Consider the following 72,089-nt stretch of genomic DNA (forward strand, 5'->3'; position numbering starts at 1 on the left):
TACTTCTCTTGTCGGTGGTTTTAATGCAGTGTTAGGCACTGCATGTATCAGATCAGAAATGTTAGGACATTGCAAAGTATGTTGGATCTTGTATTGTTGACCTTGTAAAATTAGGACAATCTCACATCGTCACATTTTTATTATTTTGTGTTATCTAGGTACTCTCAGCCCCTCCACGAGGAGATAGCTCTGCACAAGAGGCTCAAACACAGGAATATTGTCCAGTACCTGGGTTCTGTCAGTCAGGATGGCTTCATCAAGATCTTCATGGAAGAAGTCCCAGGAGGTACAAAGATACTAATATTATTTTCATTTCCTTTACTGTGTTATATAGGTTTTTTATGCTTTTTGTGGGGCGGCTAAAATTGGCACAAGTTAAAAGGGAGTATTTCAGACTGTAGGTGAGGAGTTGCAGCAGCTTTATTATCTTATGACACACATACAACTGTAATGCAGACAGAATAAAATTGCGTTTCTCTCTGAGATCTATGCAGACTTAATTAAGCAAACTAAACAGGTAAAGGACTCAGTTCAAATAAGTTAAAAGACTGAAAGACTTAAGTTAAGATAAGTAAAGTGAAGTAAAGTGCAAAGTGCACCAGGTCAGATCAGCAGTTCAGCAGTCTAACAGCTTGTGGGACAAAACTGCTGAGCAGCTGTTGGAAATGTCATGACCCTGCTCAAGCAGCCACAACATGTCACTCATGATGTGCATGAGTGAAAGGTATGCGTCCAAATGGTGTAGAGTGTAAGAAACATAAAGATAACCTAAAAGAGCAGAACCAATCTGGACTATGAAATGCCAGGGGGAGAGTAGCAGAGAAAGACACACAAGGGTACCAGAGGTGCTCCAGATCAACTACCTGCAGAACCAACGAGGACAGATTACTCTAATGTCATACTACGAGACAACACGAGGGGTTATCACAGAAATTAGACACTAATAATACATTAAAATAAAATTATAATACTCTTTTCTGTAAATAGTAATCAAGCAAGTATAACTGTCCACCTCTGGATTCCCTCAGCCAGATCCTTGTGAACACTGTTTTAAATATGTATGTCTGTACAGAAGTGGCTGACTGAAGGAAGTATTTTTAACGTTGTATTTTAATTTCTTTCAGTTCAGTTTTATTGCAGTGCTTATGCAATTATGTGCGTTTTGCCTGTTTTAGAGATCTCACTCATGAAACATGTAATAGTTCTGATTAATCATATTATTCTCTTTCTGTGTAATCTACAAACTTACTAATCTACTAAAACTTTTTTTCTCTGGGGCACTGGGTGCGTGGACAGACAGACAGACAGACAGACAGACAGAGGGGCGGCTGTGGCTCAGTAGGTAGAGCGGGTTGTCCACGAACCAGAGGGTTAGCGGTTCGATCCCCGGAATGTGCCACATGCCGAAGTGTCCTTGAGCAGTGCAGTGGCACTGGTGTGTGAATGTGTGTGTGCTTGTGTGAGCGAATGGGTAGATGTGTCTATGACTGTAAAGCGCTTTGAGTACCAATAGGTAGAAAAGCGCTATATAAAAGCAAGGCCATTTACCATTTACAGACAGACTGACTGACTGACTGACTCATTCATTCTGTACCAGCTTGTCCAGCCGTGAGGTGTCCTTCTTCTTAGTGCTGCCTCCCCAGCACACCACAGCGTAGAAGAGGGCACTGGCAACGATAGTCTGGTAGAACATGCAGCTTCCGGCAGATATTAAACAATCTTCGCCTCCTGAGGAAATAGATAAAGCTCTGACCTTTTTTGTATGCTGAGTGTTAGCCGACCAGTCCAGTTTGTGATCCAGCTGTAGACCTAGGTTCTTATAGGTCTGAACCACTTCTACACACTCCCTGTTGATGGTTATGGACAGGTGGGGCCTGGACCTCCAGAAATCCACTTCCATCTCCTTGGTTTTAGATGTATTGATCAGAAGGTGGTTCGCTTAGCGCCATGAGACAAAGTTGTTCACCAGATTCTTGTACTCCAGCTCTTGTCCATCCCTGATACATCCCACAATTGCAGTGTCATCTGAGAACTTCTGCATATGACATGACTCTGTGTTGTAACTGAAGTCCGAGGTGTACAGGGTGAGTAGGACAGAGGAGAGCATAGTCCCCTGTGGTGCTCCAGTGCTGCTGACGGTAGTCCCGGACGTGCAGTTCCTCAACCTGACTGATGTCTCCCAGTGAGATAGTCCACTGTCCAGGAAGTGAGTTGTGAGTCCACTCCCATCTGTATTAGCTTGTCTCTCAGCAGCAGGTAGTATTGAATGCACTGGAAAAGTCAAAAAACGTGATCCTCACAGTAGCATTCCCCTTGTCCACGTGTGAGAGTCCAATGGAGCAGGTAGAGAATGCCGTCCTCCACCTCCACCTTTCCTGGTATGCAGACTGCAGTGGCTCTAGAGCGTGGCGGATCTGGGGCCTGATGTGACGGAGTAGCAGCCACTCCATGATCTTCATAATGCTGGATGTCAGGACGACTGGTCTGTAGTCATTCAACTCTCTTGGGTATAACTTCTTGGGGACAGTGATGATGCAGGATCCACTGCACGGGGACCCTACTAAGGTGTATGCTCAGGTTAAATACATGCTGAAGGGGCTCCCCCATCTCAGGACCACGGAGCTAAGTAATCGTGGGGATACTCCATCTGAGCCGGCTGCTTTGCCAGGACGCAGCTTAGCTGTCGGTTCACCTGAGCCGATTGGATGGTGGTGGTGTGAGGGGTGGCTACAAGCCACTTGTCTGCAACAGTGACTGTGGAAGGAGATGGTGAGGGTTTTGCTGGGGGGAGGCGTGAGGGGAGCAGGTAGCTGCTGCCCTGAGCCAAAGCAGAAAGAACAGTAGAGGGGGCAGGGCTGTCGAACTTTTTAAAAAAAGATGTTAAACTGGTTGGCCCTCTCTCCTCATCCCCCTCCACAGTACTCTTCTTCTTGGAGCTACAGTCGGTGATGGTAATCATGCCGTCCAATACCTCTTTAGTGCAGCCATCCTTCAACTTTTGCTACACCTTACATCTACGTTTCTCCTTCGCCTCTTTCAGCCGAACCTTGATTTCCTGCTGTACATGCTTCAGCTCTTCCTGGTCACTGTCCTTAAAAGCCCTCTTCTTCTGGTTAAGGAGGGCCTTGATGTCGTTGGTGATCCATGGCTTATTGTTGGGGAAGCAGCACACAGTTCTGATGGGAACAACAACATCCATACAGAGGTTGCTGTAGTCAGTGGTGCATCCAGCGATCCTCTCTAAGTCCTCACTGCAGTAGTAGTAGTGAGGTTGGAGCAGGATCAAATTGTGGTCTGATTTCCCCAGTGGTGGTAAAGGTGTACCCTTGTATGCATCCTTCACGTTTGCATACAGAAGGTCAATAGTCCTATTTGTCCTGGTAGGACAATCCACATACTGGACGAAAGCAGACAGTGCAGAGTCCAGTGTCACGTGGTTGCAGTCTCCAGAGATCAGTATGAAGGCACTGGGGTGCTGTGTCTGAAGTCTGGCAAGAGTTGTGCTTATGACATCACAGGTAACATCAGCATCCGCTCGTGGGCGTATGTAAACACACACAGCGATGGCGTGTGAGAACTCCCTGGGCATATAATATGGCCGGAGACTCACGGCTAAATGTTCTGCAGCCGTCTTCACCGTTACATGCCCTGGGTTACACCACCTAGTGGTAATAAACAGTCTGAGCTCCCCACATTTCCTGCCAATGCCAAGGCATTTCCTGCTTGCCTTGGCATCCATGTCTGCTATGACTGTAGTGAAGCCCGGTAGATCCACATTAGCATACTTTTGTTCCTTGGAAATTCCAAACCACACAGAACCTGCCTCTGCATTTCCTTGCTTGCTCTGTGGCATTGCAGCATGTATCAGGGAAGTCAGGTTCAGATATGTAAATGAAAATGTGATTGCGTAACATCTGAAGTAGGCCAGTGTTAAAAGAAAGCTGGGTGTTTCCCATGACTAATGTTTGATACTTGTAGATGTGTTTTACATCTCTGCCTCCATAAGAATTTCATATAATTAACCAACTTGGGAAATTATACATTCCTACTGCTAGGAAGTTTGTCATCTCTTCTTCGCTCCAAATGGGGTCCTCTGAAAGACAACGAAGCCACCGTCATCTTCTACACCAAACAGATCCTCGAAGGACTCAAATACCTCCATGATAATCAGATAGTCCACAGAGACATTAAGGTGAGCAGGGCACACTGAGGCTCGTGTTCTATGTTCTATCGTATTTTCCTCTTGGGTTTAATAGTAACACTTTTTTCTGTCTTCTTCAGGGTGACAATGTATTGATCAACACCTATAGTGGAGTGTTGAAGATCTCTGACTTTGGAACCTCGAAGAGGTTAGCAGGGATTAACCCCTGCACTGAGACATTTACTGGTAAGGAGACGACTTTTAGGACTCTATTGAAATACATCATATGGATACATTTTATTTCTTTAATCTGTCAACTGCTTGTGCTGACTTTTATGAGTTCCTTTTAATAGGAACTCTTCAGTACATGGCCCCAGAAATTATAGACCAAGGGCCTCGGGGTTATGGAAAGCCAGCAGATATCTGGTCCCTGGGGTGCACTATCATAGAAATGGCAACAGGCAAACCACCCTTCCATGAGCTGGGAAGTCCTCAGGCAGCCATGTTCAAGGTAAAAAAGGGACGCTTGTGTTTTGTGTAGATCAGTAATGTCAGCAGACGATAGAGCTTTGAAATGAAAGCTGTGCTTGTGGAATGAAATATCTCAGTACCTTTTGGATGGATTCCAAAATGTCTTGACAACTAATAAATGGATTACCACTAATGTTGGGTGCAGCTATAGATGATCCCTACAGGATAAATTATTTTGACTCTGATTATTTCTTAACTTTTAATTTAGTGTTATCATGTTATCATTAGTTGTTTTTCTTGTTTTGCTTATTGGGTGTCGAGCTGGACATTGAAGCTTGGTCACCATCTTCCACAGCAGAAAAATCTCAAAATCTTAAAATAAAGTTGTCTCAATGAGCATAAACAATTTCAGTGTAACTGGAAATAATCAAATCTGTCATCTGCCTTTAAACAATCCCATTAAGGTGGGCATGTTTAAGATCCACCCCAAGGTTCCAGAGTGCATGTCGGACGAGGCCAAGGGCTTCATCATGAACTGTTTCGTGCCAAACCCAGACGACCGAGCCACGGCCGCAGAACTGCTAGGAGACACCTTCCTCAGGTCCTCCCCGAAGAAGAAGGCCAAAGCTCCGCAGGAATTAGACCCTAAGGACCTCTTGTCTGGAAGTAAGCATTCACTGGACTTCCAAGATCAAATCACTGCTCTTGTCATGTACTTTACCTAGCTTTCCATGTTTGTTGCACAATTATTTCTCTTCATTTTTAACAGTGACATGCATTATCTAATCACAATCTCATTGGTTTTTGCAGCTGATTATCAACGCAGTCTATCTGTGCCTATCTCCATCCTTGTGGAGGACACTGATTCATACTCAAACTCAATTGACTTGTCTTGTTCTCTGGACCTGAGGAGGCACAAGGCGGCCCTTGGAGCACAAGAAATCTCAGAGAGCCCACCGAGTACCAGCAGCTTCCTGTCGTGAGTTCGATTCTAGAGCAGCGGAAAATCAAACCCCTACTGTTTCTGCATCAGCTATGGTTCTACAGGATCTTAGATCAAACCACACTGAGGTTTCAGTTTGACGGTTTGGTGAGGCAACATCCTGTCTAGATCAGATGCCACTGTCAAAAGTTAATTTATGAGATAAGCCATGAATCCAAAGAGTTATATCAATATCTCCATTCTTTATCCTGTGATTTTCATTTCTTTACTGTACACTGATCAGACATAACCTTCCTAATATTGTGTAGGTCTACCTTTTGCTTTCAAAACAGTTGTGACTCATCAGAGAATGGACATGGGCCTTCTGAGGGTGTCCTGTGGTGTCTGGCAACAGGATGTTGTTAGTGGGGGCCTTTGGGTCCTATAGGTTGAGGGGAGGGGGCTCTGTGGATCATCCCACAGATACTTGATCAGTTTGGGATCTAGTGAGTTTGGAGACCAGGTCAACACCTGGCCTCCGTTTTTGTGTATCTGCCTGTGTCAGGCTGCATCCTCCTGGGGATGGCTGCTGCCTTCAAGGAGTGTCATTGCTATGGGGTGGGGGTGCCTGGTCTGGTCTAGGTTGGTGGTACATGTCTAAGTAACATCCACATGAATGCCAGGTCCAAAAGTTTCCCAGCAGAACAGTGAATTGTCACAAGATGCTCAATGTTATTTACTTCTCCTGTCAGTGGTTTTAATGTTGTGGCTGATCAGTATATATGAAGTCCTTGTTTTTAACGGTTTGTTGATCTGTTTGATTTTCCCTATTGCCCACTGCTGTCCAGCATACCAGACGACGTTGCATCAGACATGAGCAGTCCAGCCTCAACAGACGAGAGTGTCGGCCTGTTTATGCTGAGAAAGGATAGTGAGAGGAGAGACACGCTGCACCGAGTTCTCACTGACTACATCAGCCATGTCGTCTCTAATATACAGGAGTCTGTGCCTAAGGTGGGTGCAGAAAAGCCTCAACAGCAGGTTTAAAACACTGAATTAAAGCATTCCTGCATGACATATTTCTCTAAAGTTCCTGCATTAGGACGGACTGATTATTGGTTGTTCAATACTTATCGGCTGGTAATCATACAGATGTATTTCCACCAAATTAACTCAGAATGTCTGAAAACCCTTATCGTTTGACATTACACAAACTGTGTTGCTGCATTGTGGGCATTGCAAAATCCAGAAATGGGAACTTAAATGAAACTCAACAGCCACATGGCATGGTCATCTGAAGTGCAGTAAAGCTTGTTTCCCCCCGAGGGTATTTTGTACTGGATTTGGCATTAATTCTTCACTTAAAAGCTGCAAAATTTTATTTAGGAGAACTAATACAGTGGTAAGTAAAGTTTGTCCTTTTTCCTCCCGTTATTTTTTTCGTTTTCTCACCAAATTAGTGAATATAGGATTATTCAGAATCTAAGATATGTTATTTATGTTGTGTTTTATATGTTCTACACCTATATTTTATATTAATTAATTAAACTCAACAGTACAAAATGCTCATTTTGTTTTGTTATGAGCATGTTTTGTTAACGAGAAAAAATCGCAAGATGCAGAAGTCTTCCCAGAATGAGAACTACATCCTTTTTTTCTTGTCTCTTTTCTTTAAAGTACGGCGAGGAACTCACTGCAGACCACATCACCAAACTCATTACCTGCTTGCGAGACAACATCCGCTCTCCAGACAGGAAGCAGCTGACCAGTGGTCTCCTGAACCTTCGGGCGTCTCTCTTTGCTGCCTCAGTTCCTCTGAACAGCCTGCAGGCGGTGCTGTTTAACTTCCAAGATGCAGTAAGTAACTTCTGAGCCAAGAGACTGATTTTCCTTACACGACCTGCTGTCTGCTCTAGCTTTGGCAAGGTTTTTAAAGATTGCAACATTTGCAACTGCCTTTGAGAATCAGTCTCTTTACATTCATTTTCAACCATCTGCTCTGTATGTAGGTGAAAAGGGTCTTGAAGCAACAACAGGTGAAACCTCATTGGATGTTTGCTCTGGACAATCTGCTGAGACAGGCAGTACAGGATGCCATAACTGTACTACTACCAGGTGAAGCTGCCATATATTTCATTCAATATTATTATGTAGAAAGAAACTTTGTTTGGCAACTCTTTATCTTTTCTATCATCAGCATGCATATTTACTTTTATTTCTTTTCTTTTTTTAAATTGTCTGTACCTCTACCACTGACCTCATTCCCACCCCTTACTCTGGCCCCCAGAACTGAAACTCCAGCTGCAGTCCTCGTTTGAGATTGATGACAGCATTCCTGAGGAGCAGCCAGCTGACCCAGACACGCCTGTAGTTATTGTCCCTGACCAGCCGATGTTGCTAATAGACGCGCAGCATGCAGCACCTCTAGATGAGGTCCTGGAAACGGACAGCCCTAACTCTCCAACAGACCTTGTCGTTAAGGCCAACTGTCCCCTCAGCGAGCAACTGAGAGACCTGCGGTTAGAGACCAGGAGGTAGCTTTCATGACAAGTTTATTGTGCTTGGATATTCTGTGATGGACAAACTAAAAAATCAGTTTTGTATTAAAATCCGCTCTACAGCTAGGATCTCTATATGGATTTTTTTTCCCAGAAAAAAACGTGAATAATAGTAACGCCGACACCCCTATTCGTCAGTTTACAGGGATTAATTAGTATTTTTGAGTTGCATTGCTTTCTGCTGAGTGATGATGGCTGTGTTGTGATTCAGACTGCTGAGTCAGCTCAGTGAAAAGGAGAGAGAGTACCAGGAGCTGCTGAAGAACACCGTACAAAGGAAACAGCAGCAAATTGATGTACTGAGGAAAGCATCAGTCACTGAAGGTAATGTTATTTAAAGTACACAGTTTGTTACATCCATCTACTGTAGATACTGTCCCTGTAACTACTGTATCTGTGTTTCTATGCTGTCGCACTGAAAGACAGTTCAGATGCTCGACATCTAATATCCTTAACTGAATTATCTCTGGGGAAACTGGCTCATAGACCATTATCACAGGGAACATTTTAACTGGTCACAGTAGGGAAAGCATAGGCGTCTTCATTATATGGCTGGATTATTACTCTTTTTGGAATCTGATTCACTGTCATGACTAACTAAATGGAGCTGAGCTGTCATTCACACACCCCTGATATCCCTACGGTAAAATGTCTGCCGTTGAAGAGGCTAATCCAGTACTTCATGCAGGTTAAAACAAATATTCAGGAATATTTGCATATTCTATTTGATCTAGATTCTGTGTAATTGTCAGACCTCTGAATTTAAATAAGCTCCTTCTTCTAGTTGATTTCAGTGCAGCCACGTAAAAAGTACTTCGTTGCAAATGATTAAAGATGTCCGCTGTTTAATTAAGCTGCTAGCCATTCTTTAAGTGTTTGTAGGAGCTAAGCCTCTACTCTGACACTCAACCAAACAAGCTGCTGCATGACCGGTGTTACATCAATGAACCTAACCCTCTTTGGATTATCAATGTACTCTGCGATTCGCATTGCTATTTCTTAACACTTGTACCAGTCAATCCCTACCACGCCTCAGCCTGAGGCTGCCCGGGAGATTTTTGCCTGACTGGTTTCTGTCGAAGGCGTTGACTGGCTGATCAGCAGCTAATGTGCAGTAACTTGACTTGTCAGTTCTGATAATGATTATACGGTCTGGCGGCGGAAACACAATAAATGTTTTTGTCATGTTCAACATTAACACCACTAAACACTGCATGCCTGTAATTTGTGTCAAGGTCAGACAGAGCTTAATGGTTGTAATCTATGTTATAGATGGTGAGGTAGTGTCGGGGAAAAGCTCTAATCCAGAGACAAAGGCTTTGGTTCGGTGGCTCAAGTCCGTCCCTGTAGATCAAGACACTGTAAACAAGGTAAACTCCGTCAAAGCTCAACTTTGTTTTGTTTTTTTACACTCGAGGCTGGTTAGTATTACCCATCCACATACTCTTACTCCACACTTGTTTGATCCTGTTTTCTAGTTACTCTCTCACAAGTTCACCTTGGACTGCCTCCTCTACATTGCCTCCAGGGACGACTTGATTTACTGTGGAATAAGGTGAGCTGCCTCCCCACATCATCCACGCGCAATCTGTCTGTGGAAGAGATAAAATGTGCATCATTAGTCTGAGTTGCATCAAAAGTATAGTGTGTGAGATGTCCCTTTTGTAACATTGCATTTAAATGTTTAAATCTGTCCAAAATTGCTGTTGCAGAGGCGGCATGCTGTGTCGAATCTGGGCAGCCATCACAGCTCGCCGGAAGACCCGGCTCAGCACACAGAATGAGGACAGCGAGGACACCCTTCTTTAGTGACTGCTGATGTTGTGCATCAGATTTACTGTCAGGCAGGCTGGCCCTGTGTGATATGGAGACTCAGAGACACTGGTGAACATAAGAGACTTTGCATTGAGCATAGAAGCAGGATAGATGTTGGTGACTTTGTTCAACTGTGAATTTATTTTTCCAAAAAAGATACTGACTACTTCTTCTAGTTATTGTGCAAACAAAAGTCTTCACTTACTTTTCACTATCAACTTTTTTTTTTTTTTTACCTCTCTCAGGGCTTTGGCATGTGGGACTGTAGTTATGCTTTCACCAAATGTTGCCAAGATGAGTGTTACATTGTCTGCAAACAAACTATTTTTATGTTGTTTTTATTATGCCTTCAATGACAATGGTTTGCTGTGTTTTACAGAAAACTAACATGGATTTAATTTATTAGGGGTATACTGTATGTAACAGAGATGCCTCTGTATTCTTACTTGGGTTACTCGGACTATGCAACCTGTTGAAATGTGTTCAGTAGTAAACAGGAACATTGAATCTCTGGGACTGGCCTGTTATCTGCATGCACACATTTGTCTGTATTAGGGAAACAGCTTTTGAGGGAATGACATAGGATGGAAGAAGTGACGAAGTGGCGAACAGTCTTTAAATTCCACACGTGTTTCCTCATCTGTTTTCACAATGTTGACATCTCCTTAGAAACAGTGGCATGGATTTTGTGTGGGTGTCTTGAGTACAGCAAGTCTACTGTTCGACTTCTGGGCACTCTAGGTGAGGACCCTGTTCTGATCAATTATTCCAGTCTTCAATTCTTCAACGCATGAGGGTTTTTAGTGTGTGGGAATGGAACGTTGAAAGGAAGGCAAGGATCATTTAGTTTGGAAAAGTGAAAATCTGCACATACTGTTTAGTATACTGATTAGTTTTTGTTTCCAATGTGTCATCATTGCACAGTGATCTTAGCAATCCTGTGCCGGTTAAGAGGAGTTTCATTATTTTGATAAGCTGCACAGGAGCTTGCACAAACCTGTGTGCACGTTACTCCAGTTTCAGTGACTTCATTCAGAGACAGGGTTGGGCTCCTAGCAACCACAGTCTGCACTGATATGAGTAATGCTTTACAGTTGTATGTAAACTTTGGGCACCGCTGGGAAAATGAGATTTTCTATAAAACTGAAAAAAAATGTAACAGTAAGTGTTGCAAAAGTGGTTGCACCCTTCACATTGTAAAGTCAAATTTTAATTACTGGTGAAACACACTAGTCATTAGGAATCCAGAGCTGATAAATTCAGATTCTTTAAAACCTTGTGGTTTTTAAAAATGTGCTGCTCCTCTGAGCACATGGCTGGAGAAATAAAAATAAAACAGAGACAGATGGCTATAAAACCATATCAGAGTGCATCAAGCATATAATCCCTGCTGTCTGATATGCCATTAAGAAAATGGGAATTAAATGGAAAAGAAGACCAAGAAAACTCATATAAAACGTCAAATGTGAATAAGACAGTCTGCTGAAACTGTGGCGGGGGACAGTTATGTTAAAACTGTGGCAGCCAGTGCCATGGGAAACCTGGATTGCACTAAATGTCAGCCAAGCCTAGATGCCCATGTCAAGAAAGTGAAACTGGAAATGGGACAAAGCACCATCTCCTGACTTGAACATTGTTGAAGCGTGATTGCTACAGTTGTAGCCTTTTCACTGCGATAATGTCTTAATCAAATGAGGCAAAATTGGTACCGAAAATGTAACGTAAAATAGGTTATGCTATATTTTAAAAATCCCTCACCTTACACAGTGTCTATCAAGTCATTAAAATGCACTGCAGCCTCTATGCAACAACAACGCCTACTATAATTCAAAACTGGTATTTCACTTTCCTGTGATCATAGGTTTATGACATGCTTTGTTCACTTGGCATCATCCTTCATCAAAATACTGATTAGGTTTCTCTTGTAGTGAAAATCACAAGCTTTGACTTACCGCTGAACAAATCTGAAAGTGGAACAATACATCAAATCAGACACCTCCCTCCTGTGTCCTTGGAAGGTGTCAGAAAGTAATTTAATACTCAGATGTTATCAACCAAATTCAATTTGGCCTGTCCCCTTTCTCCAAATGCCATCTTACCTATTAATACATTCAATGAATTGTTGTATGACAGATACTCTGATATATTGTTCATCCTGATAAACAAAATGTTCTTGACATTTAAGTGATGAGCAGATTCTCGAGGTAAACTGAAAGTGGCTGTTGTCCTGTCTGACACACTAATGCTAATGCTACAACACAAGCAGCAGCTGCCATCTCAAAGTCATTTACAGATAATTGAATGTAATGTGAGTGGAGTCTTGCTCATTCTAATAAGCTTTACAACACAATAGCATTAGGATTGTCTAGCTAATAGGATGCAAACTCTTAGCTTTGATCAGACACATTGGTGCACTTGAGTCAGTATCAACTGGCTAATGTACTGGTACTGATCTAATTACAGTGGAGAGAGGGAATAATTAAGGCTATTGTTCCCACTGACAATCCAACTTTTCCCTTAAAGCTCCTGTTTCTTCTCTTACCATGATCTTGATGGAATTTGAATTTCTCCATTCTCTAGATGTCTGCATTTCCATTTTCTTTGTTTTGCAGTATTCATAAATCGTGTTTTGCATTGTCTCCAGTAATCTCTGTCCTTCCTCCTCTATCCTAAATCTCTGCATCTCTGTTCTGTTTTGAGGTGGAGCTAAGCCACTAATAGTAAAATAATGAGGACTGCTGTCAGGGGGATTTTCACAGGCTCTCGGAGGGGGGAGTTGAGGACGTCACACTGGGAAGGCTAGAACTTCCGGGATTACTGAGCTCACCCTCTTCTTCTCCAGCTCAGGTGGCCCCACTGTCCTGGATTCATCTTAAAGCAACATGCATGGGGACAAGCTAAAATTGACCATTTGATTAAAAATGCAGCAGTGGGTCTGCAGCATGACTCAGACCTTTGTGCTGAGCAAATCATGTGTATAAGTGGAGCACCGCTCAAGAGCACATCAGTTAAAGATATACCATTTGTTTTATAATGTGCAATATCATTGTCAGCGGGGATTATAGTGTGACTGCTGTGCTTCTATTCCTGAGGTCTGTATAAAGTGTGCACTCAAAGGCCTGCAGGTGCACACAGTCTACAGATCAAGTCGCCCCATGACACATTTTCTTTACAGGGCAGTAGTTAAAATGCTTATTATGGTCACATGACAGTAGATATGAGCACATAGTATGAGCACATTCTTGGTATATGCTGTCACTCCCATGAGGCTTGATTACACTTACTGCGTTGGAATCCTGTCTTGTATTTATAAAGAACAGTATGATATTACCTCACAGAAACCCTGTCATAATTTGTTTATGTACAGTAACCGTCATTCACATATCAGATTTTCCATTTGACATCTGTTAATTGCTGCTGTGGTATCTGTTTCCCTCAGGAAAATGGGAACTTTATTATCTTTATGACACTCGGAAAGACCTTCAGAAAGAGGGAGGAACAATCCTACAAGCAATTAACTACAAGCCGACAGTGTTATCTCCTCACTTACAGTCTGCATCATTTGAAAAAGAACAGCGAACAGCCTGTAAGGAGCAGCCTCCGTGGCATTAGTGGTGGACAGTCAAAACAGTGACACGTAATGAATGGACAGCTATGATAGCTACATCTGGACAGAAATATTCTCTCATCGGTCCAGAAGAGTGTAGAATTAATCCTTGCTGTAATCTAGCAACTTGAATTAAAAAAAAAATCTAATCCCGTGTGTGTGCAAGAGGATGTGCGTGTGTGTGTGTGTGTGTGTTGCAAAGCTCCACCGGGGCCTGACCTCAAGACCTTTCACCCTTTGTTTATCTCTGTTGTGTTTGTGCAGCCCATTTAAATGATTCAATGATTTTCATCACAGTGAAATGATCTTGTGACCTTAAAGCATTCGTAAGGCCTTTCCAACAATGATGAGGAAAAATCAACCATTTATTGTTTTCTGAAGTTGTAGCCTGACGATGCTCTTGAAATCAAATATGCCATTTATAATTATTGTATTTATCTTTACTGTCGTGTGCTGTGATAGTGGCTGTCCACATTCATGTTCTCTTCAGCAGATAGATTTGGAGATCCGTTGACATTTCATCCACCACAAGGTCAAATATTTAACTTGACTCTTACTTTATTTATAACCTGCAAAACGACAGTCTCACCCACCTTAGCTGGACTAAAATAAATTTTAGCAATCTAAATTGAGATGGCAAACATAGTCGACATTGCAGTTGCTGCATGATAGCATTCTTAATTTTAACACATTTTCTTTGTTTATCTTCCCTTCTTCTGTAAAATAACTTCTCGTTTGCCACTCAGAAGTCTCTTTGTGCTGAGTGCTGCTGCTGGTGCTCTCTTCACTGGTCAGTTTAACCTCACTAAAACGGTTGTGGTGAAGGATTCCCTCCTTAGAAAAGGAACCAGAGGTCAGGGGAAGACACTCCTACCCTCTCATTCACGTTTTTTTTACCCTGCCTCTGCTATTTTTCCCTCTCTCCCTCTCTCTCTCTCTCTCTCCTCATTGTGGGTTGTCATGGAAATGAAAACACAGGGAGGGGGGACTTCTATTATTGAAGCAGTTGTGGGATTGGTAGAGGGCTGGGAGTAGTGAAATGGAGCGATTCATGCACTCATAAACAGAGAGTGCGGTGGAGCAGAAGGGGGGTGGAGGGGCTGAGGGTGAGGGACAGAGAGACGAGGTAAAGGAGAATAGAGAGGGCCCCCGGGGGTGAGCGGAGAGAGGAGCCAGCTCCACGTGTTTTGGCCCTGTTTCTGTCTGATAGCACGTTTTAGGCCATTACGTCATGGTCTGCAAGGCTCTCTGCTTTTTGAGACATGCTGCTGTGGAAGCTCATTCCTCTTGGAAGATGGCAAAATGAGGCCCCAGTAATGCCACCTGTTGTTTGGAAGGGTCTGGAAAACTGATCAAGAAAGAGAAGGGCAAGAGGCGTTTATGAGCGGTGGTAGAATGTGTTAACTGCTATCTTTATGGCATGACAAATGCAAAACAGTTTCAAGTAATTTGACTTATAAACAAACTAAAATAGTCAGCCTGTTATTAATTTGTTCAGATTGAACACAGCGGATACTCCATTCAGTTTTGGATTTGCCAGCAGTCTTTAAGCTAGTTACCAGAATTTAATGAGGTTTAAAAGGAGGAACAATTTAGCCTATTAAAATAATACTAGTCTTCTCTGTCTGTATGGATTGCTGCTATGGTTTGGACTACTATTTTTCTGAGGTGTGCACCCTTCTGAAGAATAAAGCAGGTTTAGCTAATGGTATGGTGCAGTCCACGCTACTACTACAAGGACATTTACAGTGAATTTACAAGAATTTAGCTTAGCTGATATACCAAGTGCCTTTTTAACTTTGAAATTTAACTATGCTCAGTCTCAATACAACGTCCCGTAGCTGTAGGTCCAACCACACTGTATCTGAAAATATTCTTGGATGTGAAACTTACAATACAGTAAGACCCCCCATATCGAATCAAAACTCCAGCCCACAATGAGAGGTAGACTAAATCCAGACAATTCAGACCAAACACTGCTCTTTTTTTCCCCAGCACCCTAGAGAGAAACACAAAGAAACAGGCAACGCTCCCACACTCTATCTCAGCCAGCACTTCTGCACACGTTTTTCCAGCGTGACATGTGATGTGGGACATGATTAAATCACACTACAGGAAACAAAAGACAACACGGTTGTAAATTATTTGATTCTACACGGCCCCCTACAGGTGCTGGTGACCTTTCACCCTGCCGAGTTGAGACAATGAAGTGGTAACAAAAATATTGCAGCTTTCTGAAACCGGAGTGCAAACTGATCCGGCAAGTACTCCAACTCTGGTAACATCACTAGAAACAGGGTTTGCGAAATGTCTTAGCTACAAAACATTAAGCAAGTGCAAACCTGTTTCTGGAGAGGATTCATCATAGATAATTAGTTTCATGGCCACACTTCTCTTATGCCACCCCATCCCAAGCTTTAAAATACTACATTTTCTAAAGGCAGATATAGTATATTCAGTAGTCTATATTATCGGCTGGGTCAGTGCTCTCTGGGGACATTCTGAACATTCCTGCTATTGTTATTGTATTACTAGGATGAGGGTTAGCCTTGCCATTCACAGTATATGACCCCTAGACTTCGTGGCGGTAGTGATCATGCTCCTTGGAATACAGAGTGCGAGACACAGGAGTGTTTTCTGCAAACATAATTGAAACTGGAAATGTAGTTCAGCTGCTTTTTTTTTTTTTTTTCAAAATATTCATGAAAAGCAGCTCAACAATATTTCCAATCCATCCAAAGCTCTGATTTATGATCAGTCTGTTGACCATCAGTCCCGTCGTGAGAAACCAAAAAGATGGTGACCTCTTCCGAAAGCATTGCTGAGATGGAATGGAATACTAAATCGTCCTTTCCAAATTGACCATTGGGGTTTAGTCCAGAAGAGCAATCTTTGTAAGTTTAGTGAGCAATTTTTAAAGACAAGCAAGTAAGGATGCTGAAGGTAACTCCTGAGTTCTTTGGTTCACATATACCTTTGTTTTTCTCACCAGATAGTACCAGTCATTAACAGGACCAGGCGTCCTGTCTTCTTCAAACAACCCTTGACCAAAGAGTTGTAAAGGAAGAGACACAACTGGCTAACTTTAAGTTCATCAGCAGCTCTTTTTTTGTCCTGTAGTATCCCATATATCTCAAACCCTGTTTTCCTTTCCTTTGAGCATTTTCACTCTGCTTTTCTGTCCCTCCAATAGTTACTTTGTTTCTGGGATGTGTGCTTCCTGATGCAATCAAGTCCTCTCTGCAGTAGTGGTTTTTATTTACTATCCAATTCCCAGTTGTCTGGGAATTCCTTTCAATGCATGGGCCGCTTTCTGCGATCAAAGACAGTTTAATGAGATATATGTGTGCTTGTGAGTGTGAGGTATGGGGGTGTGTTAAGTGAGGAGTGCAGCTGCAGCTCCAAAATCAAGTTCTTTCTTGTATACTGAGGGATGGATAGAAAAGGAGGGGCTCCCCCACTTGCTGCATGCGGCGAGGTCGCACGAGTGGTTCACTAATGGGGATGACACAGGCTCATAGGTGACTTACAGAGGCTGGTATGAATAAGAAGCTATACAAAAAGAATGAAAGGAAGGATGTGAAAGAAGAAAAACACAGAAAAACACCATTATTCACTGTTTCAGTCTGCAGAACTTTCTGAAGGCATGAAACATTAAACACATCTACACGGTTAATAGTGGCCAACGTCTGTTTTTTTGCTGATTTGCATGAATGGCTCATCAGGGCGGTAAGGCACACTGATGTACGATAAGTGGCCTACTGACAATGAGGTATGCTTTTATCCCCAGCACTTTCATTTTCCTATCAGACTTCTGACTCAGGCTCCAGGTGTGCTGTATAGAGTGGAGGGTTGAATTAAAGTGGCACATGCTCTAAAAAAGAAAGGTTGCCTTCTTTTTGCTAGGGTGTAAAGTACTATGAAACTCCAGATGCCATTTAAATTGAAGCAATTTTTAGAAAATATCAAGGTCAAAGTATGATTGGCTAAACCATGTTGACAAATTAAATTTCAGCTGTGCAAAAAGCGGACATATTCATTTTTTGTGCCCATGTGTGCAGAGATGCTTGAATGGGTTAGGGTGCGTGCAAAATGTTTATCTCCAGTGCACTTGCAAAGACAAATTCATCTGTATGACTGCTGAGGCATTCTTTTTATTTTCTCATACTATTTGAAGTGCACAACCATGACAAGCAGCTATAACATGTATTGTTGAGGGATTGAGGAATTATTTCTTTCTTTCAAGGCCATAAAAAACAATGGTGGTTGAAAATGTCTTTTCTTTTCTGCAACTAAATAAAACCTTTTGTGTATTCTTGAGTTTTTTCTGAGACATCTAAAAAGAAATAAAGCAATTTCCTGCTCTCTATCAGTACTTCCTTGACTAGAAAGAAACTTGACTCTTCCTTTTATCAGTAAATTGAATGCCATACTTATCTGTGATTTAATTACAGATAGTTCTTGAATCAACAGACTTTAGTGGAAATGGAAAACAATTTATTTGAGTAATCATGTGAATTTATCAAGGACAGTAATGTGATAACACGTGCGAGTAGACTTTGACACACACATGTTTAACCACTCTTTTTTGGCTTTAATTCTGCAAAATCAACCAACCACGCATGCTGCAGCACACCCAACCCCCACTTTCTTCATCATCCCCCCACTTTCCAGTTGTAATGACAGGTGGCTCTTGGGGGTTTGGGTGAACACGACTCAACAGCTGCACAAAAGAGCCTCACTGGGGTCCTTTTGATGGGGTGTCCCCTCTCAAGCGTGCCCATCAGCTCCTGGCCCAGCCCCCACCTTGGCAGATGCTCTGGGAGATCCACAGGTGGTAGATGAGAAGACACCCTGGACTTCTTATAACTGTTACATAACAAAGATAGTGTGTAAGAAATAAGAGTGTAAGAGGCCAAGATGTAGCCAAGATGTAGCTAGAGAGAAGACACAAGACAACAATAAAGAAGTAGAAACTGAAATATGCTTTTAGGAAATTCTTCACCTCCTTCTACTATTGTAGTTCTGTCATGCTGTCACTGATGCAGGATAACCTTTAGTTTCGTTTGAAATGACTCAGATGAATCCTCATTAACTGACAAAGAACCTCACATGTTGAAACATTGCTTCGGAGCTTCACGTTTCTTTGGGAGACTGCAATATTCAGTGTGATGACTAGATTTTAGATTTAGATTTAGATTTTTATTTTTGCACAGTTTAAAAGAAAAAAATACAAGATTAACAAAGAATAAAAAAAGTAACACACAGTGCAGGAAGAAGCAGAAAGCCTAATGGGCTTATTTGAAGCCTCTACCTAAGTAATGTTAAAATTTTACAATATTTAAAAGAGAACACAAAATGAACATACAAAAAAAACTAGCTCTCCTTTTCCCCTTTAATGTTGCTTTTGATGAACTTGGGATAGTGGCAACAAAAAAACTTGTAGTGACTTAAAATAGCAGAAAGGCATATACATTCTACAGGTATTTCGTGTTAATTGTATAGGCCTGTAACTTTAAGTACATTTTAGGTGACATTTTTAATGAGGAAAGAAATGCATTACTCAACTAGACAATGCCTATACTGTACATGGTGACCAAACGTATGTTTTGCAATGCAAAGATTTACATGTATTGTATGTGACTTGTGAACCGGCTGTAAGAGTTGTAATTTTGTGGGTGAAAGAAACCATCAGGACGCCGGGGGGGGCAAATAGGTTTTTTTTTTCGCGTAAAAAGTTTTGTCAGTGAAGTTTCCCATAATAACACAATATAGACACATTGCGGTGTAGCTGGAACTTTGTATAACTTTCATAATGTGTTAATAAATTTAGATTATGTTGAACCAAAAATACAGTAAGTAGCAGCTGCACCCCAGATTGGTAATGGTACAGTCCGATCCGGAGCCCAGTGAGGGATCATCCGCACGAGCAGAGCATCAGCTGTGGTGCGTCGGAGAAACTTCTCTCCCTCCTCCTCTGCTGGTTTTTGTCGTTCCCAAATTCCCTCGGACACGTTTTTTTTTTTTTTTTTCTTTTTTCTATAATTTCACTCGGGAGCCAGGGCAGACACCGGTACCTCCCTTAACAGGCTGGTGCCGACAGACTCCTGTTTATTATTTTATCCGTTTTATTTCTGACCCATCTGGACGCTCTCCGGAGGATTTCCTGCCCTGGTCTTGAAGGCAGCTGGAGTGACTCGACCAAGTTTCCCCCCATTCTGCCTGAGGAATGAGAGGAAGAGCCGAAACTCGCATGTTTGAATGAACAAAAGACCAGAAAGCGAGGGAACTGACGCCGGAATGGAGGAAATTACTCTGCCAGAAGCAACATGTAAGTCTGCATTGAAACCTTTGTCTTGTTTGGGGAAAAAATGCACGAGTGCTTCGTCATTCACGTCCTTTACCACATTGTAACAGAATGATTTGAACGCAACCTTGTCCGTTTCGAGGTTGAGAAATAGGCTGTGCAGTCAGGTAAGACGAGGTCTTGTGTGGTCGGAAATACATTTGTGTTGAAATATGAATCCAGTATGAGGTACGGATAAAGACATACCATTAATCGTTATTGTTTATAAGCTTCACACTTCAGTTTTATGGCAAATTTTATTGTGTGTAATGATGAAAATGTTCCAGGATGAGCGTCAGCTGACTGCTGATAGCCGTCTCTAAACGGATATGTTGCCATTTCTTTACTCGGAGAGCTCATCCATGAGGGTTATAATAACACAATTTGCGCTAGATGAGGTAATCTCAGTAGACCCCCCCACCCCCACTTATGTTATCTTTAGCTCCCTACCAACATGATGCAGTCACAGGCGGTCTGGCATTCCCTGTTATCTCCTCTTTGCTCCGCCAGAGGATGTTTTCCCAAATTCAGTGAATAGTTCACGGACAGGTGCAGTCATTTTCTGTTGGTGCAGAGACTCCTCAGTGAACTCATGAAATCCAGAAAATTTTAATGAGATCAGCTCAGGGCCAAAGTGCAGCATAAAGGGTCCAGCTAATGCTCTGGCTGGTTGCAGATTTATGTGCAGTTGGAAACTGTGTGATCCAGTGATCATACAGTTCAAGGCCAGTGTCATGTCATTCCCACTCAGTCTTAACAAATGTCACAGTTTGAGAAAAGATTCAGTATCCACGCTGGTTTTTTTCCCCCCCCAGTATGGAGTCTTGCATTGCATCCCTCTGCGGCATTTAAACATCCATGCCAAAGTTGTGTGTTCACGTGCTGCCTCTTTCTGGAAATAGAAGGGGACACACAATGTGACCTCCTCCTTCTGACAACAAAAAACTTCCTTCCTGCTGACAGGGGGCTTCATGGAGGGAGGTCAGCTTGTTTTGGCCGTGCATCAAGCGATAGAGAGGGGCTACACCCTGACTGTGGGAATCTTGAGCAGTATTCTTTAAAATGTTCTGAACAACATGATGCATATTTAAACCTAAAGCTTGTAGGGTCACGGTTGTCATGCTGCATGTGTTCTGACTCGCATCAAAAAGACAAACGTCATGCCTCTGTAATATTTCATAATCAGACAGATGGTCATTCCTATTGAAAATGATCAGAAGTTGGTTTTGCATCTTTCTCTGGTAGGTTACAGTGAACAGAGCTCCATGCGAATAACATGAGCAGAAAGTGTAGCCTGAAGCGTGAAGTTAATCTGGGATCATGTTTCCATATTGGGTGAGGATTTCATTTTGACCAACCCTTAACTCACAATGCTGCTCTTTAGGAACATTTAACCTTTATTATAAAAGGAGTAAAGACTGCAGAGATCAGCTTTATCAGCTACTAAGCTACCATGTAAAACATGAATGAGCAAGCTATTTAAACAACACCTGAAATGATCTGGACATTTTGTAAAGTCTCCTTCAACGACAGGCACTAAAGAAAGTTTTATTGATCAGCCCTGTTTAAAGGTAACCCTTGGACTGGAGCTGTCAAAAGCTTCATCCAGCACTGTGGAAATCTGCTGTCAAGACTTCTGGAGATCTTCAAATCCCCACTTTCATTCTTCATGAGTTCTTAAATTTGGTCTGTCCCTTTAATCAACTAGATAGGTGTGCAGTTCCAGTTTTTTTATATTCTGTTAAAATTTACAATTTCTAGCATATTTACAGGCGTCAAGAAATTAAACTGCTCATGTCACAGAAATTATTACTTAAGTTACCCGAAGTATGGGTGAATAATGAATAAAGATCCTCTGCAATCTGTCAGGGAGACGGGTCATAGTGTAGTCCTTGTTTATTGTGTAGTAAGGGAGAATCCCCCAGCTTTGGCTGTCAAGTCTGAAGTGAAAGAGATCAGTTGGCTTTGCATTTTCAGCCACTGGAGTTGTTATGTAATCGGGGGAATATGTGCGACCTCGTTCCAGTTTTTGAAACTGCTTTTAGTGTGTATGTAAATGAACACTGGACAGGATCCCGTGGGCATTCCTCGATTCACTAATGGATCCTGATAACAACACAGAGAAGTCATTGTTTCACCACAGGGTTTGTTATCGGTGTGGTGGTAAAGTGTTATAAGGGCATTTTTATGTTCAGCAGCATGAATGAGTGAAACACACCATTAAAAAAAAAAAAAAAAAAAAAAAAACCAGGATCCATTGTGAAACGACCTGTCCTGTTATTTTTTTTTTGGGTGTAATTGAATATGCAGTATTTACTGCTTTATTTTTATTTTTTTTAATATCTAACCGTTAGATACCACTAGGACCACTATCCAACTGGGCTCTATTCTGCATAATCCTTTTAATTTAACAGATTATGTTGAAAATGTCTTATTCACATTATTATTCTTCACAGGCACATTAATCTTTGCTACCATTTAAAGAAGAAATAACAGACGATGTGCACGACTTAAAGAATAACCAAGCAAACCCGAGAACTGTGACACTGTATCAGCCTTGTAATTTCCTTTTCATGTGTAGATCACTTGATTATTCCTCTAAAGCTTCTTCAAGTAGGATAGGCTTCCCAGTGCCCTCATGTTTGGATATGTTGAAAGCCCACATTCGGCACATTCTACAGTGGGACTCAGCCCTGTATGACATTTGGTGAGAGGAGGGTAAAAAAAAAAAAAACCCTGAAACATCTGAGTCACAAAGAACTGACTTAAATCATGCCAGCACTGAGGCGCTGAGGTCTGCTCTTAAAGCTACGGTGCGTTTTTCTAGACAGTGACACACTGGTAGTTGCTTTTGCTGGTCTGTACTCAATCACATTGGATTAAAAGCAATTCAATGCTAAGGTTAAAGAACAGATGCACAGCTTTCAGGGTGTTTCATGGTGTCCACAGCATATTGGTTTGAGCAGTATCAGAGTTATCCTTTTTTAGACACAATCCGGTGCAGCATAACAGATCAGCCACAACTTTAAAATCAGACAGTGACAGGAATATAACTCCCATGTCTTTCACCCAAAATCCAATATTATGGATATGCTAGCATGCTCATATTGTGGCTCAAGTATTATGTTGATTATGATATATATGTTTGTGTCTTTGTACAAGAATCATTATTTGATCTCATTAGAAAAGATCTTATTTTCCTGTTGGTGTCAGATGGCCAATATTTGAACAATACAGAGAGAAGAGGAGACTAAAGCTGTGGGTACAGAGGGAAGGAGATGTGGAGAGGAAGACCAGACTGGCACAACCTGATTGAACTCCAGAGTTAAATTCCCCACATAGAGATGGCATCATGTCTGTTCTGTAGCGCCCAGATGGTGTAAATCACACCGCCCAGACACTGACCTCTCATGAGGGTATAGAAGTAAGTCTCTGGAGAGGCAAATAATGTAGAAAGCCTTTTCCATTAACCCACACTCAGAGTTTGCAATCACTCCATGGTATTCTACCAGGAAATGGCTGCTTAAAGTGACTCAATACTGTGCATGCATGCACAGTTCATCTCTGTGTTTCTGGCTGTGTTGACTGACGGACACATACAGTAATTGCTGAACTTCTGCAGTTAATCTTGCCTACCGCTGAACCACCTCTAACCATTCAAACAGCAGCTTATTGTGTGCAAATAAATGCTGATAAATTCTCCAATTGTGGCCAGCGTCACTGAGATGTTTACACAAGACAATTTTTCCTAAAAGCTCATGTTTCCTGTGGCAATTTCATTTGTCGTACTATAGACTAATATAATTAGTTTTTGTTGTCCCATTACATGTGTTATTCGTCAAACCTAAACTGACTGGTGGCTACAGTTTTAGATGCAGTTTAAATTGACTTGTATCTTCATATTTCCCCCTTGAAGCCCTTTGATATACAATACAGTTGATAATTTAGGCCTCGTCCACACGTACGAAAACGGAATTCAGAAATTCACCAAAAACGGAGAGGAAGAGGCGGAGCATGCGCACAAATCTTGAGCGCTGTTTACAAATCGCCTTTTTTGCTCAGCGTGGTGGCACAGGAGCATGATATTTTGCCCTAGTAACCCTAATAGGCTCAATATCTTCTCCAGCATGAAAACTAGCATGTAGTCCGCCATTGTTGTTGATGTTGTTACGAGACGTCTCGCGGGATGTGGAAGGCTGCTCGGGAGTGTGGCGATGACGTCATCGTTTTCCCCGTTTTCGCCGTCCACATAGAAACGCAAGAGCTGCGTATGCGAATTTCTCCACCCTGGGACCCGTTTTCAGAAAAGTGCGTTTTAGGGCTATGCGTTTACAGGATACGTGTGGACGATCGGCCAAAACGATGAAAAATGTATGCGTTTCAGCGTTTTTGCGTTTCCGTGTGGACGGCCCCTTAGAGAGAGATGTCTTGTCGAGGACTGCCTGTGATTACTTTGAGGTTCAGGATTAAAAGTTTCAGAGCTCATTATTTTTTGGTAATTAGTAGGTTTCTTAAGAAGATATGTCTTTTTGTTACAAAACAACAATTTATTTGCTGATGTGTTTATTGCTGACTGGTTGATTTTGTTATGAACATACAAAGCCCGGCAAGCTCTTACTTCCTGTGTACATTTTTTGTGCTAAGTTTCTTTTCCATTTATGTCTTGCTAAGCTAATTAATGTATTTCCCTACATCTTAAATTGTTTCATTAATTGTAACAGATGGATAACAGCAGTTCTAATTTTTCCCGCGAAAAGTTGCTCTGGCGTCTCTCCGTTGTGAACTGATTATCCTCCAACAAAGGCACATTTTTGTGGTGATGGACAGAGGAGTAGCAGCAGAGTAGTCATACATGTTATCTGAGTGCTGTGGGGCTGAATTTGTTTACAGCAAAATGGCCCTGATTGGTTGTGCACATCCAATTGTGCACAGAGATATTTTTTCTATGTACTGGTTGAAGTACGCCCCATAAAGAAATACCAGTGGTGTGTTACCTGACTCATATTCCACTAAGAATTGAGTCTGGCTATGCCAGGCTATTTGTCTGCTGCACCAGAGAATAACCAAATCAGAAAGACAACAATTAAAGAGCCAGTTTACATAACAAGACACAACTTAAAAGGATCAAATCCAGGCACAAGTTTGGTCCTGGATGTTGTACAGCTGCAGCTGCTGGGTAGTGAGAAAATCATAAAAGTCAAATGAATGCCAAGGAAACATGCCGTTCTTACTGCTAACTCGCTCATTTTACAAACATGAAAGGCCCACGCACATGTGCTACTTGGAAGGCATAGGCTTTTCCCAACCCCTTTCTGTCTTTGGGTCCCAACTGTGACATTCATTTAGAAGGCTGATGCTGCAGTGCTGGAGCCTGAATTCATTATCAGTCAGCTGTACCGCCCTTCTCGCTGGGACGCTAGAGGAAGGACAAGCAGAGGGAAGTCTTGATTTGGATTGTGTTTCTTGTTCCTACCACCTCCATCACGCCCAAAAATATCGCAGACGTGACTGCTTGCAGCTCTCTGGTTGTCTGAAAGTTCCAGTCACCAGACCTGTCCACTAATATTAGACCAGGTCCTGTTCAGCTAAAGGGCATACTTCTTTTAGTGTAAACAAATCTTGATTTCCCTGCATGTTCCTTGGCAGGTGCACCATATCTTAAGCCACCATTTGACCTATTTTGCTGTATCCCTATAGTCCTAAAAATGTTATAAAATTTTTAAAATATTGTAAGATCAGCACAGGTTCCTGTTTTGAGGGAGGAATGTATTTCAACCTTGTGGGATTGTATGTTTGCCTTCTTTAGTTACCTGTGATTATGAAGTCTGTGAGAGGTACCTGTTGCCAGCAAACAAGTTCCTGGTTTTTCTGTCTGGAGACAAAAATCCAGTTAATGACAACTGTTGGATATAATTGTATGTTGGGCAGTCATAAGATTATTGCTTGGGCTGAATTTTGCTTTAGGTAATATTTACAAAAATAGCCATATCGAAACAAAGTGACAAACAGCTTTGTGAGGTTCTTCTGAAAAGGACACACTGAGCTACAGCTTCTCTAAATGACAGCAATGCTGTTGTGACGAAAATGTTACCGATTATGTTGCCTTTACCCACTGATTATTGCCAGGGATCGTTCGACCATCTGGACTTTAAGGAAATGAAACCTATGCAGAGAAAATTAGGGAAATACAGATAACAGAACTTTTTGCGGTGCAACTTTTTGGAATAATCATATCTGTGTTGCAGAGAATTTTGTGTCACAACAAACAACATTTCAGCAAATCTGGTCGCCCAGAACTTTTTCAAATGTCTTTTTCTAACCATAACTGATCGTAGACATCCCCCAAAAGAGACGCAGCAACCACTTTTGCAAGGAAGGACTGACTGGCACACCGATTAGACGTAACATTATCACCACCTTCCTAATATTGTTTTGGTCCCCCTTTTGCTGCCAAAGCAGTTGTGACTCATCAGAGAATGGACATGGGCCTTCTGAGGGTGTCCTGTGGTGTCTGGCAACAGAATGTTCTTAGTGGGGGCCTTTGGGTCCTTTGGGTTGAGGGGAGGGGCCTCTGTGGATCATCCCACAGATACTTGATCAGTTTGGGATCTAGTGAATTTGGAGGCCAGGTCAACACCTTGTGCTGTTCTTCATGTTTTCTGAGTTGTTCCTAAACCTTTTTAGTGTGTGTCTGTGTCAGGCTGCATCCTGCTGGGGATGGCTGCTGCCATCAAGGAGTGTCATTGCTATGGGGTGGGGGTGAGTGGTACATGTCTAAGTAACATCCACATAAATGCCAGGTCCAAAAGTTTCCCAGCAGAACACTGAATGGTCACAAGATGGTCAATGTTATTTACATTTCCTGTTAGTGGTTTTAATGTTGTGGCTGATCAGTATATATATGCAGTCTTTGCTTTTAATGGTTTGTTGATCTCGTTTGATTTTTTCCCTATTGCTCACTGCTGTCCAGCATACCAGACGACGCTGCAGGACATGAGCAGTCCTGTCTGCATAGACGAGAGTATCAGCCTGCTGAGAAAGGCTAGTGAGAGGAGAGCCACACTGCACTGAGTTCTCACTGACTACTAATGATGTGGCAGATCGGTGTATATTGCTTTATTAATGAAAGGAGCTTGTGCAGCTCAAAAGTCCCTCATCTGTTGGTTACATCCGATGTAATTTTAGAGATGCTTGAGTGTAATGGCTCTTGACACTCTCCCACCTCTGGTCAGACTCTCTAGGTTACATACCCGTTTATGCCTGAGCATGTTGTTGGTGGCAGCAGATGCAGGGTCCGTAGGGAGCTGCTGCTAGTTCAGATAAGCAGATCCTTTCATCAGCTCGGTTGCTTCAGCTCATATGCCGCCGCAGGGGAGAGCTGCAACTAAATGCCCGGCATTGTCGTCAGTCTAGGCCAGGTGACTGGATGAAAGCTGATGCAGTCACTGACAGACATTAGTATTCACTAGTCGGTTGGCATGCAGTGAAGGAATGCTGTCTTTTGAAGTGTCTTCAGTCTTGTCAGTTGGTATGCACTGCCACATTTGTCTTGTATTAGGCAGACATCAGCGGAAGCCTGATGAGTGGGTCAGTCTCCATCTGACGCATGTGACCTGTTCTGCTGCAGTCATTCAGACTCGAGCTGCCGCTGTCCAAGAAAAATGCAGACTATTCCCTGGTTCCAACCTCCCATGTGTGTTTGTCATCTGCTTTTTTCTGGTCTTGTGTGACAAACTGTTGGTCAAACAGGAAATTGTTATGAACATTTATCCATATTTACACACTTTATCGACCAACCGACTGATGAATCAAGAACAGAAGCTATCACTTGTAGTCCTATTCAGTCCTTGTCCATAAATCTGCTATTACATGTTGATTGACACAAAATCAGTTAATTACAACAAATCACTTTGTTCATCAGTGTAAAAATACCCTGAATTATTCCAGTAGTCAAATGTGAGAATTTCTTGCTTGTTTCTTTTTCATATCATTGTTAATTAAAAAACTCTGCTGAACAGCTAGTTTACACACTATAGATTTCATTTAACGCATCAGCAGATTAAACAGTAAAGAAAAGTACCATTTATTGTAGTCCTAGTTCAAACTATCCATGGATAATTTCGTTTTCCATTTGTAATCTCATCTACTGGAAACATTGGTCTCTAAACACACACACACAGGGCCTGGTCTGGCTGGGGAGTCGGTGCTTGTTGTTTACACTGCGCTTCCTGTGTGTCTGGGCCCCCTTGCCCTCTTACATCACCCTTTTCAGTGCCGGAGGGACACAACAGGGTGAAGGGGCAATTGGTTAGGGGGTAAGCAGTGAGGTAGTTCATTAGTCCCCTGGTCCATCCCAAATGAGATGCAGGTCCTTTCTCTGTGTGTTGCCCGGGTTCCTCTTTTCTTTTTTTCAGTCTTTCTTTTCTTTTTGTTGTTGCCGCGTTTTTCCCTTTCCAGTCCTTTGATTTCACGCTCTGAGACAGAATTCTGTTTCCTCAACTCTTATTGTGGGTCATTTACATTTTCCCTGTGAATGTGGTGCATGTCCACCTTGTTTACCAGCTATTTGATTAATGAAAAGCACATTTAGATTTAGCAAAAACCCTGCAACCTGGTATTACTAAGCCTTTTAGTTGGTGATCTGACAGTCAGGTCAGTTCTTTTCTTGTCTGTGTCACAGAATAGGGTTGGCTGTCTTCATAAATATTCCATGTCTTGCCCTACATTTTTACTTTACCCTTGTATCTTGGCAGAGGCTCTGAATGTTAAGGAATGAACAGCAGTTTTAAGGTATTATGACTGATCACTATCAAGTAACTTGGACCATTTGGATGCAGTTACTTCTATACTGTATATTTGGTTCATTGTAGGAAGTGTCTACATGTTTTTGTCTCAGACAGTTTCACATTACTTTCACAGCTCATCTCTGCCCAAAGTATCCCTCCCTGAGCTGCAAATGAGCAAACACTGTCACAAGAATGTGCTGTCATAGTTGACTGATTTTGTCATACAGTGAGTCATATGTTTTGGTTTGCTACAGAAGACACATGCTTTTGTTACACTGGTCCACAGATTCCTTGCGAGGTTGATGAATGGGTAGAAAAACAGCTTTGTGGTATACTGTCTGAAACCTGTGCCGTGTACAGTTCCTTGTTAGATGTTACAGCCAGTACACGTATGATAAAACTGATAGTTTTCTGCAAGTTGTTCTTTACTTCATTGTATGTATTTTAGCAACTCTTATTGGTGATGCTTATCATTTGGACAAAAATATTTGTAATTTGTCCTCATCAAAATAATTAGACTGGAAGGGCGGTTTTGAAGGTGATTATTGAAGAAACAGGCTCTGCAGTGTGGGTATTTATAAACCTGCTCTAACAAAGTAATATGCTGTGAAATTGGATTTGTGCTAAATCACGTTTTGTGTGGCAGAATTACCAGTTGTCCCAGTTTTAACTTGGCCCTTTACCCACAGTGTCATCAGCCAAACTGTAAAGTGAGTAATTCCTTTGTATTTGGGAGTGAATGTACAATGAGCTTTTCAGAAACTGTGCTACATTTTTTTAAATCGACATTCAGTGTTGCACATACTGCACATTTTGTCCAAACTGACTGAGAAGTGGCACTGTGTCTATGCTAATTACCTGCTGATTCACAACCTGCCGCTCTGCTCCCACACTGTGCTCATGCATCCATTCATCCACCCACTTCTGCAGGGGTTCCTTTACCTTCTTTTCTGCTGACCTTTTTCAGATATCTTATTCTACAGTGTCACTTTCACATGTAAATTGGTGGAGAGTGACGGTGTGGTGGTCAACCGATGATAATGCACAGCATGGCACAGATTCCTAAACCTCTGCTGACCTACTTTGTAGGGTCTCTTGATTGTCAAATACCCATTTGATATGCAGGGAGGGAGCGAAACAAAGCAACCACACCAGGACATCATCAGCTTCTGGATGCTCTATAGGATGATTTACTTTCTACTACCAGATTAGTAGGAGATGGTGTCAGTCAGAGGTCTTTGACTTGTCATGTCTTTTTGAAAACTTAAAGCATCTAAAGACTATAATGTTAATAGTTTCCCTTTAATATTTCACATTTCAGACTTAATAAGTGACGAAATTAAAACACCTTTGCATATGAAGTTTGTAAAACCTTTAACTCATCTGATTATCAGGGGTACATAGGTTTGATTCTCAGTTTAACTTCATCATAAATATGTGTGAAGATCACAGACAAAACACAAAAGCAGAAATCTGAAGTTAAGTAATCATGACCCCACTGCTTATAGCGCGAGGCTGATAGAATATAGAGGCTGATGCTGGACACCAAAATCTTCAACCTGTGTGAGATTTTAGTCAGCACTTTAAAAACCACCAAAGTGAACCTCAGTGCTTTATAAATAAAGTTGGTTTGGATTGAATTTTATCAAGCTTGTGAAATACTGACCAAATGTTTGTCCCGTGTATGTGTGTGTTCCCTCTCTGGTCTTCAATAATAAGCTGCACCAAAGTGTTTTTCCATGTTTAGGCTTGTGGAAAGTACAGCCTCTCATAGGAAGGTTGATGTGCATTGATTCAAGACTATGAATAATGCAAGTGATGTCACAAGAGGGTGGTCTAATGGCTTTAGGCTTTAGCTCCCAAGAGGATACAGCTCTTTTGGGAGGCTGGAGTGTAAATATGGAAAGGAGGCAGTTACTCAGGTGATGCAAGCAACCTACTGTGATAAACTCCCTCTGTTGTTGTATAAAAATGATCAAAGTTTCTGTCGTGATTTTACACATTAAGACACTGGATGAGAACATTGTACTAATTATTATGTACTAACTGGTTTATAATTGAATTAGCTTTGCTGATGTTGCTCACAGACTTTACAGATTGCAGGGATGGATGTGTGAATAGATTTGGTCATTGCAGTGAGAACATCTGTGCAAATATTACTCAAGCACTTACCTCAAAGCACTGCACGAGCGTGCCCCAGTCTTGTTTGCAGTAAGGGGTCAGTGTGTGGACAGTTTCCCAAATACAGATGTGCCCATCACTATGTAGGCCAAGGGCAAGCAGAAGTCCCAAAATTAGTCATTGAACTTCTGTTGTGTGGAGGTTTCTTACATGTTGGAATCTATGTTGACATTTGGTGTTCCTCTCCAAAATGCATTGTATTGGTTTTGTGTTTACTGTATTTTGTTCCCTAGAAAACAATTGGCAAGCCGATTTTTAAAAAGCGCATTGTTTATGTCCATTGATCATTGAAATTTTGCATTGTCACTACTTAACACTACAGCTAGTCAAAAACTCCTCAGGGAATGACTTTGAAGTCAAATGTAATAGACATCACAGCAGACATGTTGACGTGTTAAGTAGACAGAGTACAGGTGTTTTAATGATGGCTGCATAGTACTATAGTGACCTGAGAAAATGAAACCAACGATAAAGATTTAGCAGCCAATGAAACACAAAATCTGCTGAATAATGCTACTTGCTGCAACAGTTCAAACTTTTTTGTACATTCTGTAACTTTTAATCACACAACCCCTCAGTCAGCTGTCATATACTCACCTCCTGTCATCTGGCAGCCCAGACAGTCGGAGCACTGCATCTATCAGCACTTGTTTCAGTCCCTCGCTACGCTGCAGCAGCCCTCTCCCTCTGCTCCCGTCCCATTTTCCTCCAGAGAGCTTCAGGTTCCATTGGTATTCATTGTCAGTGCCACCCACATACCAGAGTATGTTACATTCTCATTTTCTTCATCACTGACAATATAGCTCACAGTAATTGTCTGACCGAACACATACAGTCCTGTCAGCCAGTCTCCAGTTCCCAGGTGTACGGGAAAGTGCTCCCAGGATGTGAGGTGACAAGATACACGTCGGTCAGAGGTGCACTTGGCGCCTACCTCCTTTGGTACCATGACTGTCATATCTGCCCTTAGGGAGCTGTGAGAAAATGGTCATTCCGAGATGTGGGTTTATGACTCATCACCTGAGAAGTCAGAGTAGCGTAACGCCTGGGGGTCTGTTTTTTTTTGCAAAAAGGTTGCAGGGATTTGGTTTATTATTAAATCACACAAAGACGTATCAACTAATTAAATCCTTACAGAGACAAATAACTTGATTTTAAAGGACAGTTGGGCCTATATTTCAGAAACATTATTAGCACCTGCTCTAAGCATTTTTCCACACAGGTTTTGTTACAAAATGACACTGAACAGATTCCAGTGTCCGTCTTCTACTTTCAGTTTACCACACGCACACACAATCATTACCCCATTCCCTGCTTCATCTCCCCTCTCACTGTCATCACAGTGTTTTGGCTCCTGTCCCGTTGCTATGCAGAGACCACAACAATGGCCCCTCTTTGTCACAGCACAATGCTGCCCGGGGAATGCTTATTTAATAGTGGCATGCTTTGACAGTGGAAACACCACATCTTGTCCAAGATGAACCCTTTCATAGACTCCTTACTGCCCGTCGGGCATAGTCCTGCTCAGGGTTATCAGCAGCTGTCTCCATTTCCCAGACTGATGACATAGCCTTTCCACGTGTCTAGCTGAGCTCTGACCATCTTTGCCATGATTCCTGAAATCTTACTGAATACTAGCAAGGTTGCCTTGTTTATTTGGCTGCCAGCTATCCATGCAGGCCTTTGTCCAGTTTTATGCTCCTTGGGCTTAACAATAACTAGTGGTTTACTCACAAGGAGCAGTTGTTTTAGAAATAAGACCCTGTACAATTGCACACTTAACAGAAAACTATAATCAACTCCCTTTGAAGCGGCACAGCATTGGCCTTGCTGCTCATTGGTGCTTTTCTATGCAAACTGATGAATAGGACAGTATTTGTAGAGTAAATCTCCAGTGCACTCAGTGTCTCAGTGTGACAGCACCCTACAGTCTGTGTTGTTTTTAGCCAAGGTCTGAATAATTTACAGCATGTTGCCCCTTCAGAGACTATGCAGAAGAAACTGTGCCCCAACATGGTTCCACGGGGAGCACAGGACTACAGTGCTGAGTGGACAAAGCCAAGTGTCCCTCCCATGAGGGTCTTTGTTTGGCTGTCAAAGCCTGTGCAAACTAATGTTTGAGCAGGAGAATCAAGTTCAGCAGCCTGCCAAATGTGAGTCATGGTGCTGTGAGTGAAGCTGCTGTCCCGAAAGACCAACACAGCTATTCTTTTATCAAAAAGCTTAAAATCTCAGAGAGTTCAGTGATGGTGATGAGTTTTTTTTTTTTTTAATAAAACAATTATCTACTTTAGAGCAGATGATATTCTCATCCTGTTGCAATTCATTTTTACTGTAGTATAATTATCAGGATGCTGTCATTTGTTCTGCCAGGGACTGGCTATGACCAGCCTGTCAATAAATCAGTTGCACATAGCAGAAATAGTATGAGAGCTATTATCTCGTACTTCTGAGCAAATAGTGTAATCATTGCAGTAGATAATGTTGCTCAGCAACAGAAAGAGATAAGATCATTTCTGTTCTGATATTCTATTTAACTTTTTTGCTACGGTGCTGAAATGTCATCAAAAAGAACAATTTCTGAAGGAAAACACTCGACTCCAAATTTACGTCACCAACTCTTCATGGGTTCACTAGTGAAAGGAATGAAGATAGACAGGTTGAGTTCTGTACTTGTCCCACCTTTTACCTCTTCATTCTCTGACTTGTTGTTATTATGTGTCTTTCTCTTCGACTAGCTCCCTGCTCAGTCCTAAACACAAACTCTACAAGGCCTGACCCAGAGGGGGAAAGCTGCCCCTTGAAGACAGACAACACCCAGAGGATGGAGTCTCCATCTAAGAAAGACACAGACCGAGGACTCGCTACTCCCACAAAGTCTGATGTCATCTCTCGATCACCTGGGTCACCGGCATCACCAGCCTCCAGGTCAAAAAAAGGTAAACAAAAAACTAAGTTTGAAATTTTAAGTAACCATCTTACTCTGAGATATTTCAGTTTCCTAAAGTTAAATCTCATAATGGACACTGACTTTGGCCTGACTTAAGGTAGTACTCTGATAATGGTGCAATTATATCTGCCCTCTGCTGGAGTTAGGTCATCTCTCCCAAGGCAGTATCAGAGTAAGGAAATAAAAGCAAAATCTAACAGAGTGGCTGCAGTTTGTCTTTTGGAACCAGTGTGGAACCGAATCATGTGAGAACATTGCAGCTTTGGGTTAGAAGATTTCAAGAATTAAGTTGGCATAGAAAATATGCACAAATGAGCTTTGTTGGTAAGTGGAAAGCTACTGCTGATCACTGCCATGAGCTGGTCCTTAATGAAAAGTGGGCAGAAGAAACCTGAATAGGAATCCCCTTTCAGTGCCAAGAAGGCATTTAGATTGACCCAGCAGTTGCATCATAGCTGTTCTCGCAATGCCACCAGATGAACTCCTTGCAAGTGACTGGCTAACACTACATGAACACTCTAAGGAACATGTTTGAGGGTTTTTAGAGTTTAAGCCTCTTTCTCTCTCCTCTTTATTCTTTATCCATTAATCCATTCACTGTGGCCAGGGTATTTATTCCCTTAGCATGAGGTGATGAGGATTAAAGCAAAATGGTTACCTCCACATGGCCTTTGCCACATTAGTTACATTTAAACTTCTTGGTTTATTCAGCCCTGTTTTACAGAACCGTGTTGTTGAGTCTTTAGTCTCCAGATTCCAAAAATGACCCACACTTCCCTTTTGTCCTTCAAGTTCCCTTTCCGCTGGTTCTCTAAAGCTCATTACTTGTGAGGTTTTAACCACACAGTGGTACGATAAAGATGAAAAGTACTCTGTGGCCTCTTAATTGTTGAAATAGTGAGGATTGCAGTTCAGGAAGGAGCTGCTGCTTACAGACTGCTTACTTGTGTTTTTGGTACATCTCCAACATTTTCCCAGCTGACAGAGCTGACATTTTAAGAGCATGTGTGCTCAGTCCAGAGCCCAGACACTGCACCTAGCATTATTTTTAGCAGTCTGTGTTTGTCTCTGAAGCTGTGTGCACGTGATGTTATGATTAACATGGTGGTGAGTTGCAAACAGCAGCACATCGCACCATCGAAGATGGTGCACACGACCTTTCCATCATCCTATAAATATCAAAGTGGGTCAGGGGGTGTTCTTAGAGAAGGATGCATGGCAGATTGTTTTCGTGTTAATGATTCAAGCCTCTTCCTATATAGATGTGGCTTTAAGGTCCTTTGGGGTTGATGCTGAACATCTGGTTTGTAAAGAGTGAGGGGGAGGATGTAGCGTAAAGGCTAAAGAAAGATCAAGACTGTCTGTGTTAATGTTTCCCAATGGGGACCAAGTTAGTTGTCCTAAAAATATACTATTATATATACTGTATGTAAATTGATGCACTTCAGGATTGCAATGCAAAGGCAATTCTGTATCACAAAATAAGATATTGCAGCAGGCAGAGAGCATGAATGATTTGACATATGACATAATTTGACATAATCAATATTTAATTTATTTTTTGAATACAGTGTCTAAATTGTTAAATGAAATCAGCTGCTAATAAATTCCATCTGTCAACAAACTGTGTACAACTAGAGGATACACCTAGCTCATAAGACACAGTTTTAATCCTTTAAATGGCATGACAGCTCCTCCTCTTAGCTTTCTTTTACAGAGTGGTTCCTCTGATGTATTCAAAAGGAATGTCCTGTGTGAGCACACATCAGGGATGTCAAGCAGAGAGAAAAAATACAATATATTTATGTGTGGCCCTCTGGTGTTAACATTTCAATCTCACACCCACATCCAGATGGCATAGTAGACTTGGTATGTCCACCAGCTGTAGTCTGTATTGTGAGGAGATTGGCTTCTCCGCAGAATCTTCTTCCAACATTAGTTCTTTGTTTTTCCTCCATCTAGAAGACACAACACTAGGTTCAAACCTAGGGTTGAGCGTCAGTGTTGAAATATTCAGTCATTCTCCTGTGGCATGCATTTCATAGTAGGGACATTTAAACTTGAGGCCTTGGCTGCGAGGATGTAGGAGCAGTGAAGAAAATATTCCCATATATTTTTATGTTTATCATAGTTTGCTCAGGTCAGCTCAATGTTGAGCAAGGCTGGAAATTGACCTGTTATTTTATAATGTAATACTGAATAATAATAAGACATATACTATTCTACCTCCATCACGTAGTAGATACACAGCATTGCAGATATTGACTAAATTATATACTCTCCGCATAACCCAAGTCATCTTCAATGAATGATGGCTGCCAAGTTGTGCTTTAATTTACTTCTTAGTAATTAATGAGTCGCAACAATTGCTCACTTTTGTCAGAGGGTGTTCATTTAAAATGAAACATTTGCAGACTTTCAGTTACTCTCAGGGTTTCTCAGTCTTTCAGTGGCTGTGAATTTGAAATTTTACTTTTAAATTTGACTTTTACTGTTGTGCCTCAAAGCTGATTTAACAAGAATTCAAGGATTTGACATCCCACAAGTTTTATACCTTTAATTCTCATGTCCTCTTGCTCTTTTTCATTCTCATCTCAGACATCATGAAGTCAGAAGAAAGACAGAAGCTTGCAAAGGAGCGCAGAGAGGAGAAGGCCAAATACCTTGGTAAGTGGAAAGAAGGGGTGGGATGACGGGAAGAGAGCTCCCCCTGGTGGTGGGGTGAGAGAAGTTGTTTATAGCAGCTGTCTCGCTACTGGTTTGGCTGTAGGCTGCAAATGGCATGCACATGTAGCACAGACACTTGTAGTATGGGCTTCTGCAGTAAACACCAAGCGGCTGTTTTACTAGAGACAAGCGAGCATCAGTGTTCTACATGCATGCTGAAATAGTCTTGAGAACGATCAAAATATCTGCAAAGCGTATGATGTTTGACTCCTAACCTCTTTGGCTTCTTCACAAAGTCACAAAAAAGTGAAAAATATCTGTGACACACAGTTTTTATGAAAGCACAAAAACTATATTTATTCCAATTTAACTGATACAGCATGGTCAAATGACACAGCTCTAAAATTTGTGTTTAACACTCGGCTGTCACATTATCACCCGGCTACACGCTGGCCGCGCACTGCTTTGCATGATTGACAGTTGCCTCTGTCTTCTCTCTCTCACCCTTTCCTCCTGCAGAAGAGCTCAGCAAGTCACAAGGTAAGTTACTCACCCGCGTCTATGTGGTGATGGTGGTGGTGAAGACCCTTTTGATCATTTCGTTTCATTTAAGCTGTCTCAGCCTAATGATTTTCAGTAGTATTAACTAGAGCTGGGCAATACACCAAACACTTAAGGACATTTGAAGAAAGAAGGCACTTATTCCGCGCTTCAGCTATACCTTTCCTTCATACTTTTATCTTATTATAAAGGAAAGCTGCTTGACAAATGATGGTGAATATAAAATCTTACGTTATTTGGATTGTTATATCAAGTTTCGCCATTATCGAAACATACATAGGAATTAGACTACTGAGTTTTGCCCAGCCCTGGATCTCTTTCATCCATTTAATACCCATGGTGTTTTTTTTTTTTTTTAAAAACACGGTTCTGTTTTCATTTTTGCCATGACAAATTCAACTAATTATAGCCTTTTATCTCTCTGACCATCATCATCAGTGTGTCACAGGAATCATGTTGTCACAGACTGATCACAAAACTATCGTTTCAGTGTGAATGTTATGTTAATGAATAGGGCACATGTGGTCGACAGTTCACATATAAGAAGATGATGCCTGACCCGAGTTTGAACTTTCATCCAGATGTTGCAGCTGCAGGCGCCACAAAACAGTTTGGATTTTGTATTTAAAGATAAAATGTTTGAGCCGCGTGCCACAAAACCGCCATGATTACTGTCTTACTGGAGAAATTGAAGGTTTTAGGATATGCCTGCAGCCAGATTTATCTTGGCTGTGAAATTAATTCTTCATGCTGCCAAATGGGATGAAAGTTAAAAAAAGAAATCTTAAAGAAAATATGTAATTGGATACAGAACAGAGTTATTTATTTACCTAGTTTATTGTAAATAGTAAGGAGAGATGGAGTTGGTAAAGAATGAACATTTATTGAGGAAACAGAAATAAGAACTTAGAAAGTAATAGTCCGCTGCTAGACTTCAAGAGCAAAGGTGTCACAGAGCTGAATCTCATAAGTTGAAAGTAGAAAGCGACAGGACTCCCCTAGATGCTGTCTGGATGCTACTGGTGGTGGAGAAGATAGTTGACAGGTGGCTGAGGGAGACCTCTGATGAAGACTTTTTGGGAAGACCATGTAGAGGTGGAGATGGGCAGGAGGAAGGTTGGAGGGTTAACGGAATGACAGTGACTTTAGAGCACATGGAAGAGGGGGTGATTGGCTGTGAGAGGAAGGGCAAATAGATAATTGGATGAGAGTAGTGATATAGCAGTTGAGGACTGACTGATTTTGACAGCGTGGGAAAAACAAAGAGATGAGGAAATAGAGCGACAGCTGACAGTCACCAGAGTGGAGCCAGTCTTCCTTCTTGAATTCTCACCCAAGTTTCATATACTGCTGGACATATCTTGATAAATGCAGAATTAATTCACAGTCCCTCACGCACGCCTTCACACAACACAGGGTTCTTTTTAACTAGTTGTTATTATAGTTTCAATAATCCTTGGTTGTGTGTTCAATGGCAGTAAGATGAGTTTGACACACTTTACACTGTGGATCAGTCTAATTGGGCGATCACTAGGGCATGCCAGATGGCATGGCTCTGGTCTAATGCTCTGTCAGACTCGGATAAAGGATGAAATCCTGCCAAATCTTGTGTTTACAATATCAGCCTAAAGCTGATCACCAGTAGCAGAGGTACAAGTTGAAGATTACTGCATTTTCTAGCATGCCTCTTGTTTGTTCCGTTTATCATTAGGGACACGCATCTACTCTCCTGCCTTGTCTGTCTTGACTGGATGGTATAAATACTTCATGTCCAGGGTTAGAGCATTCCGCTGGCAATGACTATTTAATGACCTTGCTGTAGTAGGCCTGGATGCTGCTTGTCAGCCCTGATCATTGTCAGGAGAGAGTTGAGGAATGCTTTTTAAAGCAACGTCAGCTTAGAATATTCCGTTTTATATAAATCACTGAAATAGATGCATGATAAATGGCACTCTGAGGAGACTGTGTAAATGTGTTGAAAACCATCAGAGTAACTCATAATGTAGTGAAAGCAAGATGACCTAAGCCAATTTCCAGGTCGTTTCCTCCTGCAGCCAGCACCTATATTCTGGGAAAACCATTCACATATGCTGCTGTCGAATGAGTCTAATTCAAAGATGGAATCTGCAAATGTGACATGCTGTTCCAGACTCGATTGCTTTGAAAGAGTATGTACAGTTTCGTTGCCTTAAGTATGTGACGTAAAGTTTTCCCTTGTGTGGGAGGAAATGCTACATTATGGATGTGGAAAATTGTAATCGATCTTAGCCAGCCTTAAATATGGCATCTGTGAGCGGGTGAGGCCGTTTCCTCCTCCTTCTCTTCTTATTACAGCACAATAGGTGAATTATGAAGCTGTTTCCACCCCACTTTGCTAAGAGTGCCTTCGCCTAAACTTTTGGATCACTGAAAGGTAGAGCTGAGGCATCTCAAATTGAGGCCATGATGAGCTGGGATACGCACTGCAGCAGTTTCTCTCTTCACTGCAAGGTGCTGGCAGACAGTGCCTTGGTATAACCAAGCATTTTGTTCCATCCTCAGATAAAAGTCGAACTGTGTGCCTCCTTATAAATTTTAACCCCTCTAGCCTCCAGCATCCCTGCAATTATCCATCACAGTGATCAGAAATCCACAACCGGGTGATTTTGGTGCATCAAGTGCTTTAGAGCAGTAGCCGTGCCTCTTTGCAGAGGCTGATTCGTCATGGAGGTTTTACTTTGTAGTTTAAAGAAATATGGGGAGATGTGTACACAGAAAGGCAGCTGAAAAAGGCTTCTTTACGCCTTCTTTAAATGGCTCAGGGACAAAGACTATTTCCATATCAAAGTGTGTGGTTATTGTAGCTGGTGTGCATGCTTGATGCGATTAGTGTAACATAAAAATGTCTCTTCAGAGATACTTGGCTTTATTCTGTGGCAAAGCCAAGTAAGAATTTAATTTTTTTTCCCAAACTCAAAAGGGGATTTAGGTGAGGGAAAACATATTTTTTCTTTTAAAGACGGCTTTAGATGTGAAGTAAATCTTACAGGTTTTTTTTTTTTTTTTTTTTTAAATAACTCCTAATTCATATGCCGTATCAGAAATACACGTCACACACGTGTCAGAACGGATATATCAAAACGTCTTTCTAAGCAGACAAGCATACCTAGGACAGGTACAAGTGAAAGGGCGCTTGTCCAGCGCTCATTTGTAAATGTCCTAATCTCCTGACCATGTCCTCTGTCCAATCTTAGCTGCCAAAAAGACCCAGTGGCTGGAGAAGGAGGAGAAGGCACGGCAGCTGAGGGAGCAGCAGCTGGAGGAACGCCGCAGGAAGCTCGAGGAGCAGCGGATCAAGGCAGAAAAAAGGCGAGCGGCCCTTGAGGAGAGGCAGAGACAGAAACTGGAGAAGAACAAAGTAAGTTTAGAGATAATATGTTCAATGTAATGTATTTAATATTTGAAACTACCAGGTCAGCTGCAGCCAGATTTAAGGTTTTATGCAGTGCTGCCAGTGACACTTGTGCCAAGCATGGTCCTTGAAACCACTTTTCAGCTGAGGGCTGCACTACTCCACCCCTTCATATAGATGTCTGTTCTTTTATCCTTTCCAGGAACGTTATGAGGCCGCCATCCACAGGTCAGCCAAGAAAACGTGGGCAGAAATCCGCCAGCAGAGATGGTCATGGGCTGGCGGGCTGAACCCGAACTCAAGCCAGAAAGAAAGTGAGTACTCCGATTCCACCTGGATACACTCATTACCACTCGTTTAAAAAATAATAAACACACTGCTGAAAAACTGTACAAGTGCAGCGTGTGGTAACTTTTGCAGGCTTTTAATTCACCATTTCTGACTTTAGTGCTGATAATATTTGAAGTTGGTGATAAAATAATGATTTGCTCCTCAGTTAGATCCCCTACATTTCTAATTAATTACACTTGGATCCAACGATATTTTTTGCACATAATATTTAAACATCTATAATTACGCATTTTCCACAGAATGTCAAAAAGTTAAAAATATCAAAGTGGGTGATTTCAAGAACAAAAAATATTCACAATCACACACAGTTGAAAAGCAGAACTATAAATTTAAGAAGCTGAAACCAGCAAATATTTGACACTTTTGCTTGAAAAATGTCACCTATATGAAACTCCTAAACCCTCTGGATAGAGCTGAAGCATTGTAGCTTGAGATTGTTGCATTATCACCTTGTTCAGACGAGTTATAGGAATTTGTATTTATTTATTCTTTTGCTATTTTCTTAATCCCAACCACAAAGTAGATGGCTTGGTGAGATGCAGTGTGTTGGGGTTACCATATGATGTTGGCTGCTATAAATTCTGGCAGTTGTGTTGTTATATTTTAATCTGGGATACCTTTACTTAACGCACCATAACGCACCATGTCCTCTGACTGACACAGCAAGTTTGTATGCTACTTGAACGTTGACGCCTTATCATGACATATTGGTATCATAAACTGAAAATGTGTTCATCAGCATTTACTGCAGTGGTTGCAGTCGGCAAGATCCAATCGAGTGGCAACAAGATTTAATTTGTTGTTTATTAATGCTTAGTTTGAATTGATAAATGTCTTGACAGCTGCACTGGCACTTAGAGAGAAGATCTAAATTGCTGCAGATTCTTGGTAACTGTGTAGAAATGACGTTCGCAGAGTGGAGCGTAACAAAAAGTGTCTTGATTTATGTCTTATGCCATAAAATCACCTCTGCAAAAATTCAGGGAAATGACTGGCACTCAGATCAATCTCCCCTTCCTTTCTGCCTCAGCAGTCTGCTGACTGTAAGATGGTTGACGGTTGACTGGAGTGTATTAAAGGGAGTGGAATTGGGATAAATGCTGGTATTGCACATGGATGGTGCAATAGCAGATGAGTTTATATTTTCTATCAACTGCTTTCCCTCACTTGTTTGGTTGTCATGGCTGTTTTTATGTGCCATTTGTTGGGCTTGTGTTGGTTCCTCCTATGTTTGTATTGGTACTGGTGTAGCTACACAATATGTAATTATGATGTGGAATTGTGGGGAAAAACACCGAATGTCAATTTCACAAGTTACAAAAAAAAAATATTTTCTCATTTACCATGCATAATGAAAAAGGACATATAAACAATTTCTTTTTCAAGGAAAGATGTTCAGGCTCTTATGGATAATTCAAGGCGTACACTGAAACTACTTCTCTATTAAACAAATATTGCCAATGAAAACTGTAAACATGGCGCTGTGTGGATTATCCAAAATAAAAGGTGAGCCATATTGGACGTTTACAACCAAAACTGGCTGCACAGCAAAATACCACAGAATACTAGAGAGAAAATAAGTATTTTTGTAATTTGCGTGACAGCAAACGACTGTAATTATGTGGTCTATCTCACGGATGCCTGCCAACACACCTAAAGGCTAGCTGTGGTGAACAGATGTGTTACTGTAGATAATGTTATCTTACATACGGTCAGAACACAAGAATGGCTCGCTCGCTCCCATTACAAATGCATTAGTGTGGTTGCTTTTACTGTAAGTGGGCATATGTTTATAAAAGGTATCATCACAGCATGACGCCACAGACGCTCCCCCTCTTCCTCTCAACCATGTGACCTGTGTGAACATCTGTGTGGCGCTCTCTTGGCTTCTTAGGCAGATGCTCTCTTTCAACGGTCAACCTACCCAAACACGTGGACTCTGTTATAAACAAGCGACTCTCCAAGTCTTCCGCCACGCTCTGGAACTCCCCCAACAGAAGTAAGGCAACATGTGGAATGCCCCGATCCTGTTTAATGTGTCCATCACACGCCAACACCTCCGAAACCCGTCCATCATTGTCCTCTTATGATTTCAGTTCCTTCTTCCCCTTTCTGATTTCAGTCCCTCTGCTCCGCTTGATGGTTTACAGCTGAGCCATTTCCATCTTCCAAAACCACCATGCGTTGTTTTACTCTCCAGACGTTGGGTTGGGGTTTTGTTTGATATGCTCTGCATGCTCATATTTTAATATGGAGGTGTCTGTTTTACTATTTTTGGCTGTTTCATTGTGTGGTGGCCATTTCATTCCTGATGTGTTTCCTCGGTCGAAAGGGTCCTTTTGTGTTCATTTTATCACAACTTACTGGATAACAATTGTGTTTTTGTTGTCTTTATTTATTTTTTTGATCGATGGGTGACATGGAGATGGTGTGATCTATAAATTACAAATATTTCTTTGAATCGGCAGTCTCCCTTCATGATTAGTTTTTATAGGTCTACAGTTACTCCCGCAAAGATGTAACTTCTGAGTTTGAAAAAAGACAGAAGTTGTGTGAGTGAGTCAGCATTCTTTAGGAGATAATGTATTCTGAAAGCTCCCCGGAGCAGGTACTGTTCCTTCTGTGCAGCTGGGAAAAAGTAGATTGGTGACTATCTTTCTTGTCTTTCTCCTCTCTACCCCAACACAATTACACGCACACACACACACCTTTCGCATCCTTCACCTTAAAGCCAAAGAAGACTCTTCCTCCCCCAAATAAATAGAGTCTTCCTCTCCTCATTGCTTGTATGCTCAAGGTTGTGGTTATAAATATCTGTCTAGACAAGCAAGTAACTCTTTCACACTCTTGGGTGGCACCCATACAGATCAAGGTTATAGTAGACACAATGACGGAGTTCATTTTTCTCCTTCCCTCTTCTCGAACTCTTTGGGTGTGACTCGGGACTCTTATTTGGATTTTGTGTATCCTCATATTGGTACGTCAAGTGAGCTATAATCTGAATGTAAAATCAAAAAGGAAATGACAAATATTCAGTGCTGCGTTGGGTAAAGAGAGAGACCGAAAGACATGATTTTTTGGAACGCACTGAATAATGGGTTTTCCTATCTGCAGCCCGCAGCCTTGCACTCAGTCCATGGGAGAGCAGTATAGTCGACCGGCTGATGACACCGACTCTGTCTTTCCTCGCCCGGAGCCGCAGTGCTGCCAGTGTCCTGAGCAACGGCAAAGATGGTCGTAAGTTGAAATGGAAACAAAACAAACAAAAAAAACCTACATATCGGTGTCTCACTGATAAATACATGTTGGCAAGCTTTAGTGATTTGTTGCTCTCCTCTTCAGACTCTCTTCTGTGCCCTCGTTCTGCCTCGGCCAGCCCCCTCACCCTGTGTGCCCACCAGCCCCACCACCGCTGCTCTGACCGCTGGAGGGTGACGTCCAGCACTCCAGACATCACCCAGCGCCAACATAGGCGGAGCTCCACACCCGTACGTCTTATTGTTAAAGCATCCAACATGTTTTTCACTCATAGAATTACAACAGACCTAGGAAGAGAACCAGACTCTATCAAAAGCCTCATAATATGTGAGCACTTCTCCATAGTAAGAGCTACACAAAAACATGAAATCTCAAACAGATGATTCTTTGTATACAAGTGTTTACTTTTCATCTTGCCCTGAGGGAAACTTTATAGCGAGAAACCAGTGACAAGAGAACAAATTACAATCCCAATGTTGATCCAAAATGTTGATTTATTTTCATCCTTTTGATAAACAGCTGGATAAAACCAAGAAAGAAAAGAAAGACAAAGAACGGGAGAACGAGAAGGAAAAAAGTGCCATCACTAAAGAGAAGGTGCTGAAGAAGAGACAGTCTCTACCCAGTCTGAGACACAGACCTGATCCGAGGTAAAACATACTGCTTATTTGTTTTCTTTATTTCAGTCTTTTTTTGACTTCAAACTCAATTACGTTTAAATTGTGTTAGGTTATTTCAAGAGTGATTTACTTCAGGTACGTGTATACTACATGTAACATTTCAGTTTTTGGTTTTCACCCCATTTAATATCGTGAGGGATATTTATCTTAGAGATGCAACTTCTTTTCGTTTACTGCAACTGAATAATTAATTCTGAGCATACTTTAGTTATAAAATGTCTAAAGAAATCCTCACAACTTTCTGGAGTGCAAAAAAGAAGAGGAGAAACTAAATTAATAAAATACAAAATCCACATTTTCATTCTTTAGACTGGTCTCATTGTTTGTTGTGTCAAAAAAGAGACCTGGATTGAATATTAATCAGCCTAACCAAACAGACTTGTGAAATCACAAACCATATGTAAGGTAAATACTTTAGAGTTAGGGTTATTAAAAATGTTATGTTTTTAATGTAGACGTAGAGTAAGAACCATTTAAAATGTGCTATTTTGAGACTTACCACTGAAATAAACCAAGTTACTCATAGATCTCCTTGACTTGCAACCTTTCTGCTCAATCACTGAGCTACCTGGGTCGGCCGTGTTTATATCTGTGTATATTTTATACACTGCCTGAGCCTATGCATTGAGGGAATGACTAGGCACTAGGCAGCGAATACATGAATACACAAAATAATGAGTAAAATAATTATTTTACTCAATAAAAAGGCAATAAAATGTTCAGCAAAGCTGTGGGTGCCAGAGGCCTGCAGGAAAAAAAGACACATCTTTAGCATTATGGCTGTATTGCCCCTGTGTTGCTGGGAGGCTGACTGATTTAAACAGATGACGCATTGTTTGAGTGCTTTGTCTGCTGTGAACGTGTTAGGTTTCTTCAGGACATGTAAATAAACATTCAGCCCAGGTCTAAAAGTATAATGTGATCGGCTTGGTTTGAAATCATTAGAAGAATGTCGATATAATGTCTTATCAGTTTAACATTTCCCCCCCTTTGTCTTCCTTTGATCCAGTCCCAGCCCTTTATCAAGACAACGGCCGGCATCCCCAGCCACTCCCAAGGGCAGAACGGCTTCTCCAGCCACTCCCAAAGGCAGAACGGCTTCTCCAGTCACATCCAAGGGTAGAACGGCCTCCCCAGTCACACCCAAAGGCAGAACTGCATCCCCGAGCCCCGCTGCCTCCCCCAAACCACCATCGACACGTGGTAGCCCATCGACCCCTAAGAGCCGACCTAAAAGAGCCAGAACTCCTGCCAGGATAGACCACCGAACCTCCTCCCCTGCCCCCCTCGAGAGAGTGAAGGAGCCTTGTAGGCCCGCCACCCCAGAGGAGAGAAAGAGTGAGTATGAAAAGGAGTGATTATGGTATTTCCATATTTGGAAGAGTCGTTTGACAAAACAATCTTACTACCTTTTTATGAAGCATGGCCTTCTTCATCAAATTCCACTATTATGACAACTGAGACCCATCTTCAAATGGAAGACCATACTATAGACTAGAATTTACTGTCCTATTGAACCTTCATAAGATATAGCACATCTGAATTTTGGGTAGCTTCCCACTGTGGCTGAGTAATGTATTTTTTATTATTATTTCACAATCCCAAACAGTTCTTCTCTGGCTCATTTTATTGTTGGCCAGTAAATGGGATCTAATGGAAAAAGTGACTAAGCGTGGAAAATCAGTTTTTCTTTCAAAAAACAGTAGGGAGAGATTAGCATCGTGCACAATTAGCTGTAAAAGATTGCACAGAGTGAGCCACACGCAGCTCGATGGTTTGTATCTCCTTACACACAGGGCTAAGAGGCTGCACTAATTAGCCTTAATTAGGTAATTAGGTAATTACTGTTTCCATTTGTACTGGGGACAGATTGTTTGACAGTGAATGCAAGGGGAAGAGTACATGCTGTTAAAAATAAACGACTTTGAGAAAACACCACTGTAAATGAACAATAATAGTCACATTGAAGGTTGGTTGATGTATGTTGTCTCTCTTTGATCTTCTTAAAATAATTTTTCTTCTTCTAGGTTCCCCTGTGGTTCCTTCCATAGCAGTATCCTCAGCTGATAGCACAGCTCACACATCAACCCTACCAGTCACCACCAGTGCCAGTCCTTCCTCACCCCAGCAGATCCATTCAGCTCCTTGTGTCCGTACGATGTCCCCTGCACCCTCTCCATCTGCCAAACCCATGGCAGGCACCAACGACCCAGAGGAGGCAGCTCGCATCCTAACAGAGAAACGCCGGCAGGCCCGAGAGCAGAGGGAGAAGGAGGAGCAGGAACGCCTCGAGCAGGAGAAGAAGGAGAAGTCAGTTTGTTTTTTAAATGCTTCAAAACACAATCGGAGACGAAAGGCCTGTCAGGTTCTTCTACCATTTAGGGAGCAAAGGGTTTTTAAACACATGTGTTAATGCCAGTAAATCCCAAGCTGTGTTCCCACAGTATGTTTTTTTTTTCTTATTTAATGCACAATTCTTTATTTTTCCTGGCAGCAATGTTATGAACTATACACAAGACCACAAAGACAAATATGACATTTGAACCAATGTTGACAATATACACATATTAGCCACAACATTAAAACCACTGACAGGAAAAGTAAATGACAATGTCCAACTTTTGGACCTGGAATTAGCGTAGATGTTACTTGGACATGTACCACCCACCTAGACCAGACCAGACACTCCCACCCCATAGCAATGACACTCCTTGATGGCAGCAGCCATCCCCAGTAGGATGCAGCCTGACAGACACACACACACAAAAACGCTTAAGGAACAAGTCAAAAAACATGAAGAACAGCACAAGGTACCTGTCCTCCAAATTCTCTAGATCCCAAACTGATCAAGTATCTGTGGGATGATCCACACAAGCCCCTCCCCTCAACCCATAGGACCCAAAGGCCCCCACTAACATCATTCTGTTGCCAGACACCACAGGACACCCTCACAAGGCCCATGTCCATTTTCTGATGAGTCACAACTGTTTTGGAGACACAAGGGAGACCTACACAATATTAGGTGGTCATAATGTAACGCCTGATTGGTGTATATATGTAATATGCTGCAAAACAAATATAACTTGGGACATTTAAATCATTTTCACAGAAACAACAAAACAGAATTATCAGCAGAGTCTCTATGGACTCTCACAGAAGAAGTCTGAATGAGCCTTCACTTGCGCTGGCACTGATGTGTAAGCATCAGGAATTTGAGAGCTGATTCTGACCACAACAAGTTACTATTTAGAGTTTGGGAACTGATGGGATCTTTTTTTGGTGCTGGTGACTCAGATTGTTTCCACTTCCATAAATAGTTGGGTTTTGTGTTGCTTCAATGTCAACTCTGCAGTAGAAAGTATAAACTAAATGTCCTGTCAGTTGAATAATTTACACTGTATACCACATTCAAAGCATGGCGCATGAGTTTGTTGATAAAAGATCTGACCGACTCTAAAACTCTTTAGGATCCTGAGAGATGAGAGAATAGCGAGAGAGGCAGAGGAGAGGCGACTCAGGGAGGAGGAGGCCCGGGCCATGGCTGAGGAGCAGCGGAGGAGGGACGAAGAACAGCGGGTACAGGAGGAGAAGGAGGCCGAGGAGAAAGCCAAAGCTGAGCAGGAAGAGAACCTACGCCTGCAGAAACAGGTATGCTGACTGTCAACTTCCCAGCCAGGTATCAGATACGGAGGGCATCATGTATTTCGTGCACAGGTCTGGTTACAGGTCAGTACACCTTGTTTAGTCTAGACACAGACATGCAAACTCACAGCATACTTACTTCGTTCACTTTTCCCATCACAGCGAAACATGCAATGTCTCCTGTTTTTAGGTTGATTTACATGAAGCCTAATTTTACCGTTGTTTACATTTAGTTGTTGTTTTTTTTAAACAGGCTAGACAAACTGACATATCAGCCGCAGGCGGGCTCTATAACCTTTTCATAAACTGATCAAAAGGCAAATTGTACACTGTAAACAACTTAACCTGTTTGGTTTCTAGCTGCGTTTGCTCTGTGTTTGCCCTCCATGACGTAAATGCGTGGGAATGTATCCAAGCTGAACTGGTCTTCTGCTGTGAGTTTGTTTTTAATACAAACCCTTAAAGGAGAGGATATTACTGGATGCTCGGACTCTAGGAAAATACAAAGTAAAGAGAACATGAGCCAAAGAGATAAGATCTGCTGAGGAAGACAAATGAGGTATTGATTGCTTTTGTACTGTATATGTCACGTAGCCAATTGAATTGATTGGTTGAAATTCTGTGTAAACAGCAGTCCATATTAAATCACAGCCCATGTAATTAGATGTCCCAAAATCTTCAGTCAGAGTGAAAAATTGTATGCCTCAAACCATAGCTTATATTGACTTTATCTGTATCAGGCATGTCTTTAAAATAGTCCTTAAAAGTGAATTATTATTATTATTATTATTATTATTATTAAGATGGTGAGCAGGTAGCCACAGTGACTGTTGGTCAGATAACATGTCTGTAAATTAACTCTTCCTGTGTTTGTTCATGTTGCTGGGGAAAAGTCAAGTTGATTGAAGCCTGAAGACCTGAAACATAATTAACTGTACTATGCAAATGATTTGCGCCCTTGCGCTTTGCCGCCCCCTTGTGGTCTCTCACAGAAGTGGCATTTGTGGTAAAACATGATCCAGTTGAATTATGCAAAGGCTTTAAGTATCGTATTTCGCTTCCAATGAACCTCGTGAGGCTCTAAATGTTGAAAATAGATCTTTTTGGCACAATGGTACAGGAAAATATCCCTTTGTGGTTGTAAACAATAATTGCAGAGAGCAACCACACCCTTGTTATGTAAAAAGCATGTTATTTTGGCAGAAGTTTTTTTTTTCCCCCCACTTCTGCTGTCTTTAAAGTTGTGGTTGGATTCTCGCCTGTGTGTGTTTCAGAAAGAAGAAGCTGAGGCGAGAGCTCGGGAGGAGGTGGAGAAGCAGCGTCTGGAGAGGGAGAAACACTTCCTGAAGGAGGAGCAGGAGAGACTGGAGAGGAAAAAGGTAGGGCAACGCCACTGTCCTCCCATCATTACTACATCAGCCAGGTTTTACAGTCACTCGTTTGAAAGAAAATCCACATTCATCAGTTCTTAAAGTACACCTCTTACACAAAGGGTTTCAACAAATTTCATCCCAGATTTTTTTTGGATGAAAATATCCTCCAAACGTTGAGCGATTTGAAAGAAGAAAATGTCCCAGCGGTACTTTTACAGCATTCTATTGTGCAATCAATTTACGAAAGCTCTCCTCCCTCAGTGGCAGTATTATATTCTGATGTATGTTAAGGCTGTGGTCTGCCTTTTGGCATTACAAAAGCAGACTTGAAAGCTGAGTCTCTGAAACCAAGATGAATGATGTGCCATGATTTTACAGGGCTTAGAATGTGTATGAGTGTGCAGCTATATATAAACGCCAATAATGGCAGGCTGACTGTGCCAGTCTGTGTGTGGATTTGTGCGGATCTTTGCACATGTATGCTGATATGCATGTGTTTTGTGACCATCTACACAAGTGTACCTCCTACATAAGCTTATGCTTCTGTAATCCTTTCTTTCCCCTTGTTTTCGTTCTAAGTGTGAAAGGCTCTTATCTGGAGTCGCCAGGCCTGGCTTGGCAAGCTGAAGTCTAACTCTTGTGCTGGAATTAGCCCACGAAAAACACATTTCCTCTGCCCCAAAGACTTGCTGCTTAGTCATATTAGTACTGTAAACAATAAATGTCTTCTACCCGACTGACCCACTCTAGATATTCCCTGAACAAACACAGGTGTTTAAAAGTAACCAGAGGGGCAACACAGCAGACAAAAATCTTTAGTCCTTACGCAGACATATTGCAGCTAAACAAGATGCCAAAGCCATGAGTGTGTGAGCTGTCTGTGAATAATCTTGGATCTTATAAATGCCTCACTTTTATGAGTGGCAGCTGCAGTTATAGTCTAGCGGTGTCCTCAAATGAAGGTCGCATCTTGTGTGAACTTCTGTGCATATATATTATTCATGCAAAGAGAGTTCAGTGATCAACCATCGTACGGCTTTGTTCCAGCTGAATGCATAGCCCTCCACCTGGAAACATAACAGCCTCAGCTTACTGCAACCATAAATAGCCTTTTTAAATGAAGAGATAGGAAGACTTTTTTTTATTTTTTTAATGGGAAACCTCAGTTTCCAGTATAACAGTCCAACAAAGAGCGTGGGCCCAGTATGGCTAACATTTTTAACCACCTGAAACAATTTTTATCTGCTATTGTCCCTAGTATTGTCCCAGGCTTTATTCCTGTCTATCTCTATCTTTCTCAGCGTCTGGAGGAGATCATGAAGAGGACACGCAAAACAGATGGAGGTGACAAGGTACTTGTGCTCTTCACTATTTACCAAAACAAGAAACCAGAACTTAACATTCCAGTATAAGTGACTGAAATTATATCTTACCCTCACAGAAAGAGACAAAGTCCTCCCCTCTTGCACACATCAATGACAAACAGGCAGAGAGCAGCAAAGGTAAGCAGAACATTAGACTGTATGGTCCGCCGCTTTTCTAAAACATCCTCAAGTGATGGAGGAAAATCATTACCCCTTATTAGCCTTTAATCTGCAAGAATCGTTTAGGATGATTGGCTTCACTGATCTCCCATTAACGAGTTATCTAGGGAGGGATTTAAAACAAAAAGGATGATCTGTGACAAATTGATTTTCAGAATAAACTTGGACTGTCACTGTTGCAATTAAACTCACACGTGGCACATTGTAAATATTATGGTATTGCAGATGTACAAATTTTACACTAACCACGCTGATATCTGATGACACATAAATGTGCTTGTTTTACCTCTTCCACATGTTGCTCTCAACAAAGGCTCTGAGATTTGTTGAAAGCTTGTTCCAAGTTCCCATGTGAGTCAGATTCACAGTTAAGCATTTTGTATAAAAGGGCTATTAGATTATATCTCTGCCTCATATCCTGTCCAGCTGCAGTTGGGGTTGTTCTTCTCCACAAAATAGGACCCATGTGTGCTTGCTTGTCCAGTCCTTGGGACTGAGGGGCTGGCGAGGAAGAGTGCGTTTATAGTAACAGCCTGCAGTGGACACATTTATTTTTGATATGCAAAATAAGCCAAGTATACATGTGCTGTTGCACAGGTCTTAGCCATACACTACTCCGCATTAAACAAAACTTCTTACTGGAAACATTTTAATAAGCTTTAGAAGCTTCCATGTCGCACAGAATTGATGTGCAGAATGATGTAAATCACAATGTCATAGGCAAATGATGTTTGCTACAAAGTTTCCCAATGCAGGAAGACATTAGTCAGCCACTGGTATGGTAGGAGGTCTGGCAGGCATGCTTCCATTTGAAAGCTAAGTAATGAGGTGGGTGTTTGGAGGGTCTGGACTACAATGGAAGGATGCCTCAAGAAAATTTGGCATCCCCCTTCTTACCTATTAAAATTTGCCTGACACAGCTTTAAGATGGTCTTTGTTTATCGGCCTTTGGTGGATCCTGCAGTGTATGCTGGGACGTTAAATACACGTGATCACATCGGTGTGCATGGTTACGACAACAGGAATAGGAGCTTTTGCTTCAGAAAGTTCTGGAGACTGTCTGAGGGAAACCACCCATCACGGGGCTCCTCTGAGAAGTATAACAAAAAAAAAAAAACTTGGTATACCAACAGGAACACTTGTGCAACAATGTCTACAACAACACAATACTGATGCATATTGGCTCTATAATACCTGTACTTCAATATCCACCCATGTCTGTGTTTTGTTTCATTTTTAAAACAAAGGATTCAAGCTGTGGTTTGCATGGTCAAAGCTTATTCATGCAGTCAACCAATCATTGTACACATATGTGTGCTGGGAAAGTATCTTACAGTAAAAATAATAATAATTATTTTACTTTGTTTCCTCTAGCATCTGCTGACTATCAGCCAATCCCAGAGGTCAACCTGCCCAATAACAAGACAGAAAACGGAGAGACCAATGTCAAGGAAAGGTAAAACCAAAGCTCCCTTTTTCCCTTTGCGCTCACACTAATGGAAGACCACCATGAACAGTGTAAAACTTATGTGCCAGAAAACCCAACTGGGAGTTGACTACCAAACAAGTGTGCAGGAGGATTACATTACTGTAAACCTCAATGGAAAACACACAATTCAGGCCAACAGTAAACAGTAACACTGGGGGAATAATTTGATTTACACACATTTATTGGGGATGGGTTTTAAAAGACTCCTGTAATTGGACAGAGGTGGAATGACTCATTTGTTGTATGAGTCATTCTGACCAGTCATAACTGTAACCATATTTTGCTTTTGTGTCTCCCTCTCTGGCAGTGTCTCGGTTCAAGTGGTTAATGGGGTCCAGCCTACGAGACATGAGAATGGTCTGTCCACTAAAGCAGACACTGCCCACTTTGAAGACATCATTCATCTCACAAATCATGGCAACACCACTAATGGAGCCCGGGACAAGTCTGAGAGCAGCATGGCCTCCGAACCAATCCTGTCTTTTGAAAGTGAGGATTCATTCATTAAAAAGGCGGGCCCTATGAAGCCTCAGCATGTTGCAGGTACAGTTTCAAAGTGCTTTACAAAATAACTATAATAATCCATATTCAACTTAGTGTGACTGAGTATCATCAGTAAATGTGATGATTACTGATCTGAGCTGGTGGAAGCAAAGGACAATCCTTCCTGAAGACATTTTGTCTTCAATCTCATGTCTGTACATTAAGCATGAAGCTGTGACCAGCAGGTCATAAAGACTGAAAATAGTGGCATCATCAAAACTACCCCCACCTAGTGCATATAGCTCAGAAATCTTGCTTGTTTAATTCATTTAAAAATAGTTGGATTTCTGCAGAGTCATGTGCTGGAACTATTTCTTACCCAGATCATACTCCAGGCAACTGCTTCACTTGGAGAGAGAAAGTTCCAGCAAATAACACACATTAAATCATTTGCAAAGTGTAGACGCGCTGGTATGTGGATGTGTTTTTTACTTTAGAGCTAAGATGGCAGTTTCTCTTTCTTCCTGTCTTCATGACAAGCTAATTGACTGTTTGCTAGCTTTATATTTAAAGTCCAGTGTGTACAATTTAGGGGGATCTATTAGCAGAAATAAAGTAACTAATCATAATTGTGTTTTCCTGAATGTACAATAAAACCTGAAAATAGTATATTTTATAGCGAGTGAGTCCATGTTTCTACAGTTGCACAGAATGGACAAACCAAAGACTGCTTCAAGAGACAGACTTTTTTTTAGGCTCCTACGTAGATTTTCCTGCACGCTAGAAAAGAGAGGATGATCCAAGGGACATTGAATTGGTTGCAGTCTACATCTTCACCACTAGGTGTCACTACATTTTATATACTGGTCCTTTAAGTAGCTGTAATAGTTAGGATGAAATAGAATAGCATTAGATTCCAACTGAGATGTGAATAATGCATGTTTTTCAGTTTCAAAAGAAACAAAGACATTGCGTGTTTTACGTTTGGTTTAGCAAAAAGAGAGTCATTTTGGCTATAGTCTGACAATATGCAAGATAAGGCTTCGTATGTCCTAATGTGGTAAAATAAAAAAAATAAAAACTCACCTATTCAAGTAAGGGGAAGATCAAAGATAGCATCGGATTAACATCAGCTGGTTAAGCCAACAGCTAATGTAGGCACTGGCATGGCTTTCCGTTAAAGGTATCTGCCCACACAGCCATGGCTCAGCTGCAATGAGCTTGTGTGCTTATATGTAATGAGCGTGTTTTACAATTTGCCAAGTTCACATAACCCAGTAAATACTGCAGTACAAGGTACTATAGCTAGGGCTGTTGTCCTTGGCATGAAACCACTGTGAACCTGAACTTGTACTTAGTCTAACGTGCAGGTCATCACCCCAGTGAAAGCTACTATCCCCTGAGGAGAAGGAGGTGTGGCATGGGGAGTCTACTTACATTCACAAAGACTCAGAGATGGGATATGAAAGGAATACTGCATGGAAGGTTGAAGAGATGCAGGGTATCTTTACACTGTTGACAGCTTTAATTCAGCAGTCCCACTGACTCGGGCTTGCATCCACTGAGGAATACCTAGAATGGCAGAGACGATGAGTAGATCCTATCCACAAGTGCTCCGCTTCCAGGGGTTGGAAACAGGACTCCAAAGCAATTAGGCACCATATAGCCTCTCACTCATCCCCTCCCAGCAGTAGCAACGTCAGCAGCACCCTACTCTCCTCAGTCATGCTAGATCCCATCCTTCACCTGTTAGTTTGAAGACAAGCCAGTGTTCATAAATACCACAACAAGCAAGCGGACAGCTAGTACCTTCGCTAGCCCTTTAATGATGATCATAGTTCAAGTGTATATTTTATTCTCCTTATTTCACTACTACCCCGTAAACCCTGAAGTGCTCCTTGCCTTAGGCCAAAGTGAACAGTCTCTCTTCTTAGTTTCACTCTTGTAAATCAGGACATGTGAGACGATTTGGACTAGGTGGTATTTTTGCTGAGGGTTATAATTGGTAATTTATATGCTAGGCTGATTTAATGTTACAAGAGGTCACTTTATTTTGAGTTATACTTCCAGTGTATATTTGAATGCCTGTTAAAAGTATGCTCCTCCTCGTCTCACATTTGGCGTTGTCAGTCAGATACTTAGCCTTTTACATGTTGGCTTCATTTGAATACAGCTTATCATTCCACTGAGCCCTGTGGCCTTTCCATTCACTCCATGTAAACAAGACAGTAAATGTTTATGGCTTCTTGTCCTCTGCAACATGTTCAACGTCCTTTTGCATTTACCAGGTCAGAGGTTTACACACCATGTAATACCTTAGTTCAACAAGGCCGACCTTTATTTGGCTACAAACCGGACTTTGCTGGTGTATCTTGATTGACCTTGTATGACTCCTCCTAGTTCTGACCTTTAACCCTTTGCTCTCTTTCACAGAGGTCCTGTGACATATTCCAGTGTTCAAGTGCCCCTCAAACTCTCGCACAGCGAGTCCTGTGACCGGTGCCAATCAACAGCCCTCTTCTAAGCTCTAAAAAGCAAACGTACTTCTCTCTGAAGATAAAGTATGCCACAGAAGACGACGACGACAAAGCATCAGGACACAAGCAACAGATAAAACAGGATGAAAGGTGTTGCTGCATGCAGCGCAGGTGCATCAGTGTTTTCATGTCTTCAGGATATTTGTGGCACCCATTCCATGCACCTTATTACTGAACAGTGTCATCCTTTGTACATTACAGTACAGCTGAGTAATTAATACATCACAATGAGAAAGATCCGTTTTCTTTGTTCCTTAGTTATTTAACTCAAAGAGAAATATAAAAGACTGGGTACATCTTTGTGAATAATGTAAATGAACCTGTGTCAGACAAAAGAAGTGTCTGTGGATTAAAGTTGTATGAAAGGGAGTCATTTTATTCTACTCTACTGTGAGTAAATCTTCTAAATAAAGAAGGAAGTATTATACATCCTGGTTTGTATAAAGCTGCCTGTAACAGTTTATGTAAAGTAAAAAATTCAAATCATCTGAATTTTAAGTTTACAAGGAATGGCTTCTTACTGTGTGTAAACATACTGGCTGTTCATACCCTCAGCTAAGATTGACTGTATGCAGAACTGGATGTCATAATGAGTGTGCAACCTGGAGGCTTCAAAAACCACAAGTCATCTAAGGTCAAATCTATGAACAGGGATTTACTCCACTATTTAACAGCTGAAGCTGTTTTTTCACATGTGCAGGCATGACTCATTCATTCTCTCATTTGCATTAAGAGTCCATGGATTCTTATGTAATTGAAATGCTGGTGCGTGTATATGCTATAAATATATTTTGATGTGTGTTATAAGGTCACTGGGAGTATGTTAAGTCTTATTAAAGACAAGCAGTCCAGTCTGTGGTCTCTTCATCCTTTTGTCTAACCCATCCGTTATCTATTACTGCTTCATCTCTGGAGGGTTACGGGGGTCTGTGCTTGGATGAGAGGCAGGGTACATCCTGTACAGATCACCAGTCTGTCACAGAGACACAAACAATCACACGAACACATGTGGCCAAGTTAGAATTACCAATTAAGGGGGAAGAAAAACCACGTAGGAGCAACTCCAAACAGAGAAGCCCCAGCTGGAAGACAGGTTACAAACCCGACAGTGCGAACCACTGAACCACCGTCCTGCTCCTACCTTCTGTCCTGCATAAATATGGATTTGATGCATTCAGGGTTTAACTGTGAGATGATAGAGATGTCCTGAATCTCTAAATTCAACATTCTTTGGTTTCTGTGCCCATGTCACATTCAGAGGAACCTATCACCATTTGTTAGTAGTTTGCCTGTTTGGGAATGTTTTGTACTTTGCTTTGTTTACTCCTCAGGCTCTGTGCTATTTAGATTTTTCATAGGACACATGTACATATTCCAACTGAAAGTTGTGAGAGACGGTGCACGCCAACCATAGAAAAACAGACCCAGAGGAGGTACCAAAAGACCTCACAGTTAATATAGAAAACATGCATGTTGACTCAGCTGTCCATTTCAGTTTGGGTCTCCTTTTACAAAATCCCTACAGGGGGTGCATGCCATCCTCTCTGCCGCCTATTTCACTTTATTCTGGTGTTCAGCGGGAGGCCTGGCACACTGTGTTTCCAGCCCTCCAGGCAGCCGAAGCGCATTACAAACAGGATTTATGTCACCTTCTTCCAAATGTGAATACATGCCACACAGATCACCATGTACAACTTAAAGCTGCTGTGATTGTAATGGAGCCCAGTAGGCTGAGGGACTACAATTTGTTAACACTTAACCTGTCATTTCAAGACTGCCTTGTCCCTCCTGGTGGGCTACATAACATTAAACCACCATGAGGATGACAGCTCTGAGCAAACCATTTCAACCGTTTATCTTTTGAAAGGACTGTTTTAATAAAATGAAACCGAAACCCAAAGATGGAAAAAGCCCATGATTCATCAGTAAGGGGCTTGGATCTGACCTAGATTTGAAGTGAGAACTGTGTGTTTAAAGCCGTCCACCCAATGAAACATTATTCCTACAAATAATTTCCCAAAGTCAGCCAAATGTTTGCAGTCTTTCCTGAATCACCAAAATGAGTCTTCCAGCCAGAGCTGCCACCAATGCTTTGTGAAATGATGGAGCGCCAGCAGCGTGACCAGAAGATTTACAAAGACCGTTTGTATCTGTATCAGGCAAGCTTCTTCGAGCGAGACGTAAACTGCTTGAGACGCATTAAACCGAGTTTCGAACAACATGATCTCATTGATTGAAAATGTTGCTACTGCAGCCGTCCACATAAGAGTCTGCAGTTAAAGGCTGTATTCATTAACCCCACAAGAGGGTGCAGCACTGCAGTGCAGTGTGGGAGTACTGGACGTGTACAGTATATAGTACATATATATAGTAGCTTTTGTGGATTCCTTTAAAAGTTATTATTAAAGAGGATACAAAGTCCAAAATCAGATAAAACTGACAGTTTTTCTTTCAAATGAATACTATTCCTGCAGTTGTAGTACTTCAGGAGTTTAGCTGATGTCCTACTCGGTCCGTGGTAATGTATAGTACTTCTCAGAGAGGACTTGAGGATTAGTGGGCACTATTTTTAGGGAGGTGTCAGCATGGCAGTGCACAGTTACAGGCCAAGTGGTGCCAAGTTTCAAAATAAATTTTCGCAGAGTGAAGGATGAAAAAAAAAAAAAGTAAAGGGTGATCCAAAAGCCATGAATAATAACTGAATAAAGGAGCTGTGAGAGCAGTTAAGGTTATCAGTAGTCAGATTCTCTGGAAATAGCCAGGGTATCTGCCATAACAGACACCCTGTTGTACTGATTGATGGGCGCATTATCTCCTCTGTGTGCTGAGGAGGTGGACATGTCACAGTTCCGACTCTTCTTACGCTGTCTATGACCTTGTGAATATCTTCTTATTAAGGTTTATATATTAACTAACATAGATTATCCCGTCCCCTGAGGAATTTATAAGGATGTTATCAAACGTTTGTGTTAAAGGTTCAGCTCCGTGCAGAGAATGCGGCCTGCCAGCTTTTAGACACGCGCTCGCTGTTGTTTCGGTCGTAAATCTGTGCACTTGCAGACTGCAAGGAATCTTGCAAATGTTTCCGAACGGCCACAGTGTGCCCGCTCAGCCTCCATTTTAAACAAGATGGGGAGGGGTCAGCACTGGGTCACACCACGGCGTCCCACTTCAGATAAGACCAGAACTGCTGCTCGAAGCCCCTGAGCCCAACCTCTGTTTAGTCTTTACCCTCACTCCTGTCTTTATCTGCTCGGCAACAGGCTCTCTTCACAGCTGCTCTCGGATGGCAGCACATTAATGGAAGGCCACAGAATGGCCGGCACTCACCACAAGCCTGCTCCCCGATCCCTAACGGAGCCGTCGGAGCCGGGCAACCTCTCAGCTATTCTGACGGCATGATTTAAGTGTGATCAGGCACCAGACACCCCTCGGAGCATTAATACCTCCGAACTGCCGTGAGGTTGCAGGGAAAACCGGAGGCCTCGCATCATATCAGGGGGGTGTCGAGAGACAGGGAGCAGCTGAGACTAAACGGGCAGCTGTTGAATCATTGTCACAACCTGTCGGAAATGGACGCCCTTTGATGAGGTCCATCTTCGGTGTTAGACACTTAATTAAACCTCTAGTGATGACTGAATCTGATCTCTGTTGTGCACCGTGCATTCTCGTTATTGTGAGCTTCTGGCGTGCAGAGTTTCCTTTGGGTACGTGCGAATATAAGCATGCTCAAATAAAGTGGAGGCAGATTTATCGTACAAGTAGGCATTCACTTTATGGGAGCATCTGCTTGGCGGTCAGTGGGGATGAGATTCTTTTGTTAACAACTAATAACCGAGAATGTCGGGCCTGAATAACCGCCTTGCTAACAAACATAGCTTTTACTGCGCTGGGTCTGCGCCATTACCAATGCTCTCTGGTCACAATATAGACTATAAAGATTGGATGTGAAATCTGCTAATGCCTCGCATCCGTTTAGGAAACTCTTCAAATTCTTTGTAACGTGGAAAGAATGAACGACAACCAAGAAGACACATACTGTCTAAATTTCAGTGTTCGCTTGCGGATCAGCTACCATGCATTCTGGGGACACACTAAACTACGGTTCTGAGCATGACCAACACTATGGCTGCCAAGCATAAGTCAGTGTTAGCATGCTAACAGTTGCTAATTACTGCAAATTAGATGTAGAACAGTTACTACAGTGTTACAACAGTTACTTACTCTGTGGGAACATTAAGGTCTGCACTAAATAATACTGACAAATACTCCAACAGATACCAAGATATTTTTCTTAAAAGCTGTGCTAAGGTATTCTTGGTGTGTTTAGACTATATCATGTGTACGTGAACGTGCTGGTCAGTCTTTTATATACCCATATGTGGAGATTTTTCACTCCCAAGAACACATTTTGACCTGTTGTCCACGTCCGTGGCTGTCTAAAGTCAGTGGGATTCACACCCGGCACACTGTGAATGTTTGTACAAAAATAAACACCAGCCCTTCTGGACATCTCACCAAAAACGAACCATGCCAACCACACGGGGTGAGCAGAGGAAAATTCAAGGGACTGTCACAAGCCTTTATTCTCTGGGGACCATGAATGTCTGCACCAAATGTCAGGGCAACCTGTGCAGCAGTCACAGTAGCTGGCCTTCCGAAAGCTAGAGCTAGGCCGCTAACATGGCCGCTAACACGGGCGGGAGGCTAAAAAGCAGTGTAACAAACTACACCCCAGAGGTTTCACATTTAGACAGCGGAACAGGCTTAATGTCAGAGACCTCTTGTCCCTTCATCTCGGAGCTGACAGTTTTACAGCATCACTGCCAATCAGCACACAGCTTTAATTTTGCCAGCTTGCAGGGCTTGGTTATTTTCAGTTCATAGGATAGCTGAGAATTAATCCCCGTTGCATACTCACTGCCAGCTAAGCTACGGGCTTTTGGATCTCTCGGTTTTCGTTTTGTTCCGTTTGAAAGGAAAACTCTAAAACGGGGGCTCACGGGCTGCCAAATGGGTTTAAGGTAGAAAGTTGATCCTCCTCGATGTTGGCCTGTGTTAGTATTGGCTCAGCAAGGTAGGACCCCTACAGCCGATTTCTGTCACTGCTGGACCACCTGTAGTGTCTAGTGTCGCTATCATCACTCCACTAACATGTTGTGTCTTGGTTGCTGTGACACTGTGGAACATCACAACCACAGTAGTCTAACTTTCTGTCTGATTTATTGTTGGGAAATTTTGCTCAAAATGTAAAACTACATCTAGAATTACACCGTAGTTTCACACATTTTCTGCCCTACAAAAGTTATGAGCCCCAATAACAAGAACATGACATATTGTTTTAAAATGATGACTCAACTCTTTCCTTGTCGCTAAGGCAGTAAAATCTTTATTTATCTTGCTAGGAAAAAAAAAACACTTGGGGGGATGGCTTGAATTTATTGTCTAGGGATTCCTGAGGTGTGCTTTGAAATCGGTGAGGGAGGTAGAGCCAGAATGTATGTGATTTAGCGCTTGGGTTCCCACAATTCTGTACGTGCACAAACAATGCGTGTGTGTGTGTGTGAAAGAGCTGGAAAGCCGGCGTGTTTGCATGATACATGAGAACAGCCGTTGGGACCCTGGAGAGCAGAGAGTGAATAGAGAGAGGAGGGGGGCTGAAACTACTTTTCGCCCAGCGACAATGGCCCTGAGTTGTCAACGCTGTCAAGCAGAAAGCATTTGGGTAGTGGAAGGAACTTTCTTTTTTTTTTTTTTTTTAAACTGTGACACATTTCTGTTTCACATCACTCCGTGACAAAGATCAGCAAAAGACGGTGCCAAGTGTCAGTCAGGGAGGTGTCTGTATTTTTCAGCGTGGGTGAGGCTATTGCTATATCATTATTTACGGTATGTATTAGTGAAGGAAAAAAAAACTGTCCAAGTAACTTCTGTAAATACCTAAAAATTACTTTCACTTATAGTCACAAATGTATAGAAGATGGACTTGTTGCAAAGTGAAATAAAAGTACATGCTGCACTGAAATTTGAGATTTGATGTGAATTATGGAAAAGGGTTAAGAACAGTTTTATGGACATTATTGATATGTCAGTCCTCAAACACAGCTTTCTGCTAAACATGGGAAATGGTTACCAGCTGTGTTGCTGTGAGACCATTATGAAAAAGAACGTGTCTACCTGCATTTACTGTGCAGCTGCAGCCACTGATTGTTAGCATAACAACTCTGGTGTTGTTAATATTAATATTTCTAACTCTAGTTTATCTTCTAATCATGTGCATTGCGGTGTTAGCCAGAGTGTGTTTTTTAATTCCAAAGATCTGCAACGGTACCAAGCAGTGTCTTGATTTAGTGAACATTTGCTCTCTATTTCCCATGTGGGGACACCAGGCCCAGCTGGTTCTCAGTCTAAGAAGCGGAAAGTCCCTCTTTGCGCATCACTGTGCTCATCACTTTTTTCAGTTTTGTTTTGCCCTTTCCTTTTCACATATGAAAGGGAGGCAGCTCGCCAACGACGTCGACAGAACCGGCCTCTAGTTTTGTGCTGCTGGGTGTGACGTGGCCGAGCCGTTTTCCTGCAGAAATTTGCCTCTGCGCAGATCTCTGCAGATGACTGATGGACTCTGGAGGTGTCTACGGCTTTCTTTTAACCGTCAGGGGCTTCTCTCAGCTGGACGCAACGCTGGAAAATAAATGATGAACGGCATCCCGAATTTGTAGCTCATGCATAAACTTCAAATCAAATTTAAAGGAATGTGATTGAAATCTTATTTAACACAGATGGGTTTAGAAATGAAAACAATGAGATATGAGATCCAGATAAGATATACTGTAATTCTGAGACTGAAGACTGAACAACACCGAAGTGAAAAACAACACAGCGAGCAAACAAGGCTGATGGAAAGTTGCCATAAACATCACGGTGCTGATGAATGGCCAATATCCACCTGCATGTGCACTTCACTAAAGCTCATGATGCGGAATTTAAAAGAAAACCAAGTGACCAACCTTCTAACATTTCCACAGCCATGCTAGCTAGCTAGATGCTAGCGATTAGCAGCTAAATAATTACCATGCTCACCATGTTAGTTTAGCTGCTAAGCGCTAGCATCTAGCTAGCTAGCATGGCTGTGCAAGCTAGCAAGCTAGATGCGCTTAGCAGCTAAATAATTACCATGCTCACATGTTAGCATGTTAGTTTAGCATTGACAGTTACTGGTCAAATTGACGACAGTGTGTCTTTGACCAATATTAACCCAAAGGCAGAAATAGTAGACTACCATTTGGTTTATTTTAACTCAAAGTCCAGACCTTTTCCTGAACCTAACCAAGCAGTTTCAGCACATCTACCTAATAGAAAGTTAAATAATGGTCCCCACATGAGACACAGACCCAGATTCCCAACTGAAAGTGCTGCGACTTATACCCCAACTAGCCCTCCGACATCCATACAAAGATTTCACCATCGTCTCTGGAGCATTTGCTTTCACCGTCTAATATTGCAAGGGGTGGGTCAACGTCAAAATCAGCTAGAAACTTGACGCATCAAAGCAAATGACCTCCAGCGTTATTTGACCCCTTGAGACCGACAACGGTTTAGAATGTTCTAGCCGTCGTTGAGGCATTCTGCTATAAGAGCACAAATGTGGACTTCATGGCGTTACAGGAAATGTCAGCGAACACAAAGGTCAGTAGGATTAATCGCATCGGAACTAACAGTGTTTGCCCAACTCTTTACGGGTGATTGATTGGGCTGACCAGCCGACAGACACACACTGCCATAGAGCAGTGCTGTTGTGGCTGAAATCCCTCAGATAACTGGCTGGAGGAGTTCAGTTTAAAGAAGCTCCTTCTCTGTGAAACCTCAGGTATTTTTTTTTCTCCCCTATTTTCGCAGACAGGCACTAATTAAAAATAAACAGCAGCTGGCTACAGTACACCCACGCAAGGTCACAAGAGCGCTTTCTGCCATGAAGGAGAAACAAAAAAGCTTTCACCCATACTTTGCATTTGAAAGTAACTTAGGGGCCGTCCACACAGAAACGCTTTTTGGTGTAAACGAATTTGTTTTGCATCGTTTTGGCCGATCGTCCACACGAATCCTGTAAACGCATAGCCCTAAAACGCACTTTTTTGAAACCGGGTCCCAGGGTGGAAAAATTCGAAAACGCACCTCTTGCATTTCTGTGTGGACAGCGAAAAATGGAGAGAAAAGCATACGATGATGTCATCGCCACCATTGACACACCCCTCGAGCAGCCTTCCACCTCTTACATCCCGCGAGACGTCTCATAACAACATCAACAACAATGGCGGACTAAATGCTCGTGTTCCTGCTGGAGAAGATATTGAGCCTATTAGGGTTACCAGGGCAAAATATAATTTCTCCTTGAGTTTGGTTTCTTCTAAAGCCGATTTGTAAACAGCGCTCAAGCTTTATGTGCATGCTCCGCCTCTTCCTCTCCGTTTTTTGGTGAATTTCTGAAACTGAAACAGCGCCACCTATAGGCCTGGAATATGAAGTAGTGTTTTCAGTCTGTTGAAACGGATCTGTGTGGACGCAGATATTCTTGAAACGATGCCATTGAAAACGGAGAGGGAAAAGATCGTTTTCGTACGTGTGGACGTGGCCTTAGTAGAGGTATGTATTTTGATAGAAACATCACAAGTAAAGCCCAAATTATGCTTCCGCGTTGACACAGCGCGTCCGTGCGTACGGACCTATTACGGACCTATTGCGTCCTTGCGGACTCCGTGCGTCCTACGCAAGGGCCAGACGCGCACCTCCCAAAAATCCTCGACGCGCGTCGAGGCGATGCAACAGCAACGCAGCGGCATTGGCTGTGATTGGTCCGCTAACTACATCCGCTGGAGACCGCTTTTCCGGTTTCCACTCATAAACATCATTGTCTCCTTTGTCGTGCCCTAATTTGCAAAAGAAGTACTTCTTCCTCTGCTTGAATAATTTGGAGCTCCAACGCCAGTCTCTCTGTCTCGGTGTCCATCATACACTGTGACTACGGCAAAAGCCGGAAGGTAAATAACGAGGCGAGATAGTCACAAGAGTCTCGGTCGGTCGGTCACAAAAAATCATAGCGCCCTCTACCGGTGTGGCATGCATTTCGACACGTAAACCCCACGCAGAACCATCACGGTCTCACGACTGCGTCCGAGCAACTGCGTGGCCATTGCGTGACCATTGCGTGATCACTACGCGGAAGCATAATCTAACCTTAACCCCTCAGCAGGGTTCTGACACGGAGTCATCTATTTGCTCTGTGCCTATGTCAGCACTCTGAGCTGACCTCTGTCCTGTGTTCCCAGATTCTCATTTCGGGGGTGTCTGTTCAGCAATACACCAGCTGACCCAAAGTCTACAGAAGTCTCCCTCAGACTTCATTTTGCACCTTAAAGTAGTGCCAGGTTGCATATTGCATAATGACTTCAGACTGCTTGGCTTTAAGGAGTCTAGGAGAGGTTTTTGTCTTTGCGCTGATATTGCCAAACAAGGAAATGGTTACGGATGGTTGGCATCATTAAAGCCGTGGGGTTGGCATGGTGGAGAGTAAGCTGGTCCTGGTTACTTTAAAAATTGTTTTGAATTAAACAAACTTGCATAACTCTGACCCAAAAAAACTGTGAGTGCAGCCAAGACAGACTGCAGTGAGCAAGAGAACTGATGCTGGTGGATTCTGCCGCGCTAATAAACCCACTAGATCTGCACATGTGTGTTCGAACGTAGCGGCTTTTGGACGTGGATAAAACTCCAAACAGGGGTGCAGTCTGCGAAAAAAGCTTTACAGAGTTTGTGCTGATGGTTGTGTTCTACTTTGTTAAGAGGAGCACAGCGGGGTAATGCGGTGTGCAAAATGTTTGTGAGCGGATTTTTTTGTTGTTGGTGCACATTACAGTGGCTCACGAAGAGGACTCCAACATGTCCCCATGTGTATGTGATTCTCTTTAAGAAACCAACACCAAATGACTTGAAGACTGATTATAGGTTATACAAGCTTGTAGGATTTTCTTTGATTGCGTACAATGAAGAGATAAAAGTGTGGCAATATGAAGAATATTACTTATTTTAAGCTAGGCCAACCACAACCAATCAACAACTTAGCATGGCATTATAATTCAAAATCAAAGGGTCTTTGTCATATACATGACATGGCAATTTCAACTGGCACCCCGATGTGTTTCTTAGGAAGCCATCCAAATAACATTATTGATGTTTATTTGCATGGCGTTACAAGTCGATGACGAATCTCCCCCATTAGCACGAATGAAAATTGTTTTCTGTTCTTCCTCTGCCATTAAAAAAAAAGAACCGTCTGCTACATGTGTTCTTCATCTGGTGTGAAAAAGACACTAAATCAACGTTCTGTTAAAAAAAAAAAAAAAAAAAAAAAGGCAACCTCAGTAGGCTGTGGGAGCAACTGAAGGATGAAAAAACTTGAGAAGAGTTGGACGGAATCTGAAATCTGGAGATCCGGTGCCAGGGAACTTCTTTATTATAACGTTCCCCCGCAAAGGCAACCATCTTTGCACATAATGATCATAAAAGTGATTTCGCAAAAGATTGGTCATTTATAATGCTCGTGCGCACACAGAATAAATGTCCATCTTGTGCAACACTTTTGGTTTCAATTGGGCTGATGGGAAAACGTACAGGGTTGAGAGCTGGAGGATGACCAGAGTTATGTCAATGCGCATCTTCTACAAAGCCAGCTCTCTCTGCGTAGTCTCACAGATCGGCGGCGTGGTCAAGCTGCACAGGGCAGAGGGCCATAGCATGTTTTGGCCGCTCTCTCGGCTAAACCGGATTTCACAGACACTGTTACACACTTGAAGTGAAATCAAAGTTTTTATAGCATTTGCAGCAGAACTATTGCACAAACACTTTACTCGTGCTGCCTATAAAAAGTTGTAAAACAGTGGACTGGGTTGCTTTGAAGATGCAGGGGGGAAAAAAAAGTATTTAATAGGTGTAGGGGTGAGACAAATTAAGAGGAGGTAGAGTTTATGCCCTTCCAACGAACCTGTTCATTTCAGCATTCGGTGCTTTAAGTTGTTTATGAGAGGAACAATTTTAGAGTGCCATGCGAGTTTACAATAGCGTAGCATGTCAGCACTGCTATTTCTGACAGCCATGGATGTAATGCTGACAGACAGCTTGCTCTCACTGGCCCTCAATAGTCACTCCTCTCAGCGGAGGCTGACAGGAAACTGCGAGTGCCTCTGTTGCATTAGAAAAAAGTGTTTGTGAGCTGGAGGATGCTGTGTGTCAACATGAGGAAGAATGTGATGGGACATGTGCAACTGGATGCCTGCTATTTGCATTATGCGTAACAGAGAGTGTACGGACAGGCTGTGCATGTGTCCGCAGCGCAGATCACACATCACACAGAAGGGGGAAATACCGCTTAACTGAACCTTGGAGGGGAACCAAAAGCCACAGAAGTAGCTCTGAATCCAGCATCCCTGAGCCCTGTAGAGGCGTCTTGCAGGATAGAACAGAGCCGTACAGAACAGTGCTTCTATTCAAACCAAACCATTTTTCCCTGGCTCCAATTTGAATGGGTATAAAATGAGATCACTCTTTTTTTTCTTTTTCTTTTTTTTGCAATTGGCAAAATGTAAAAACAGAAAGCCTTTTTCCAGCTTCCAAAACAGCAGCTGGGTCCGACGTGTGTCATAGGTGAGTGCAATAAGGTTGCATCGTATAGTGAATTTAAAAAATTGAAGCTGGTGGGGCCTCACTTTTTCCTGGTGGGGTTGTTTCTTTCTAGACATGGAGAGGACTGGAAATGTTTTCCTAACTCATGCATACTGTTCGGAGAAAAAACAAAAAAAACAAACAACCACTAAGGAAGCCTAAAAGACACATGTTTCCGTAATAAACTGACCCCATGAGTGAAAGCAGGTGGGCTAACTCATTACAACCTTCACATGCTCAATGATCTTAGTCACAAGTATCCTACTTGCCTTCCAGGTGACCAAGCTAAAAAAAACAAAACAGACTTGAATGCAAATTCCTCTTAAAGGAAATAAATATGGCTAACAAATGCTTACAGTAAATAAGTGGGTGGAGGGAAATCCCACATACAACAAGCAATTACTGTAGGAGTGTCACCAAATGTGCAGTGTGCACTGTAGATGTCTATATAGTTGTAAATATTCTCAACCTAAATCCTAAGTGAATGGTAGCAATCTAAATAAAGTTTAGAATCCTTGGCAAGGAGTCAAGAATTCAATGCGTCTATCTGAGCACCATTTCAGCAGCTGAACTGTCAGTCAGCACATGCCATAAAAAGCATTGTTGCCTATGCTCATAATGCTGGTGTTGATATCACAGCATCGTTTCGGAGCATTTTATAGGCTGTTGACAGTGCTGTTCTACAATGGATGAATGGCTTAATTTCTCTATAGTTATAGAGAAATGGTCAAGGTCGAAACTTTAGAAAAAAACGAAGAACGGGCTTACCACAGTCTGATATATACAACAAAATATCATCAGCATAATAGCATATATTGTGCAGAGAAAAGTGTTTTCAGCAAACAGTACAGAAAGGAACACGTGTAAATGGAAAGGAGAGAAACTGTTCATGATGCATGTTAACATAACTGAATTCATTTTACTTTAGGGTACACATTGGTCAGCTTTCATTGTATTACAGTGAGGGTCATTGTGCATCACATCTAACATAGGACAACAAACGCAGGCTTGGACTCTAGCTAGAGCTCCTTTGTAGCAAAGTTCAGTACAAATAGTTCCAGAGAGGGTTGTGGAGCTGTGTTAAAGATTATTCGTGAGGTTTCCAAATTGCCTGAAGCCTGTGTTTGTCGTCTTCCTGTCCCAACCACAGTGGGTGGACACAGAACAGGTTTTCTTCAGAAGGTGAAATAATTTCCTGTCAGGAGTTTTACACCCACTTTGCATGTTTGAGCCGTTTACCGACATATTATACATCGTCTGACGAGCCTCAAAACAAACCTCCAACTTTTTCAAATGGACATTTGACACAGTTGCAGTGCGCATAATCCGCATGGGTGCAAATTTTGTTTTTTGTACAGTATTGGCTAAATAGGAGCAGCAAAAGTCATTTGTTTATTCTTATGTGTGGCACGTTCCAACAGGCTGTAGCATCTGCTGACTTATGCGAGGGGGTTTGGATAACCGCAACAATATGCAACAGATGTCGATATTCGGCAACCAAAATTAAGCCAGAAGCTCTAACATGAATGGAAGCTCTGTCTTCTTTCATGGGGCCCTCCCAGATGGTATTCTGGCAGATCCCAACTTTGTTTAAATGACAAAGTTTTGTGGTTGGTCCTTTGTCATAATACTTGAATATTTGAATATTTGAAGAAGATGCTGACTATTGGTAGGACACAAACATGGATGAATTTACAACAACTTGATACCGGGCTCAAAGATGGCGCCTCCTGGCTAGCTTGACTGAAAATTGCTCGCCTAGTGCATGGTGCCCCGGTCGTACAATTTTACACTGCAGCAATGTCGTCTAAATAAAACTGGGTAGACTTCACATTCCATGAAAGTACCTATAAATCATAACAGAAAACTTGATTGCAGTTGGAGGTGATCTGTTTACAGTTTTACAAAAGTTTTATAATTGCGGTTTATGGGGAATACTGTGTTTGGCATTCAGTTCACTCACACCTACGGAAATTGAAGTTGGACAGGGTGTGTTTCGCTGACCCGCCCATCCACCCCAAAAATTACGAGCTAGCGTGGGCTGTCACTTCAGCATAAACATGTGCTGTTTTCAGGCACTTTCTTGGAAGGACAGCTTCATTCCTTGATATAGTAGTATTTGTTCTGAAGTACTTGGTACATACAAAAAATGTTTTTTTAAAAGGTCATTTTGAAATGTCACATTCAAAAACCAAAGGAGTGAATAATTGTTGCCCATGCTAGCTCACTGACGCTGTCCTGGCTTTTTGGGACACTTGAGTAGAACATAGCCCTCATTGAAATGTGTTTCCTACCTAAAACTTTATGGATCCTCCTTTAAAATACATTTTCCATATATCAGTCATTTTAAAAATAGCCTGACAGACACAGCCTGACAGTGATTCAGTAGTCAGTCAGGAATCCACAAAGCACATTAAATCAACCCAGCTTCAGTCAGCTGGTTTGGAACAAGCTGAGTTTCCATCCTAACCTGACATGCCATAAGAAAATGAAAACAGCTCTTCATCTCTTCATCCTATACCCACTTCAGTTTGCAAACAGAAGACTTTCCGGTAATTATTTCCTTAAGTGACTGACATATAAATGTACGTCAGTCATTTAAGGCAAACACAAAATAAAATGGACACATCAGTCACCAAGTGTTCCAACATCTGCTGCTAAATTTGGTGTTAATTAGCCTCAAAATTATTTTCTGTTCCCTATAAATGCAATCAATAAAAAGGGTTTGCAATTACAACACCACTGATGCAAACTAACACATTTTGTCATTTGCCTGTACTTTTCTTGAAGGGTGTACGTCTCTCAGGAACAATTATCCTTAGTTAAGTAACCCAGTGTGAGTGGGAATGAAACCCAGATGGTATTCTGGCAAATCACAGTGGAAGGGAGCTAATCCAGGAAAAGAACCGATCACCAAACTGAATACTTCTTTCTGTGCATCTGTGACATGTTTTTGACTGTTCTCAATTAATAATAACTTCCATCAGTGCAATTCATTCAATTAAAGGTCTCGTCTGGTTGTCATGACTATTCAGAGTGTGAACAAGGGCGCTGTGGCGACTGTGTGAGCTCCCGTTAGTCTGCTAAAACCGCTCATCCATATTTGAACAACAGCTCTCGGCATTTTTGGGAAACTTTTCCATTTCATAATGCCAGAAGAATTTGGACAACTTTGAAAGGACACAATTGAAAACATCTCATCTTTTTGATCTGCGGTTAATATTTGAGATATATATGGATTTTGGATCAGTTGAGAAACTTCACCAGTGAAAAGCATAATTTAAGAAACTTATGTGAGAAATTTTCTAATGAAAATTATAATGCAATGTCACACCAGCCTAACATAGGCACAGGTTCCTTTTCTGCTTATTTACTAGTTAGCCACAAATAGCAGTAATAGACTGAAACGTATTTACAAAAATACTTTTAATCTTGAAATACCAACTAATAGATTATCTCCCCACAGCAACTAATGATTGACGCACATAAAATGCATTATTCAAGTCTCTACAATAAGAAAACATTCAATAAGATTCAGTATATTCCAGCCTTGTGCATTGTGCCTGTATTTGGTGTGTGTATGTGTGATGGTGTGACACCTTTGCAAGATAACAATGATTTCCCCAGAGACTTCACTCATTAAATGCGTGTCCCGTGTATCATGATCCTCCTCTTGGGGATTTAACACGCTGAAAAACAATTACAAGTCGGATCATCTTATTTTGGGAACACATCTGATACTCAGAAACTCCCCACTGCAGATGTTCGCATACAGCCAAGGTCACCAATGTTTTTTGGCATCTCTGAATTTCACTCTGACTTCGACTTGTGTACAACGTAACCAAAATGACCATTAGTGCTCTCACCTTTTGAAACTCTGTAACCATGACTTAAAGTGCTTGTGTGCCGATCAGCATTTTTAATTATCCACCAGTCTATTTTCTACATGCAGTAGACACGCTGCCAGTTCTTCTCAATGGCCCACCACGCATGTGTCAGTAATTAAAGTCACTGCTTTCCTTCTGTCTTAACTAACCACAGCTAGTGCCTTGTTAGTGAAGTCTGTCATCAACAGCCAACACAGGGTCATGTGAGGCTGAGAATAGTTAAAGCGTAGCAGTTACTGTAGGAGACGAATAAATGCCTGTAATCAACCCAACTGTTGAAAGACAAAAATACCACTAATCCATCTGAGTTTTCACAGTTTTATTTACCATTTTATTGGCGTTTTTACCCAATAGGAACTGCATTGGAGTAACCTTTCCAAGCAGATTATTTACACCAGATTGAGTTCTCTTTGCTGACTAAATGGATTCTTTGTGGATGATTGACTTTTGTTTACTTTGTGTCAGTCTTCTGTTAGTTGCCATGTCATCAATCATGCACTTGCCTTGCAGAATAGGCACTTCTACACAACAACAGCCAATTCCCTCAAACTGTTGAAGTATATAGTTACGTTTTAAGAATATTCTTCAAGTGCAATGTAAAAAAGTGCAAACCATAGTGCTAAACCGTTATATGTTCCGTTAAGGTGGACTCTGAGTTCTAATGTGGTGTTTATGGAGCACTGTGTAAATGTAGCCTCGGGGTGTTGGAGTCAACAAATCCAGTCAGCTGAGGCCGA

General features: G+C 41.9%; 2 protein-coding genes across 6 annotated transcripts in view; both read left to right on the forward strand.

Annotated features, from left to right (window-relative positions):
- LOC311496307 (mitogen-activated protein kinase kinase kinase 5) overlaps window positions 1-10,418 on the forward strand; it is a 20,332-nt gene extending 9,914 nt beyond the window's left edge. The window contains exons 15-28 of one of the 2 annotated variants that reach the window (XM_084556110.1): window positions 159-286; window positions 4,056-4,192; window positions 4,282-4,387; window positions 4,495-4,652; window positions 5,077-5,278; window positions 5,423-5,591; window positions 6,383-6,548; window positions 7,212-7,391; window positions 7,544-7,649; window positions 7,822-8,068; window positions 8,304-8,416; window positions 9,365-9,462; window positions 9,571-9,647; window positions 9,805-10,418. In XM_084556110.1, coding sequence (XP_084412236.1) covers window positions 159-286; window positions 4,056-4,192; window positions 4,282-4,387; window positions 4,495-4,652; window positions 5,077-5,278; window positions 5,423-5,591; window positions 6,383-6,548; window positions 7,212-7,391; window positions 7,544-7,649; window positions 7,822-8,068; window positions 8,304-8,416; window positions 9,365-9,462; window positions 9,571-9,647; window positions 9,805-9,901 — 1,984 coding nt within the window. In that variant the 3' untranslated portion in view covers window positions 9,902-10,418. Of the gene's footprint in view, window positions 1-158; window positions 287-4,055; window positions 4,193-4,281; window positions 4,388-4,494; window positions 4,653-5,076; window positions 5,279-5,422; window positions 5,592-6,382; window positions 6,549-7,211; window positions 7,396-7,543; window positions 7,650-7,821; window positions 8,069-8,303; window positions 8,417-9,364; window positions 9,463-9,570; window positions 9,648-9,804 lie in introns of those variants that run through there. The other variant, XM_084556111.1, reaches the window with a different exon arrangement.
- Window positions 10,419-19,345: 8,927 nt separating this feature from the next.
- On the forward strand, window positions 19,346-56,823 carry map7d1a (MAP7 domain containing 1a). Of its 4 annotated transcripts, XM_084556112.1 has the most exons (19): window positions 19,346-19,845; window positions 33,566-33,766; window positions 36,376-36,444; window positions 36,964-36,984; window positions 40,239-40,402; window positions 40,599-40,710; window positions 42,642-42,746; window positions 43,862-43,984; window positions 44,090-44,235; window positions 44,525-44,655; window positions 45,695-46,023; window positions 46,713-46,995; window positions 48,153-48,333; window positions 49,602-49,706; window positions 51,002-51,052; window positions 51,142-51,202; window positions 52,619-52,700; window positions 53,041-53,276; window positions 55,650-56,823. In XM_084556112.1, the coding sequence occupies exons 1-19, from the start codon at window positions 19,776-19,778 to the stop codon at window positions 55,658-55,660; spliced, it is 2,481 nt and encodes an 826-aa protein (XP_084412238.1). In that variant the 5' UTR covers window positions 19,346-19,775; the 3' UTR covers window positions 55,661-56,823. The 4 variants fall into 4 exon arrangements, with proteins under 4 accessions (XP_084412238.1, XP_084412240.1, XP_084412239.1 ...); XM_084556114.1 differs by lacking the exon at window positions 42,642-42,746; XM_084556113.1 differs by lacking the exon at window positions 36,964-36,984.
- Window positions 56,824-72,089: the final 15,266 nt, after the last annotated feature.

Source organism: Chelon labrosus (assembly GCF_963514085.1).
Source record: "Chelon labrosus genome assembly, chromosome: 12".
NCBI lineage: Eukaryota > Metazoa > Chordata > Actinopteri > Mugiliformes > Mugilidae > Chelon > Chelon labrosus.

What these genes read in the sequence shown, in the direction of transcription:
- map7d1a (XM_084556112.1), top strand. Translation starts at nt 19,776, where the DNA reads ATGAACAAAAGACCAGAAAGCGAGGGAACTGACGCCGGAATGGAGGAA. An exon ending in AGACACAGACCTGATCCGAG is followed by an intron (nt 44,656 to 45,694) that starts GTAAAACATACT and finishes CCTTTGATCCAG; the next exon opens with TCCCAGCCCTTTATCAAGAC. An exon ending in GAGACCAATGTCAAGGAAAG is followed by an intron (nt 52,701 to 53,040) that starts GTAAAACCAAAG and finishes CCTCTCTGGCAG; the next exon opens with TGTCTCGGTTCAAGTGGTTA.